This window comes from Castanea sativa, chromosome 11 (assembly GCF_040712315.1).
Source record: "Castanea sativa cultivar Marrone di Chiusa Pesio chromosome 11, ASM4071231v1".
NCBI classification, from domain to species: domain Eukaryota; kingdom Viridiplantae; phylum Streptophyta; class Magnoliopsida; order Fagales; family Fagaceae; genus Castanea; species Castanea sativa.
In genome coordinates, this window is record NC_134023.1 from 28,824,671 (window position 1) to 28,896,759 (window position 72,089).

General features: G+C 35.8%; 1 protein-coding gene and 1 long non-coding RNA gene across 6 annotated transcripts; one reads left to right on the forward strand and one right to left on the reverse strand.

Annotated features, from left to right (window-relative positions):
* Positions 1-4,184: 4,184 nt before the first annotated feature.
* LOC142614706 (uncharacterized) lies at positions 4,185-8,881 on the forward strand. 5 transcript variants are annotated; one of them, XR_012840518.1, is made up of 6 exons: positions 4,185-4,437; positions 5,816-5,901; positions 6,270-6,333; positions 7,178-7,249; positions 7,575-8,549; positions 8,643-8,881. It is a non-coding gene; the product is annotated as an uncharacterized LOC142614706 (long non-coding RNA). The 5 variants fall into 5 exon arrangements; XR_012840519.1 differs by lacking the exon at positions 7,178-7,249 and having other exon boundaries at positions 7,575-7,973; positions 8,101-8,549; XR_012840516.1 differs by lacking the exon at positions 7,178-7,249.
* Positions 8,882-19,098: 10,217 nt separating this feature from the next.
* Positions 19,099-24,955, reverse strand: LOC142617676 (uncharacterized). Its single transcript, XM_075790628.1, has 5 exons — positions 24,694-24,955; positions 21,887-24,236; positions 21,607-21,667; positions 21,297-21,520; positions 19,099-19,445 (listed from the first exon to the last, which is right to left on the reverse strand). The coding sequence occupies exons 1-5, from the start codon at positions 24,809-24,811 to the stop codon at positions 19,385-19,387; spliced, it is 2,814 nt and encodes a 937-aa protein (XP_075646743.1). The 5' UTR covers positions 24,812-24,955; the 3' UTR covers positions 19,099-19,384.
* Positions 24,956-72,089: the final 47,134 nt, after the last annotated feature.

Sequence of the window (72,089 nt, forward strand, 5' to 3'; positions counted from 1 at the left end):
TTCAATTAGGAGAACAAGAAAAATTGAAGAACATAACAGTTTTTAGGATAATCACAACTCAAGAACAAATTTATAATTGAAAAGGTTTTAGAAAACGATTTGGGAAAATAGTTTCTGCCTTAGATATAACTAAAGAGAGGTTTTTAATTTGTAAAAAATGTGCAAAGGTGTTGCCCTAGAGTTTTAGAAAAGAGAACTAGGGTTTTAGAGAACATGGAGGCTAAAAATCACTTTCTCTAGCTAGGGTTTTGATTGGAGACATAAGATGAATATTTATAAGTTAAAATTATGATTTTCAGAGCTTTTTTATGGTCTTTGGACGTTCCCAAGGGTCTAGGGGCCGGCCCACATCAAAGCATAATGTTTTGGGCCCTTAAAATGAAGTTTTAAAACCCAGAAAATTGGACTACTTAGTTAGTCGAACTTCAAATGGTCATAACTTACTCAATATAAGTCCAAATTAGGCAAAATTTGTGTTTGTAGACACCATATTTTATCTGCCCTCGATTTACGTGCCAAACCTCAAATATTCCAAAAAATGTTATCTTTTCTCCATAGGGCTGTTGAAACATCTAGATTAACGTGGTGCTACCCGTTCAGGCATCAAAGCACTCAAAGTGCTTTTTTCGGTCAAAATGACCAAAATGCTCTTGGTCAACCCTGAGTTGACCAAAAGTCAAACGATGTCAAAATCCTCTCAAAACAACATTTTTCATGGTTTTACATTAGACCTGAGCTACTTGGAGACTTTTGTCAACTTTGACCAAGTTTGACCTGAGGTTAACTCTTGGTGGGCCTCAGAAACTCTAATTTTGATCCGTCTGTTAGAACGGGTTGAGACCAATGCCATTACGAATATTAAATTCTCTTTCCAACGACTATTCATAGGTCAAAATTGGCGTCAGAACAGTTGAGATATCGAGAAAACCGTGCAAAGCGTGTCAGTAAGCTTCCTGAGGCCATACCTTTTGATCTAACCGTTGGATTTCCAATTTCTTTAGTGTTCTAGAAACTAAACATCTAGAGCTTTCCAGAGACACCAAGATCAGCCCAATCTAATATCGGGAAGGCCTTCAAATATGTATCCAAAACTGGATCAGATAAAATTGGAATTGCTGATGTAGCAGGGTTAGCTAGCGGCCACTATAAGGCCGCCAACAATAAGTGGTGGCCTTACAATGGCCACCGGAAGCGGAAGGGTTAGTTTTGGCCTATAAATACACTCAAACCCCTCATTTTGTAATTAAAAAAAAAAAAAGATTTTGGGCAGCTAGAGCATTTTCTAGGCATTTTTCTCTCTCTTTTCTCTATATTTCTCTTCCAAAAATCCTCTAAAAAGTGATAATTATCTTGTAGATAAATATTCCAAAAAGGCTTGATTATCCACAACTTCTTTGTTATCTGATTATCCATTTTATTCCCATGCAAGCAAGTCTATTTTTGACACTAACTAACAACCAATCACATAATTATTTAATTAATTTTAATTGTTTAACCAATCAGAATTAATTTAAATTAATCATGCGTGATTGGTTCCACCCAAAAAAAATGCATGCAAACCGTGAAAACTTGATCATGTGATGTCTTTCAATCCGACGGTCCGATTTGGAAATCGGACATACCGTCGCGACCATTAGAATCTCTAGATCATTTTTATTATATGAAATGAATGATTTAATGCATATAATGCAACTCTAAATTTTGGGTATATGAATGGCCACTCTAATCATCTTCCATGATTAAATTATGGGTGCAAAATCGAGTGTCTATAGTATCAAAGACGGGTGTGAACCCACACGAGATAGTAGGAATTAGGCTTGATGACACAAGCAAGCAAGGACTCATGTATGAACATGTAGGCAAACATGCAAAGATGCAAAAAAAGCCAAAAGCATGGCACAAAGCAAGCATGGCAAGCATATCATCGCACGGAGCTGAAAAATGGTATGCATCGAGCAAAGCAGCATCATAGGGATGCATTCTCACAAGTGATTACACCCAAATAAGCCACAAGAGAGACAGATGTAACCACACAATAGCAAGCCCATGGGGGGCACCAAGCATGGCAAAGCCTAGAGATAGAGAGGCAAGCATGGATACAAAGCATAAAAGCAAACAAGCATACATATGCATATAGGAATGATCCAAACCCTTTAATATAGGCTAAGGTGTATGGATGTAGGCCTAGACCACAAGATCTAGATCTACACCCTACCAAAAGGGCCAAAACACAAGAAAGAGAAAAAACAAGAGAGAAAAGACTATAGAAGCACATGGCATAGCATCCAACATGTAGATATAAGCACACAAACATGGCACGGAGCACATGAACACATAGATCTAGACATGAACATGGCACAGAGCACATAAAGATATAGATCTATGCATAAACATGGCAAGGAGCACATAAGCATGTATACAAGGAGCACATAAGCATGTACATCTAAGCATAAGCATGGCAAGGAGCACATAAGCATGTAGATCTAAGCATAAGCATTAAATATAGACATATCCTAGCCCAAGAAGGCTAGGCCAACAACATCAAAGCAATAAATCATGGCAGAAAGCAAGGAAACATACTTGACCAACCACTGAACATGCTAGGAAGCAAGATAAAGCTAAGAACATGCTAGGAAAAGCAATAAAGCTAGATAAAGCAAGAACATGCTAGGAAATTAAATGGGTTTAGATTGTAGCTAAAAAGCTACATTTACATCCCTAAACCTCAAATTCAAGGTATAAGAACCAAGGAGAGGAAGATTGAGATCAAGAACACTACATCTTGATTTTTGAGAAGAGAGATCAAAGGTTTTTGGATGTGTTAGGTAGAGAATTTAAGGAGGAAAAGAGAGAGAATCTGCCTAGAAATTGCTCCAAAAATTCCCTAAATCATTTTTTTCTAAGGGGGTTAGGGGGTATTTATAATTGAAATATTATTGTTCAGCTTCCAACGGTCAATGAGTGGCTGCTGGCCAGCTCTAGCGGGCAAAGTATGGCAGCCAGGTCTAGTGCTGACATCAGTAATCTTGGCTTTTTGCTAGTTCAATTTTGGATGCATATTTTAAGGCCTTCCCAGGATTGGACTGAGCTGATATTAGTGTCCCTGGAAAGCTCTGGATATCTAGTTTCCAGAACACTAAAGAAATTAAAAATCTAACGGTCAGATCAAAAGTTATGGCTTTGGGAAGCGTGATGACGTTCTTTGCACGATTTTTTGGATATCTCAGCCGTTTTAGCTTCGATTTCGACCCATGAATAGTCGTTGGAAAGAAAATTTAATAATCTTCACAATGGCACTAGTCCCAACTCATGTTGATGGACGAATCAAATTTACGGTTTCTAGTGCCCTCAAGAGTCAACCTCAGGTCAAACTTGGTCAAAGTTAACATAAAATCTCTGAGTGACTCGGGTTTGATGTAGAAGCATGAAAAATGTGGTTTTGGAATGATTTTGACCGTCTTTGACTTTCAATCAACCCAGGGTTGACCAAGGGCATTTTGGTCAATTTGACTTGAAATGGCACTTTGAGTACTTCGATGCCCGTACGGGTTACACTACGTCAATCTAGATGTTTCCACAGCCCTAGAGAGAAAATATAGTATTTTTGGAATTTTCGAAGTTCGACATGCAAATCAAGGACAGACAAAATACGGTATCTACAGGAAGTTAAAAAAATGTTTTTAATAATTTTTTTCCATTTTATGTTGTGCCAAAAATATTTTACACAGTATTTTCATGTACACTGTCAAACACTGTAAAATGAAAATATTTTTCTACAAATATTTTATATCGAACCAAACGGTGCATAAATTGATTCTAAATTGTTCCAAAAACGTTTACAGACTTGGAGACCTATTTAAAGACTCTATAAAACTTGATAGACAAGTAAATATATTTTAAAATAAGTCTTAATTAGTACCTAACCATAATCAGAAACTAATCTATATATATATATAACTGAAGCTCTGAAACTTCCACAATTTTCCATATCAGTATTACTTAAATAAAAAAAAAAAAAAAAATATATATATATATATATATATATATATATATATATATATATAAAACCGAAGCTCTGAAGCTCCCACAATTTTTCACGTCAGCATTACTTAAATAAAAAAAAAATCTAATTTTACTATAAAACCCGAAAAAAAAATTCTCTGCCACTTGAAACAAAACCCGATTATACTTCTTCTTCTATAACTAAAACTCAATAAAAATAAATAAAAATAAAAAATAAAAACTCTCTTCTCACATCTCTTCCTTCCTATCTCTTCGACAATTCCTCCTCTCTCTCTTCGTTCTCATCTAAACACAGACCTTCCCCTTTAACCTCTCACTAATTCGTTACTCTCATAAGTTTCTGATGGTGGATTCAACTCAACCAAACACTTCGCACAATCTGGGTTTCATCCTTAATACTCTGTTTTTTTACTGGTAAGTTTTGTATTTTTTATTTTGTTCTATAATTTTGGTTGTTAAATACGATTTAGGGTTTCGTTTTTTGTTGTTAAAACCAAACCCTTCGCACAATCTGGGTTTCATCCTTAATACTCTGTTTTTTTCAGACTAGATTCTCTCGCACAATCTAGGTTTCATCCTTAATGCCCTTTTTTTTTTTTCAGACTAGATTCTCTCCGCAAACATTGCTGGTATTTTTTTTTGTTCTATAATTTTGGTTGTTAAATATGATTTAGGGTTTGGTTTGGGAGTGTTTCTTTTGAATGATTAGTTTAGATTGATGGGTTTGGAGCGTAGTGGGTTTTATTAATTTCAATTATTGGCAGTGAGAAAATCCATCTGAGATTTTAGAGTTGTTATTCTGTTTCATTATTAATAATTTTGTTATGTTTTGTGTAATGATATTTCTTGTCCTTTTATTAGATGAGCATCCTTGGCATGCCCTTGATGTTTTTGTGAGTCATTTGTTTGTGTTTAGATTTAATTTAAGTTTCTGGGTTTATATACAAATGCAAGTATATTAATTTAGTTATTGAATAATTAAATTTCTGTTGTAGATTATTGAATTATTTTAGCCGCATATTGATTTGTGGTTAATTATATATACTTGGTGGTAGTATTCAGTTTTGATCTTAACCTCCCAATCCTATAGGTTTTGCTTTCATGTGTTTCAATTTCATGGCTTTTTTTTTTTTTTTTCTTTTGCCTATCTAGGATTTATGGTTTCATGATCAGGCTATATTTTATACTACCTCATGTATTGTTTTGATAAACTGCTAATTCATGTTCAACTAGAATGTTTTTATGACATTAGCAAAAGATTTTTAAGTTTATTTTGAGAGTGATGTTATGGTTAGCTCAAAAACCCTTTAATGTTTGTCCTACCCTAAATTTATATGTGGGTTATGCATTGTTCCCATTGTGAATGATTAATTTCATTAAATGTCTTTTTTTATATTTGGAGGTTTTTTAAATTAAAAAACTTAACAGTTTGGAGAGTTGACCCTTTTTTTTTTTTTTTACTTGAATGAATTGACAGCATATTTCAATGTGATAGTTATAATACACTATTTGATGTGCAATATGCATTTTATGGTAAAAATTTGTTGTGTTGGGGGGTTGCCATTCTTCATTACTAGGAGTTTTAAAATCTGTTATCAATTCATCATAGCTTTCATGATGTTGAATAATAATTGGTATTTGGTAGTTGATTTCATAGTTTGAATTTCTAATTTTTTAATGCCCTATTTTGTTTTAAAAATGTTTAGTTTTGTCTTTTCTTTTCTATTTTTTTGTAATTGAAACCCTCATTGGAGAATGTTATTCATGCTGTTCATTCTATTTTCTTTTTAAGGAAGAGAGATGCAAATAAGATGCTTAGTGAAGTGCAAACAGGAATTCTAGGAAGACCTCCATGGACAATGAGCATATATGGAATAGGTGAGGCCCTATCACTATTGGTGGGGCATCACACCATCACTATAAATATATATAAAGGGCATTTTGTGAATTTAGTTATTGTTTAAATACTTTGAACCAAATTCTCATGTTGTAGTTGCTTTATGGTTAGAATTATTAGATACATGTGTTTGATCGTTAGATATTCCTTTTTTTTTTTGGTAAACAATTTCCACACCATGCTTTTGTTGATTAGTCATAAATTTAATTAAGCTATTTGTATGTTAGTGAGAAGAACATATATTTTCATGTTCTATGGTAAGGTTTCTATTTTAAATTTTGGTATAACCATGGAAGCTAAGATTCGTTCCTACTACTGACTTTTATTTACTGCTTTCTGCCATGCACAGTGAAGGACTGAACCTATAAAGTTTAGAAGCTGTCTACAAATTCTAGCAATAGCAAATTGAAAAGGTAGAGCTGGGTTATTTTTTCTTCCATATCTATTTTTGAAGCATATTTTGAGAGACTTCACTGTGATCCAAGCTGATATATTGATTGTTGAATCTAATAAGCAAATAGTGGTTTAAACTTCGTGTTTTTGATGAATTTGGGGATACACAATTTTTTTTTTTTTTTTTTTGTATGAATGAGAGAAAAAGTACTTAATTTAGAGTCAAATCCCTCTCATAATAAAATTTTTTGAGTACATGAACTAAGCCATGCCTTCCTATAGCCTCTACATACTGTTTGCCTATGCCTTTGTGTATTGAAGTCAATATGTGGTGATAGGCTACTTGAGGTGTTGGACATAGATTTGCCTTATAGTAATTGGGTGGTCAGATTTTACCATACCAAAGCTACCCTGAGATTTCATTAGGGAGTAGAAATTGAAAAAAAAAAAAATATATATATATATATATATACATATATATATATATAGATATATATATATATTGTGCGAAGTGCGCTTCTTTCAGTTTTCTTTTTAGAGTTCTCACATGTCCAATTAAACATGTTGTTGACTTTGGTACGAATTTTTCATGTTTACACAAAGTGTGAGAAAATTTCATATTTGAAATGGTTGAGATTTAAGGAATTGTTGTTGCCATTGATATCAGTGACGATCTCTACTAATTCTTGCTACATTAATATTGGTAATATGTTTTTAGGAAGAATCTAAAACTTGACCAGTTTGTGTTTTTAAATTAACCTTACCTCCCATAGAAAAGTTGGTTTTTAATCTAGTCTATATATTTATTTTAATTTGTTGAAGTGTTTAATTCAAACATTTTCCTTCTATTTTTCTGTCTAACAGCAAAGGTGCTATGAGAGTTAAAGATGTGTGCATCGTTTTCAGAATTACTTGCGATGCACAAAACATAGAAGAGTGAGTTTATCTTCATTCTCATGAAGTTCTCTTTTCTCCTCCATTTGATGTTAATAGTTTTAGAATTAATCCCATTTAAATTTGATGATTTGTCTATACAAATCTAATGGACTATTCTGTGCATTGTTACAGATCTTGACTCAATATTGTTCAAAATCCTCAATTCCTTGATGTGTGCTCTAGGATATTTTCATTTGAAAGTCAGATTACTTTGAAATTTTCATAGGATTTATCAACATGTTCAAATTTATTATCTGTCCCTTCCCATTTCGCATTTTTTTATTTTTCTTTTTTTTTGGGTGAATGACCTTAATCTATGTAGCAGATTGCATCACATTGTTATTGACTACAAGTATTTTTTACATGGGCTGCCAGTGGACTCTGATTATCACAATTGGGTATTATCTGAATTTTCTTATAAACACTCTTTCTTTTTGTATCATTATGTGCATGTTTGTATTTTTGGTTTTAATTAATTTTGGTTTGGTTAATAAGAAAGTGTAGGGATAAGTTTTGGGTTTTCATTTAGTATGTTTGGGATTCGAGCATCTTTATATAGTTGTTTGGGATAGAGTTTAACAGGGATGGTGAAGGCTTAGCATGCTAGGATAATGCCTTTGAGAAGAGGTGATGGATTCCTAAAAAAGATGAGAAGATGACAGTTTACAACTTTACATTAAGCGACATGGCATTTGGAAATGGAGTCAGAATCCAAAACCTTATGGTAGGAAACATGTAAATGTTCAATTTCAATGAATAAAAACTCAAGTCATAAATTTTTCATGGTTGTTTGCAGTTGTTCCTCTGAATGATTATTTGATTTAAAGTTTTCTTTCATTCTTTTCTTTTAGGTTTGGTAAGGTCTAGGAAGAGTTGTTCACTTTTCCAAAAAAGGTCTGGGAAGAGTTGTAGACTTTGTTGGATGAATTATGTGGAAACTTTTGGAAATAAGAGGAAACTATATTCAAGCATTATAAAGCTTTATTCATATGAAAACTATTTTATCAAATTTAGTTTGTTAAATTCTGATTAAGGTGAATGGATAATTCAAAACAATTACACTTATTTTTTATTTGTTCCTTTTAAATGTTGTTACACACAATATATTTATATATTGATTGCTACATCATTATTATGTGATAAAAGTCTTTCCATGTATCATTTGGCTGTCACGTCTACAAAACCCTAAAACTTAATACCACATGCAGAACATGTATAAACTTCAATATCAATGATGTGCCAATGGTGATTAAAGCTTGCAAGGTGTTCCATAATTATTATGAAGTTAGCAAAAAACTTGGTAAAATTGTTGATGTCTGTTTAGGTTTTGTGCAAACGTGATTTTTTCTTGATTCCACTTGCTGAAAACTCACTTCAAATTGCTGCTGTATAGGATTAAAATAAAGGAGGAGCATACTTGGGTCAAAACTATCCGATGGAATGCCCTCATGATAGCTCTTGCAGTTGCTATTGGCTTGCAAAAATGAATGGAAGGACTGCCTTTGTTATTGTAGTGGCTCATCTTGAATTGGCTTGAGTTTTCACTTTTTATTTTATTTTTCAAATATTATTAAAACTATTATAGTTCATGTAAAATTAAAAAGTTTTAATATATAAACTATATTTTCATAAGATTTTCCCGTGCATCGCACGGGTTAGCGACTAGTTTGACATAGAAATCATTAAAAGCATCTAAAATCAAACAAATAAGAATCCTAAACCTAAAATTCTGAAAATTACAATTAAAAATAAAAATTAATAAATAAAGAAAAATCTAATGGTAGATTTTGTCCTATATCACATGCCTTGATCCTTCCCAACGTGGCTTCTGTTTTTACGGGGAAAAGGGGTTAGTATGTATCAATACTTGATACTTGCACAGTGGCACAAATTGTCCTAATTTGCATACTGAATTCAAGGTAGAGTAAAATTTATACTAGTTTCGAAACTTTTTTGCAACCCCCTAAATTTGTGAAAGAATTCCAACCCGTTTTGTTGCACAATTTAAGAAATTCTTGATTTATGTGAATTTTGAAATTGTTGAAAAAATTATATACTTTACTAGAGGTCAAATCGACACATACCTTTGGTGGAATAGATCACCAAATTCTCGGATCTTGTCCTTTGCTTGCTTTACGAACTCCTCACGATCTCCTTTGTGGAACACCTCCAAGTTCCAGGAGAGGCTACTAGAGTCTCTCCTAATTTCCACGCTCCAAATTCTAGGGAACAAGTGATGGTGTCCCAGAGAGATGACTTATTTTGAGAGAGCACTCAAAACTATACGTATGTTCACTCACTATGTCTATCATTTTTTTTCTAACTAATGTAGGAATATTTTAAATACTAGTAGAGATTCACTTACTATCAGATATATGTGATCTCTAAAAGATCTCATCTGTTAAATTTAAATTACTCCACCACTGATATTAATAACTCATATCAATATTTGTTAAGTTTAAATTACCCCACTACTGATATTGATAACTCATATCAATATCAGTTAATTTAAATTTAAACTTACTTATTAGATAACCCATGTGGATGATCCATGGGCTATGGTTTATGGATTGGGTCAAAACTAGCTCAATTTCTAACATCTCCCACTCGTCCACACTAGGTACTACAGTAAAAAATGGCTCCTCTCAATCTCTTGTCGAATCCTCTCTTTATACAAAAAAAAATGGAGTGTGCGACCTGACGAGAAGGTGTAGGGTAAGAGTACTATATTAAGTCACCATCTAAATTAACATAGTACATCACTCATAATATCTCGTCTATGCCCCAGATTATTTGATCACACGCGATCAAGTTTCTTTAATCCCTCGTGAGTTCAAAAAACTCAAAGCAACACTTGATTCTATACCATATAATATGCTCATGATTATGTTGAAAAACAAATTCCTCATAATCGCCTGGGCTATGAGCCATAAAATAAATGGTGTGTTCTAAATAATCTTCCCCAGACACTCATGTCAATTCATTCACACTTGACCGCTTTCCTAGACATGCTCCGCGAGACCGTATATATCATGGCCCTAAGATGACATGCTAAAGTAGCGACATCAAGCATTCACTTCATGACATAGTTCTAGGTCGAAAAAGGCCATAAAATGGACCATATAATGGTCAACTAGGGCTCACATAGTGACGAAGTAGGGATCTATCCAAACACTCCCTTAATTGGTCGGCTATAGCACATACAGTATAATTTGTATGCTACGGTGGAGCTCCCACTCAATTGGGCTTGTCACACTCAAACACCGTACAAATCTTAGTCCAATTGCCACAAAAGCAACCAACATGAGTTTCTCAACACAGTTACACATCAAGTTCCTATCCAAGATCTCACATTTGGCTTTATTCAGGCTTCATGAAGTTGTGGATACACTTCAAGTGCGACTCCCATAAGTCTCATCTTAGCCTAGCTAAGGCAACATTCATTATATTATCTTACATGCCTCCCTAAGCATCATGATGATCACTTACTTGATTCACAGAAAAACAAAGTGATCACTATGTCTCATCCTCCTCGCTACTCAAGCGCTAGGGTGATCGTCTATGTGAGTAGACCAATCTAAGTTTGGTGACATATTCTCAAATAATGTGTGCTCAGTATGCAATATCAATCACATCACAAGATAAATCAAAATGAATAACATCATTATTGCATAAAGTATGAATAAACATAAATGTCCATAAGGTATCCAAAAACATATCAAATCCTACAAAGTCCCAAACTCCTAACATGAGCCTAAAAAGCATCTCTAGCAATGACTTTAGTAAGTGGATCAACCACCATCCTGCTAGTGGAGATATGTTGGAGGATCACCTCTCCTTGTGTAATAGCAAGACGAATGTAGTTATAACGAGTCTGTATGTGTTTGCTTTTGCTATGATACTTAGGATCTTTAGCATGAGCCAAGGCTGCCATACTATCACAATACATCTTTACAGCTTCATCTGCAAGAGATGTCACCTTTAGGCTTTGGAAAAATCTCTTTAACCAAACAGCTTCTTGTGTTGCTGCTGAACAAGCAACATACTCAGACTCCATTGTGGATAAAGCAATGCAAGACTGTTTCTTACTGCACCACTAAGTAGAAATACATAACCTGTAGTGGACTTGCGTGCTCATCTCTATCACTGGCCTAGTCAGCATCAGAATAACTTCTCAATCTCAAATCTCCACCCTGATAGCAAAGAATGAGATCCAATGTCCCACAAAGGTATTGAAAAATCCTCTTAACGACTTGTCAAGGAATAGGTCCTGGATTACTTTGATAACGACTAACCATAGCAACTACAAAACAGATGTCTGGTCGAGTACACAACATAGCATACAACAAACTTCCAACTGCACTTGCATAGGGAACTCTTGCCATTTCTCTCTTTTCCTTTTTTGATTTAGGGCAATTTTCAAGGCTTAATGTATGTCCCTTCACAATTGGAGTGTCTATGAGTTTGGAATTATGCATACGGAATCGCTCTAAGATCATCTTTATGTAAGTTTCTTGAGATGAACCAAGAAGCTTCTTTGAGCGATCCCTGAAGATATTAACTCCAAGCACATAATTAGCCTCACGCATGTCGTTCATTTCAAAAATAGAGGACAACCACCTTTTAGTGGTGACAATCATCTCCATATCATTTCCAACCAATAAAGTGTCATCCACATACAAAGATAGGATAAGTAAACTCTTTCCTGATCGTTTGACATACACACAATGGTCTTCTTCCATCATTTCGAAACCAATCGAAATAATAGCCTTATGAAATTTGAAATACCATTGTCTAGAAGCTTGCTTTAGGCCATAAATGGAACGCTTAAGGCTGCACACTTTTCGCCCTTGTTCCTTGACCTTAAAGCCAATAGGTTGATCCATATAGATCACCTCGTCTAGTTCTCCATTGAGAAATGTAGTCTTCACATCCATTTGGAAGAGTTCCAAATCCAAATGTACAACAATAGCTAGAATAAGGCGAATAGAGATAAATCTCACTACTGGGGAGAAAGTCTCTTCATAATTTATCCATTCTCTTTGGGTATAGCCTTTCGCCACAAGACGAGCCTTATATTTGTCAATTGATCCATCTGCCTTGCGCTTTATTTTTAAGACCCATTTGTTTCCAATGGTCTTGCACCCAGGCGGAAGGTCAACCAACTCCCAAACTTGATTATTTGCCATAGAATCCATCTCATCCCTCATAGCAACTATCCATTCATGTGAAGCAGGTGAAGCTAATACTTCCTCAGAGGAAGCAGGCTCATCAAGGTCCAGTGAATCACATATAAAAATTCCCCCTCAATCTCAAAATGACAACGGGGAATAGTTCCACGTTCACTTCTACGTACCTTGGATCCTTGTGTGTCACTATCTAGCGATTTGCTCCCACAAGGAGCCAAATCACTCCCACTATCTTTGGCAATTTCAGGATGAAGTTGTGATTCTCCACCCTCTCCCAAAGATGGTATGACACCTTCACGTTCTTACAGCTCATAAAGCTAAAGATCTTGCTTTGCTTCACTGATGCTTGGAAAATCATCTTCAATGAAGTTGACATCACGAGACTCTATCTTAGTCATTCCACTATAAGAATGTTCACCATACATTACATACCCCTTTGAGCTTTCTGAATATCTTATAAAGATTTTCTTACTTGCTCTAGGGCCCAATTTCCCATACTTATAGGAAGTACTGTGAACAAAACCTGCACAACCCCAAGGCCACAAGTTTTCCGAATTGGGTTTTGCACTAATCCATAACTCATATGGTGTTGTGGGAACTGACTTAAAAGGCACACAGTTAAGGATGTAGGCAGCAATCAACAATGCATCCCCCCAAAATGAAATTGGAAGGTTAGATTGTGCCATCATCGATCTAACCATCTCTAATAGAGTACAATTCCTTCTCTCTGCAACACCATTTTGTTGTGGAGTGCTAGGAATCGTCAATTTCCTGCGTATCCCTTTTTCCTCACACAGTTTCTAAAACTATTTCAACAAATATTCATGACCCCTATCAGTTCGAAAAACCTTTAGGTTCCTTTCTTTCTGATTCTCAACCTCTGCCACAAAGCGCTTAAAGCAATCTAATGCTTCAAAGCGATGGGAGTTAATAGACATAACTAAAACGTGAAATGTGAGAAAATAAGAGGCGTCATGGTGTGCCTTAACATTCATAGGTCCACATATGTCCAAATGGAATAATTCCAACGGATGAGTTGCCCTTGGAACCTTACCAAAAGGCCTCCTACAGGCCTTTCTAGCTAGACAAGATTCACACATAGGTAGGCTTACATTAGTGATAGACCCCAATAGGCCTTCTCTAGCTAGTCTAGCCAATCTATCTTTTCTTATGTGTCCAAGTCTATCATGCCACATTACAGAATCAGAAACATCATCATTATGAGCAATAAAAGAAAAAGAGGAATGATCCAAATCCAACATGAAGAAATTATTAGATAAATAACCATGTCCATACAAGGTTTTATTTAAATAAAAATCCAACTGATGACCATCGAAACAGAAACTAAATCCAAGTCTAAGCATAGTAAGTACTAAAAATAGATTACATTGGACACCAGGTGCATGAAGTACATCATGAAGAAGTAATGTACGTCCCAAACGCAATTTGAGTTGGTAGGTTCCAACTCCTATGACTTCTTCTTAAGCTCTGTTACCCAAAATAACGTACTATATGCCTGTTGGTATCTTTTTGTAATCCACACACCCAACTCTATCTCTGGCTATATGTTTGGTTGCTCCTGAATCTACAATCCACCCAGGAATAGTATGAGCAACAAAAACATGTGTACAAACATAAGTAATAGCAGAGTTGTTAAGAAATGATACCTTCTTCGGCTCAGTGCACTCACAAGCGAAGTAACCCTTCTTACCACAGTTGTAGCACTTAATCTTTGCCTTGTCCTTCTTGGCACGCTTGCCCTTTTGGCGTTTTGCTATCTTGCCTTCTTTAGGCCCAAGGTTACCAGCTCCTTTGGCATTCCTCCCTTGTCCTTTGCGTTTAGACTTGAATACCTTCCGCTGCCTAGATTGGGCGACAAGAAGGGTGTTTTGGTGCGCCCATATGCGCTCTGCCTCAAGCTCGAGATGACGAGAAATACCAGCAAAAGTCTTGATATTCTCACTATGTGTCAAAACAAGCTTCATTTTCCCGCAAGTAGGTTCAAGCAGTGAACGTATCACCGATGTGACATGTTGTTCATCAAAGAGATTATTGCCAACAGCCTGTAGGTCACGGATCAATGCTGACATTGTCCTTAGATGTTCAGCCATGCTATGCTTTGAATCCATAACATATTGCTCAAACTTCAAAGTAAAAGCTTGTAACCTAGTTGCCGAAGTCCCTCTATAGGTAATCTTAAGTTGGTTCCACATCTCTTGGGCATTTGGGTAGTCCTCAAACTCCCCAATAAGATCATTGTGCATGCTACTCAACATAGTGAAGTGTGCACAACGATCTTTCTTAACCCAAGACTCATAGGCCTCTAAGTCATGGCGATGTTGGGCAGTATTCCCATTTTCAGGTTGCATCATCCCATTGGTTAGGGTTTCAAGGACCTCTTGTTCATTAAGCAGATATTGAATTTTTCTATGCCACATATCATAGTTGGTTCCATCTAGTTTCTCTCCTTTAGTTAAATCAGCAACTACATTCTTAGTGGCCATGTTCACTACATTCATTACACAAGTTGACATTAGCACATACATTCTTAAATTTTATTTCAAAAAATCCAACTAGACCATGACATTCCTTCTACATAGTGACATCGAAAATTACGCTAAGCTCATAATCATCTCTCACTATGTAAATTGGAATAACACATCTAATTGATTTTTAAAAAAATTGGTGAAGAATATAACATCACACCATCCACATATTAAATTATACATATAACATGTGTCCATACATCTTTGTGCACAACACATTGTGCATGGGCTCCACTATAAGCCCTATTGGTAATTTCATACAACATGCTAAGACAAAATTTGAAAATTATAGGTAACCGTGAAACACATCCCCTTACATGGCTTCCAAAATTAAATTACATAGCCTTAAATTACATTGCCAAAAACAATGGCCCAAAAAATTGCCAAAAAACACATTTAAGTACCCTACTACAAAGATAATATTTGTAATTAAAAATTGGGGATGCCACGTTACCAAATAATTTCAAAAATTTTCTTATCCATCCACAATAACAATAAATAAAAAATATACATGCTGCATAAATTACCAATATAATCTCTAACTATAGAGATGAGCCAAAAAGTCTCATAAACCCTTTGGACACATATTCAATCATATCACAATATGTTAAAAAGACATCATAAATTAATTCAAAGATTAAAAGCATGCATAATTATACAGAAAATTAGAAAACTAATCTCACAATTTTCTCATACTACCACAATTCTATTTTAACATCACAGTGAAAAAAGAAATGCCACTACAATTACATATATGTCACATTAGAAAAAAAAATGTGGTCTAAACAAAACTAAGAATACATAGTGTTTTACTATAAATTAAAATAAATAATAAGAAAACCCACTATGCATGTTATAACATTTGATTTTGATATAATTTTCTATATTGTTATTAACCCAATTCCTTTGTAAACTATGTTACAAATTTACACAGCATTTATAAATAATATTACAAATCCACACAACCACTTGCGTGTGGCTTATTACTTGCACAGTTTCGTTGTTGAAGGAAACAACAACTATTTGTGATACACCAACGTGATCTGCAATCTGCACAACGTGATCTGCGTTTGGCTTATCACTTGCACACGCAAGTGGAGCACAATATCCTTATAAAAAATGTAACTAATACACCAACGTGGGGCCCTTTTATTTGTGTGCAACTGAAACAAGGACAAAGTTGTGCTCAAGTGTACCTAATACACTAACATTAACGTGGGGCTCTATTTTTTTTTTTTTTCTTTTTAGATGACCACTTAAACAGATAGTGGTTACGTGGGGGTCTCTAGGACTCATGGCCGAAGCAACTTTTGGCCCTTGAATAGTGTATACATAGTTATTCACTTGGTCCTCTGTGTAGGACTAATGGTACGTGGCTTACAAATCTTAAGGTGTTCCATTTTAATTACAACTTTATTATTTAAAGTCTAAATTAAGCATGTAAACAATCAAAAAAAAAAATTACAGCTTTTTATGTTTTTCTCTACATGCCATAACATGCTTCTAAAAATTACAGATCTGAAAATTAAAAATTACTTAAACTTTTAATTTTTTTAGCATGTATATAAGATTACATATATCATAGATCATGTCATCATTCAAGAGAGAAAACAAGCAAAAAATAGCTCTGATACCAATGTTGAAAAAATTATATACTTTACTAGAGGTCATATAGACTCATACCTTTGGTGGAATAGATCACCAAATTCCCGGATCTTGTCCTTTGCTTGCTTTATGAACTCCTCACGATCTCCTTTGTAGAACACCTCCAAGTTGCAGGAGAGGCTACTAGAGTCTCTCCTAATTTCCACAGTCCAAATTTTAGGGAACAATTGATGGTGTCCTAGAGAGATGGCTTATTTTGAGAGTGCACTCAAAACTATATGTATATTCACTCATTGTGTCTATCATTTTTTTCTAACTGATGTAAGAATATTTTAAATACTAGTAGAGATTCGCTTACTATTAGATATATGTGATCCCTAAAAGATCTCATCTGTTAAATTTAAATTACTCCACCATTGATATTGATAACTCATATCAATATCTATTAAGTTTAAATTACCCCACACTACTGATATTGATAACTTATATCAATATCAGTTAGTTTAAATTTAAACTTACTTATCAGATAACCCATGTGAACGATTCATGGGTCATGGTTTATGAGTTGGGTCAAAACCAACCCAATGTCTAAGAGAAATGAATAATTTCAGGGATATAAATCTTTTATCTATACTATTATTTAAGGGACTTCCCCTGTTTGGATTCCACATTTTTTAGTTCAAAAATGCTCCTACACCCCTACGTTTAAGTAGAGACAAAACTAAAGGATAATCCAGTAAAACTGCAATTCTAACTCCCACTAAAACATTGCCTAAAAAACATGACCACTCTCCTGTTAAGTTTTAAATTATTTTATCTACTTTTAAATTACTTTTTCAAAATAAAAATGATATATATTAGTTTTTATTTATTAATTATTTATTTTGTTTTTTTATGTGATATGTGACATTTTTTTTAATTTTATTTTTAAATTTTTAAGAAAACCGTGGGTGGGTTTTTTTTAAAGAAGGTGGGGGTAGTTTTATTTTTTTACAAAACCTGGGATAGGCGTTTTTTAATAGAAAACCGTAGGGTAGTTTTTTTAGAAGGTGAGATGGTTTTTTTTAGGAGAAAGTGGAGATTGTGGACAATTTTTATTTTTTCACTTTTTTGTTATTAGTTTTTGTTGATTTACAGTTTTAACCTTATTTTTTATTTTTTAGGAATAATAATAAGTTAATTAAATTAGGAGTATTTTTGTAAGTTGAAAACATAATAACTAACTTTTTGAATCCTCTCAATATATAGAGAAGATAAAACAAAATAAAAACACAATTTTTTTTTCTACAAAATAGGACCAGTAACAAAAAAAAAAAAAAAGCGTCATCGCACGCGCGAAGCGCGTGTGATGAGGCTAGTAATATTTATTGTAATTGAAACAGTATCACTTTTATATAAGTTTATCACTAACACTAATTTTGACTGAAATCAAAATTTGCTATACTAAAACTAAATCTTATGTTCGGTTATGAAAGTTCACATTTTTTCAGATATTTCATTTGATGTACATTTGATCATTGGTGGTTTGCCTCTAGTTTTGAAGGGAATTGAAATATCTTGTGTTAGCAGTCGAAGATTTGTTTTCATTGAATGGTCGGATTTTCTAGTCAAAGCTAGTCAAACTTCTTTTTTGTCATAGAACTCCTGAGTAGGACTTAATTTTATAAATTTAGCCCAATTGTGGTGTTTGGGGATGATTTTGTGGTCGAGTTTGTTTTCAGTTGAAATTAGATATTCTCAATTTTCATGTTTAAACAATAATGCACTTTGAAATAGACATCTTTATTTCAGAGTAAATTGGAGAGAATTATGATCTGTTGGAAACTAGAGTGGTGATTTCCTAGATAACGTAAAAGCTATTAGAAGTTAAGTTATTATATTAGAATAGAGGAAAATGACCTCTAAAATGAATCTACGTCATTGTCTAAATATAATATTTCAAATCTAATTATGTATCAAGTGTCACTTCATTCATTTATAACTATAAAGTTATAAATGATGTGGCACATATACACTGTTAAATTAAAAACATAGAATCTTAACTTATTTATAAATAAAATTGAAAAAATCATAAGCGTGTTTTACCTTAATCTGACATTACGAGTCCGTTTAGATAGAACTTATTGCTGAAAACTGAAAACTGAAAACTGAAAATACTGTAAAAAATAATTTTTTAATGTGTAAAAATTACTGTTTATCCCAAAAAATACTGTTCATTGGCCTAAAATCACTGTTCATGGCCAATGAACAGTAACACATGCGCGTGGAAAAAAAAAAAAACTAGCCAGACGTGGACGCAGCCCTCCTATCCAAACGCATTCTACATTGGGCGGTTTTTAAATTAATACGGTCTAAAATACCACATTGGTTAGTTAGTAAGTGAATCTTTGGTGTATATATCTCACTAGTACTTACAAATGAGATCTTTTAGGGATCACATATATCAGTAAGTGCTAGTGTTCCACATCGGTCAGTTAGTGAGTGAGTTTTCGATTAAGAATTGAAGTAATTTCAAGGAAAAAACTATGTGATTTACATATATAAAAATACAAAACGTCAGCACTCAATTACTTTGTGCGTGCAAAATTGTTTGACAACCATCCTGCTTTTGTAATAGAGATATAACTTTCATACGTCAGGCCATTCAATCAATCCAAAATCTTAATATTTTTTCAAAGTGAGAAAACTTTGTGGATCCTCCAAAAGAATTTGCTAAGATGGTTTTTTCCAATTCTGTGACAGGACGTGTTTGCTATTGTCAAAATGCCAGAAGAGATGATAGAACTTTATGATCTCTATTGACTCTCAGCTGCTCTTGAAGCTTTCATACCAAAACCATGCTTTGCCTTCTCAACCCTGTTCAAAACGTCAAGTACGATTTGCTTTGAGTCCATTTCTAGTTATTGAGAGTTCAAAATATAATAAATGAATAAGTTCATAACAGGAAGCACGAGATCATGTAAAATTTAAAATAGGTTTTATCACAACAATTGAAATTGAAGAAGATGACGTCATTCCTATGACAATCTCATTTATAGGCAGAAGAACCAGAAAAGGTTTTTTTTTTATGTTTTTTGTTTTTTGTTTTGTTTTACACAATATAAATAGTTTCTGGGAAATATATACTCTTCAGTCTTCACACTTTCAGCCAAGCGCAATGACTTTGGGTCACAAAAAAGGGAAAGTGAAATTGGTTCTCTTATCAATTGAAGGTAACAGATGATGCAGCATATGAGATCAAGCATTTAATGACAGTACTGAAAATTTGTGTCAAACTTCTCTCTTTCGCTAAGTTACACACACACCTTGTAGGTCTTGAAATCAAGACCTCATCTTCTAGAATATTTAGTGAGAGCTCATTGGCGTGTTAAAACTGTCTTACTAGAATATTTATGTCCAGAATTTCTGCTTTTAGATTTTTTTTTTCTTTTCTAAAATAGGTTAAATAATTACAAGAATAAGGATTAAAAAAAATTGAAGTATGCTTTGACCCTAAGCCTAAGAGAAGAGGGATAGAGATTCAAACTATAGTTTTCGCTTGATGAGGCGTCGTCCCCAACTGATTGTGCTACTCCTTGGGGTTTTACAAGATATATATTAAATTATCAAATAATTATAAACTTAGAATGTTGTACACATTACAAAACGCATCTTCACTGCCCTTGTCCATCTACTCCCCATCATATTGCACTGGCCATCTCTACTGATGTTGAGGTTATAGCTATGAAGCACGGGTGCAGGTGCAGGTGCAGGTGCGGGTACGGGTACGGGTGCGGGTACGGGTGCGGGACTCGGCAATTTTGAAAAAAGTGGGTGCGGGTGCGGCGGGACTCGGCAATTAAAAAATTATTAAAAATATTTTTATTTATATTTTCTATATATTTTTACTATTAAAATATTCTTAAAAAACATATTACTAATTTACTATGCATTGATTCACAAAACAAAGAAAGAAAAAAGCAAGAAACACAAAACACAACACAAAACCAAAAAGAAAACACAAAAGAAGCAACAAATATTCAAAATAAAATTAAGGAATGATAGATTTAGGGTTTTTGGGTTTCATTTAGAGCCTATTTCGGCTGTTGCAGCAAGATTCGAGGCCTGTTTCGGCCGTTTCGGTCGTCGGCCGATACGGACCGATACGGCCGAAACAGCCCGATTCTAGCCGAATCGGCCCGAATCTGCTCGAATCGGCGCCGCGTCGGCGCGATTCAAGCCGCGTCGGCGCGAGTCGGCAGGAAAAAGAAGATGCCACGTGGCCGACGCGGCCGGATGCCGCACCGACGCGCGAGCAGCGGCGTCCCTCGCGCGTCGGCGAGTCCAGCCGCGTCGGACGCGGGTGCGGCACCTCCGGTGCCGCGTCCGTGCATCCCAGGGTTATAGCGCTATGCTATCCTTGATTGAAGGATACTGATTTGCCTATTATTTTACCATATACCCGTCTCCAACCTATGATATTCTCTAGCTATTGTCTAGTATTTAAAAGAAATGACTTCAACATGGAATCATGATTCTCAAGTATTGAAACTTGATCTATGGGGCAAAATTAATATGCAATGGAAGGATCATTAGCACATATGACAAACACATTGACTTTTTCTAATCGCAATTATAGCAATTTCCCTATATTTTAAGTAACTAATAAGTAAAAAGAAATGAGGAAGATATTTATAAGCAAAAAAGAAGAAGAAAACTGGAACTCACGTTGGAGCAAGTTTGCCAAGACTATCTAGCTCCTCACCAGTGTCCTCATCCAGGACTCTCCCGGATATCTCAATGATGTAAGATCTATCTCTAGCAGTGGGAAGCCCTCTACTAGCAAGCAAATCTAAATCTTTTTGATGAAGCTCTCTCCCATTTACAAAAACACCAGTATTTCCACCAGCACAATTCTCTGGCATGGAATAATTAAACTCTTCAATGAACGGCTGCAAGAGAAATGTCATTCATCAGCAATACAGCAAGGAAATAACCAATAGCATACAACTAATGCACTAATACAATGTGGACTTACGGGAATTATGCCAAGGCAGGGCCCGCCCATTACACCCCAGAATCCAGCTCGGAAGTCATACCTGGTTTAAACAAGTTGAACAAACACAAATCCATTAAAACAACTGCAGTAAGAAAGATGAGCGCATGATTCTATCAAAAGCAAAGTAGCAACAGAGAACATTTATAATAGTATTTAATGAAGAGTATTTTGATTTCCATGTACAAGAATCAAATAGTATGCATGTAAAGCAGAAAGATTATACCACATAAATGAGAACCAGTTAGCTTAATCTACTTACCAATATTTCCCAGGATGAATTTGTCCAGCCTGCTTTTCAGCCTTCTTAACCACACGTTCTGGTATGAGATGCCCATTTACTGATATGTTACTTCTGCTGTGTTCATCTGTTTGATTAGATCTAGATAAATCCTTAAAGCTCTTCTTGATAATGCTTGCAAAAAATGAATCACCCCCTTTGTTTCTGGGCTGATCATCTTCTCTGCCTGCATCACCAGAATCTTGAGAAACCCCCGTATTAGAGTACTCATTGAATGACACCTCCATCTCAGTTGCAAGTGATACCTCTTTCAAAGAATTTTGACGTGAGGCAGCCTTATTAGGTTTCACTTTTTCTTGATCTGAACGACTACTTCGATTTCCCTTCCCCAGCCGGTTCACTGCATGATTACTAGAAGAGTAATCAAAATGGTCTTGAAGTGGTGAACCAGGAGGTGGTGGAGACAGAATGGCTCTGATTGGCCCCTGAGTGGAGTTGTTCACCTCTTTTGAAGCAATTAAGACTTCTGGACCATTTTCTTCATCAGAGGTGCTAGGAGATGAAGAATGAAAGTTCTCATGAGCCTTGTTTGAGTTTAAACCTAGGCCCATAGGCAATGAAACAGGTTCTCTATCTATTGACTGAAAATCGTAACCAGAATCATCATAATCAGAAGAGAAATTAGCACTAGTCCGATTCATGTGGCTTTGGAAATGTGGAGCACTATCTCTCACTACCTCATTAGAGCTACCATCAACATCTATTGGAATATCCTTTGTTTCCGCATGAAGTGAAAGAACTAGTTTTTTGTTGACAACAGCAAAATTGATTATCACAGAACAGGCCCCACAACGCATCTTTTGTTGATTCCTCACTGTAAGCAGTACTTTCTTTGGAAGTTGCAGTAGCCCAAAGCAATTATAGCATGTAAGAAAGGGGGCACCACCAGCTATGGGACGGCGATGGCGGCCACCACTGGCTAACACAACCCTACGAGGATGGCAGCGAACAAAACCACCCATCTCAGGATTAAAATCACTTGGCCATCTTGTGTGGCGCTGTGCATCACTAATGTTTGATGGAGGAATCATAGTCCTAGAATTATGAACACATGGACCAAATGCCCCAAGTTTCTCATGATGGTACATAGCAGGATTGTTTGGAACATCAGGAAACCTTTTATTGCAAAAAGAAGGGGGTCGAACTGGAGCTGAAACTCGATGAAGTTTGTCATAGCAATGTAAACAAGGGCAAGAAGGCTGGTGAAACACTGAGTTAGGTGGGTATGGCTCAAATGAGTCAGGATTAGTATCAATATACTGCCCAGAATAGTAAGGATGTAATGGCTGTTGTGGGTATTGACCAGGTAACTGGTGAGGATTTCTCCTGAGCATTTGAGATCCAAAAGGATCACCATATCCAGGATTATGCATCGAAGGATAGAAGCTATGGCTATGCATAGCCACTTCATGCCTGTTGGTATAAGGATATGGATCAGGCCAATGATTTGAATAAGGGGGTCCGGTAACATGTTTATCAGGAAACTGCCTATTTGACACTGAAGAACCATTTTGAAACCAATTATCAGGACCACTAGGGGGTCCGGTAACATGTTTATCAGGAAACTGCCTATTTGACAGTGAAGAACCATTTTGAAACCGATTATCAGGGCCACTATAAGGATCCGGAGGAACCATCCTGCCATCAAGAGGAACCTTCTCTTTTGGTTTATCAACCACATTACAAGACCGACTAAGTTGATCCTTTAGTTCATCCAGCTTCCTCAAAAGCTCAGCTCGATCTTCTTGAAGATACTTGACCCTATTAGCCCCATCAGGGTCATTAAGGTTTGTCAATGGTTCCCCATAATTATAAGAAGAGTCCACATTGTAATTTGATGGGCCCTCATCAGGATAGTTTGAAGTTGAATACCTCACACCTTCAACATCACTTCTTGTTTTTCTTTGAAACCCCTCCATCTCACCTCTCTCCCCCATTTTCCAATCAGACATTTGTCCCAATCTTAGCAACCCACTCGTAGTTCTAATTTCTGGATTTAGTTCCCCTTGCTCCCTTCCCATTGCACCAACCAATTCATTTCTATCTGCATTCATATCAAGACCAGTCTCAGTGACCCATTTATCAGTTGTAAGCTTAGATTGATCACCATATCTCTCACCATGCCCAACATCATCCTTCTCTGAATCCATTTGACTACATCTCAAAGAGCCACCATTTGGCTTAACATCAGTATCAGAAGCATCACTCAAATCAACCATTCCTTTCTCTGAGGAATGGTCTGATTTAGCAGGAACTCCAACAACTCTTTCTTCATCTGACAAACCATCTGCTTGGACATTCTTCTTTTTTGCTGCAAATTGAACAAACAATAATACTATAATCAAACAATTAAAAATGCACTTATTAAGAGGGAAAGAAAACCGATTGATTTTCTATTCAGTTGCAAAAAACACAAAGAAAATGCCCAGCAATAATTAAAATCTAGAACCACAAGTTTTTGGATTTCTTTAGGATTGTATTAAAAAAATATATATTAAAAAAAAAATTAAAGCCTCAATCCCACAAAGCCAATAATGTCCGGATTTTTTTGTTTTTGGGTTCTAATTCTATCAGTGGAAATTTGAAGATTCTGACTAATAAATTTTCTTGTCACCAATAAAAAAGGGATGCTCATACTCCATTCTTTAATCACTATCACTAAAAGAAAAAAAAGAAAAGGTAGTTTGGATTGGTAAGTAAAACAAACATTTTGGTTAGGAAACAGCTAAAATTAGTCTGAAAAAGTAATCATTGTGAGATGAGTTTACCTCGAAGAACAGCACCGCAACCACCGCACTGATAAACAGAGTAATCAGCGAGCTCAGGGAGAAGATTTTCGCACTTTGGGCACCGAACCAACCGTACTTTAGCTCTTTTGTCCGCCATGTGAAACCTCAAACACAATACAACGATGTAGTACCAAACAAAACAATATATCTATCTATCTATCTATCAAGCTAGAAAATGAAATATTTGAAACATAGAATAGAAGATAAAAAGAAAGAAACTGTTTCTAGTCAAACCCAAGGACAAAAGACAACATAGTATCAAAGTATGTATGAGTTCAGCAGAGTCAAGTGTTGTTGTTGGTTGGCACTCACTCACATTCTTTTCTCAGAATATACATATATTATAATAATGTAATTGTTGTCCTGAGTTTTCTTTTTTCTTTTTTTTCCCAGGAACCAAACAGGAGACAAAGGGAGGAAGGCTTATGGATTTTTTTTTTTAAATTTTTAATTTCTTGGAAAAGTAATGGGAAGAAGCTTAGAAATTGTGAATGGGTCTGGAATTTTTCTATTCTAGGATACTTTTCTTTTTGGGCTTGAGAGAGAGAGAGAGAGAGAGAGAGAGAGAGAGAAGGATCGTTTTCCAATGTGGTGGCGAAATGAATCAAATGATATGATCTGGCCAAGGTATTAAAGGAAACAAGTAGGGAAGTGCAAAGCTAACAAGTGATCAAAGCGACGACGTTTGGTTTAACAAAACGTGGAGAACGACATCGTTTCCAATGATGCCTTGGCTTTGCTTTTGGTTCAAGTTGAAGAAAATCGGCGACTTTTTGGTTCGACTCACTCCACTTCACTCCAGTTATGGCTTCTACCACTCCATCTTGCTTTAATTGTACGTTTTCGGTTTTTCAATAAATTGTCTTAACTAACTAATCTGATGACAACAATAAATTTATTATTATCAATTCTATTATTTATATTGCTTCGTTTGTTTTGATCCTCAATTTTGATACTAAAAGTACTTTCAATTTATTCTCTTATAAGTTTTTCAACTAATAGGTTAAATACGTTAAAAAAAAAACTGCCAATAACGTTTTACTCCTAAAAAAGTGCTTTTAATTTTTCTTTAAATCCTGAATTTAAGCTCTTTTTTATTATTATTATGAATGTATAGTAAGTGGCTAAATTTGAGGATAGAAGATAAGTAGTAACTCTCATCAATAAATTAAAATTTTCTCTTAAACAAATATAAGAAACAATTGAGGAAAGATATGTAAATAATAATTTGGATAAATGTTTCTATACTTCACTAAAAAAAGGGGGGGGGTTTAGATATGCCCACAAATGTGGGACTAAATTCAGTACTGATAATAAAAAGGACTGGATATTCCTTTTTATTATTAGTATTAATAATATAAAAAAATATGGATTTTAACTCAATACTGATGAAAAATTATTTCACCTGTAAACGCATAATACTCATGACACCCTTAGGATTTTTTTTTTTTTGGAATGAAAAATATAGTAATCTCAATTATAATAAATGCAAATTATTAACCTTTATCCAACAAAATAGAAGAGCCTATGAGCACGCGCAAAAGCTAGTTACTATTATTATGCATACATTTAGTTTCACACCAGATTTTTTTACATTTTAAGAGCATTCATATCCTCTTAAGTCTCATCTCATATAAAGAAATATATTTTGTCTCACCAAACATACCATTCACATATAAAGAGGCGTATGCATATCTTATCAAAATTCAAAATGCAAAATATGTGATATCGTTCATCAAAAAGTACAAAAACAAGCCTACTTCTGGTGAGGTATTTTGCAAAAGAATTGCATCTTCTTTTCTTATTCCACCATAAAAGTTTTACCAATTAAACTAATTGAAACCCACAAAATGTATTGTTAAAGTAGTTAGGTGCAATAATCAAAGTGACTTGTTGTAACGCAAAATACTTTTTTTTTTGTGGCATTTTCAAATGTGAATGAAGTCAACTCATTCTTTATTTTACAATATATCTCATAAAAATAGTCTTACTTTTATACTACACTAGGAGAGAAAAAGAGAGGAAAGAGGGTAAAAAAAGAATAAATAACTTATACCCAAGGCTTATGATCATGGTAGCAAGTTGTAAAAATTCATGCAAAATGCCTCACTAAATGTTCTATTTTTTGTGCATTTTTTTTAATAGAACCATATATTTTTGTATATTGATGGGTTTTACATAAAGGTATTTGCAATGCAATTCAGTGTAGTTTTGGATCATTTTTAGTACTGTACTTTGCAATGCGGTTTGGTCGAAACCATCTATTAAGTTCTTGGTTAATCAAGAACTATTAGGAAGGTAAGGGGTTACTTCGAGGGTAACTGTCCTCCAGAACTGAGAAAAGAGTAGGGAGTAAGGAAATTAGAGAGTTGGAAGATAAGGAAGAGAGCAATTGGATTGATTCTACTTGTTTTACTTCAATTTTACATTCAGACTTATATACACAAGTCATTCTATGTTCCCTCCAAAACTAACAACTAACTAACTTCCTAACTAACATGCCAGCTCACTTACATGCCAGCTCATCAACTAACAACCTAACATACAATGCAACACACAACTACATAAAGTGTAATCCATACATCAGTGACTAAATAATCCTATACCAGTGACTAATTCCCTCAGAATTAACAATACAATCCTGGTTATGGTTGATGCGAACCTCAATCGACACACTTTGAGACCCAACAAAAATATTGGAATACTTGCCTAAGAAAGCTAAAATTCAGATTTTTGATAGAAATCCTGACCCAACGTTTATAATGGAAACGTGAACCAAAGATATAAGTTGACCTTGACCCAATGATTATAAAGAATCACGAACCAAAGGTATAAAGTTTGAACGCCACAAGGAAGAATCCTTGATAAGTTCACAATTCTTGAAGAACCAAAAGAGAGCAAAGCCTCACCTTTTCTGATTAATCAACCCAAATCTCTTGAATCAGTCCATTAAGTGCTTCTTTGATCTTCTTGGATTTTACTCTTGTAATAGGCCCAACTGGAATATGCAATGGATTCTTGAATGCTTGTTGATTCTCATCAATGGTACTTGGGTTCCTAACATCAACCCTTCTCCATCAAAACATCTTGCCCACAAGATGTGGAAACTACTGCTGAAGTGTCACAAGATCCTCCCAGGTAGCATCCTCAATAGAACACCCTTGCCATTGGACCAACAGTTGAGTAATAGTCCTCCTGCACAACTGAAGTGACCTGGTCTGCAGAATTGCCACAAGTTCAAGGGTAAGAACACCTTGGGAATTGACAGAAGGCAAAAGAGCAAGAGGGACAGTCCTGTGGCCTAACTTAGCCTTTAAACAAGACACGTGGAATACTGGGTGAATAGAGGAACCAGCAGGAAGGTCCAATTTATAAGCAACCTCACCAACCCTTTGGATGATTTGGAAAGGACCAAAGTGTTAGGATGTGTGCCCTTAAATCCTATTGTATGATACTATGTATGACATTATGTTGTGATTAATACAGTTATTTTATTATTATCTAAAAATAATAGTAACATGAATATTGGACATTATCATATAGTCCATGAGATGCATAGTATGTGATTTATGTGATTTAGTCCTAGAAGATATAAATCACAAGTTCTTTGTAAACTCAGAATTTTAGTTCGTAGTTGGTGACGAAATTGGGCATTTCATCTACAAAGACTATAACATATCAACTAAAATGATTTGTCTTGATCATGAAAATGGAGATTTCTAGTTGGTATGTTGATATGTTTTAAGAGTTAAAACATATTGAACTGGACCGCTGTGAGATTTATTATTCTCCTAACGACTGTCAAATGAATAATAAAGTCATGACTTATTTACATGAACTCTTAATCCTGAGAGAATAATGGACTTGATCATGAAGTGTAGGTTGCTTTGATATATCAAGAGTGAGGTCTAAAGTCACGATCAAAACTTCAATATGTTGGGCAACCACATTTAGTGTTGATGGAACATATATTCTTAAGATGGAATTCATAGTCTTTTAACGGAAATACAAAATATTCCCTTGAGATAAGTTTAATGGGTTTAGTTATTCAGAGTATTTGGCCTAACCACTTTAGTAAGGAGTTACTAAAGTATGTATTTAAGGAATTGGATTTCATAAATATATGATGAATAACTTAAAGGATTAAACCGGGTACTCAAAGAATTAAGATGTAGTAATCTTCAAAGTGACAATCTATATTCATGACTTTGCGTTACTACGAATATTTTATGAAGGGGTTGCATGTACAATAAAGTCTTAGGATATAATTTATAAATAAGGCCTAGAGTGCAACTATATTTATATAGTGGTATTAAATATAGTTAATGGTAACTTTGGACTTGTCAAGAGTTGACAGAAAAGCCCAAGGCCCATTGGAGCTAGTGTCTTATTGGTCTCCTTCGGTCTCACTCCAAGCCACACACTTAAGCCTAGTTGGAAAGGCCCAAAAGGTCAGCCCAATTAGATAATCAGTTAGATACAAAGGGATAAACATATAGAATTTTAAGTAAGGAACAACATTATTGTGAAATGGGTGTATGTGTGAGTGTAAACCACTCTCTCTAATTCTCCCTTGGAAACTGATTGAGAGACCACACTTCTTGGACGTTAGTGGAATTGGAGTGAAGATTAAAAATTCTCCCAAGTGCTTCTGATCTTTGTTTTTTGAAATTCACCACACCAAGGTATGCTTTCTTGTACTTGAATTCTGAAATTTACATAATGCATGTTATCAATTGCGAATGAAGTAGATCCGTTAATTTTTCGTTGCGTATGTTTTGTATGCGATACAAACATGTATTTTTCCAACACAAAGAACCTAGGGGATAGTTTATGGGAGGCCCTATAGGCCACAGATTGCTGTTTGTAAGGTTGAAGTCTCAAATACACCCAGTCTCCAACTTGAAAAGCCCTTTTAGTCCTGTGCAAGTCACTCTACTGCTTCATCTTGGCCTGAGCATCAACTAAATTCTGCTTAAGCAAGGATAGAATTAGCTGTCTAGACTGGAGCACAAAATCCACAATAGCTACATGAGTGGTTCCTGGAATGTAGTCCAATAGCATAGGTGGAGCAGTACCATAGAGAGCCTCAAATGAAGTAAACTTGGTGGCAAAGAAGGACCTGAGATAATATTCCAAACTCTTGTTAACAACCTCAATTTGCCTATCAATCTAAGGATGGTAAGCAAAAGACATTGCCAATTGAACACCCTGGAGCCTTATCAACTCAACCTAAAACTTAGCAGTGAAGAAATTAAGGAAGTAGGCATGCCATTGAGTTTCAAAATGTGTTGAACAACCTTGGCTGCAGAATAAGGATGGGAAAGGGCAATGAAATGCACATACTTGGTAAGCCTGTCAACAACCACCATAATGACATCCATGCTTTGAGATTTAGGCAAACCATCGATAAATTCCATACTCACTGCAGAGCAGGGCTTATCAAGAATAGGCAAGGGCTGTAATAGCCTAACAGGGTGACCGGTCTCATGTTTCATTTGTTGACATACACCACACTCTTTAATGTGAGTCTTCAAATCAGCTTTCATACCCTGCCAGAAAAAATCCTGCTTCAGTCTATGGTAGGACTTAAGAAAACTAGCATGCCCTCCCAAGGGACTTATCATGCACCAAATTAAAGACCTTGGGCTTCAGGGCACAAGTAGGCCACAGAAACACCCTTCCCTTGTACAAGATTAGGCCATTATGCAAAGAAAAGAACCTAGGACAGCCTACATAATACTGCAACTCTTTAAGGATCTTCTTAGCTTCAAAAGAAGAAACATAAATAGCCTTCAATTCCTCAATCCAAGAAGGGCAAGGGAAAGAGATCAAGCAGAGGGAAACTGAAGAAGGTACTTGGTCTACATCACCCCCAAGGTCATCATCCATCTTCCTAGAAAGAGCATCATCCACTTTATTCTCACAACCTTTCTTATACTCCGCAACAAACAAGTAACCCAAGAGCTTTGCCTACCACTTTTGCTGAGCTGGAGTAGCAATCCTTTGCTCCAAAATGTACTTCAAGCTTTGTTAGTTAGTTTTGATGACAAAAGGCCTACCCAACAAGTAAGGTCTCCACTTGTGCACTGCAGTTACCAAGGCTAAAAGTTCCTTTTCATAAGTGGACAGTTGTAAAGCTTTTCCCTACAAGAGTTGACTGTAAAAGGCAACTGGTCTTTGGTTTTACATCAAAACAGCCCCTAATTCAACACCAGAAGCATCATATTCTACAGTGAACGGCTTAGAAAAATCTAGTAAAGCCAAAACAGGTGGTTGACACACTATAGCCTTAAGTTTTTGAAAAGCTTCCTCAGCTTGAAAGGACCACACAAAGGATTTTTTCTTCAATAAAGCAATTAAAAGAGCAACTATTTGGCCATAATGCTGTATGAATTTCCTATAGTAGCTAGTAAGACCAAGAAAGCCACACAAAGCTTTAACATTTTTGGGGGAAGGCCAAGCTTGCATGGCAAAAATCTTCTTAGGGTCAGCACTTACACCATGGCCAGAGATAATGTGGCCAAGATCCTCTACTTCAGAGATGTCAAAGACACATTTACTCCTTTTAGCATACAACGGATGTTGCAACAGCAAACTGAGGACAATTTTGAGATGCTGAAGGTGTAAATCTAAGCTTTTGTTGAAAACTAAAATGTTATCAAAGAAAACCAACACAAATGTCCTTAAGTATGGTCTAAAAACAGCATTCATTAAAGCTTGAAATGTAGAAGGGGCATTGGTCAAACCAAATGGCATAACAAGGAATTCATAACATCCTTCATGTGTTCTAAAAGAAGTTTTGGAAATATCTTCATCCTTCATACGAATTTGGTGATAACCAGATCTCAAATCAAGCTTAAAAAAAATGCAACTAATTCATCAACTAATTCATCAACAACAAGGATTGGAAACTTATCTTTGATTGTGGCCTGATTTAGAGCTCTGTAGTCAATACACATGCGCTAAGACCCATCAGCTTTCCTCACTAACAACACTGGGGAAGAAAAAGGGATTTGGTTGTGTCTTATAAACCCAACCTCCAATAAATCATTGACAATATTTTCAATTTCATTCTTTTGGAAGTGAGGATACCTATAAGGCTTCTGACACACAGGTTCAATGCCTTCCTTCAAGAGAATCTGGTGTTCATGACCTCTGTAGGGAGGTAAGCTAGTAGGTGTCTTGAAAACAGTAGCAAATTCAGTCAATAGGTCTTCAATTTCTGGTACACACTATGAGGAAGAAGAACAAGTAGCAGCCAAAGGCACAATCTGTAACATAAGCCCTTTCTTCACAGGTGGCCTAAAGAACTTAGTACCCTCTTGGATGGTCAGACCAGTGGGTTGTAAACCTACTAATTTCACAATGGAATTGAGATGATGCATAGACATTTCCAAAAAGTCCCATTGAACAAGACCAAGGGTCTTGAGCCACTAAGTACCTAAAACTAGTTCACAATCACCCAAAGCTAATGCATTCAAGTCCACTACAAAAACCTGACATTACATAGCAACCTTGACATTAGAACAAACACCCTGTGTCCTAATGGAAGCACCATTGGCTACCTTCACCTTAAAGGTTACAGAAGAATCCAAGGGCAATTGTAAAACAGAAACCATGGCAGTGTCTACAAAGTTGTGAGTACTTCTAGTGTCAATCAAATAATAAGCCAATGTCCATTAATCTTTCCTTTAATTCTCATGGTACTAGGTGAGGGACTTCACAAAAGAGCATATAGTGTAATCTCAGCATCAACTACATTCGGTTCAGACCTATTGTCAACAGATTTATCCTCATCTAATTGTAACAAGGTGGCTTTAGAATCATCAAGTTCTACTAATTGAACATTAGAACTAGATTCTTGGAAAGGATAAAGCTTAGTAGACTTACATTGATGACCAGGCTAAAACTTCTCATCACAATTGAAACAAAGTCCTTTCCTTCTTTTTTCCTCCATCTGAGCAGGTGACAACCTCTGCAAGGGTAACCTCAATTTGGATTCCACCTTCACCTCAAGCTTGGGACCCAAAATTGAAGGTTTGGCATAATCAATTAAAGGTCTTTGATTCCTATGGCTGCTGTTAAGGTACTCCTCTTGGAATTTTACTAACCTAAAGGCTTCATTAAGATTCTTGGGATAAAGTATCTTTACTGGTAATCTCACCTCATCCTTGAGACCACTAAGGAAACAACTCAATTTATGGCTATCTAACAGCCCCTTAATTTTGTTTGATATGGCTTCAAATTGCCCCTTATAAGCTGCAACATTGGTAGTCTGCCTTAACCTCGTGAGTGATTCCATAGGATCCTCATAGGCAGTACTTCCAAAACTTGTCAGCAAGGCTTCCAAAAATCCCTCCCAGGTTGCAAACACCCCATTCTCATCACTGTCTTGAAACCATACCAGGGCATCTCCATCCATGTGGAAAGAAGCCATTAACAACCTCTCATTGAGTGGAGTTTGATAAAAACTAAAATATTAATTGGCTTTGTATACCCAGGAGGCTGGATCATCACCCTTGAATCGAGGGAAATCCAATCTCACACTCTTTGATAGGTGCGAGATAGGTAGAGAAACAGTTTGAGGAATTGGAGATCTTGGGGAGTGAGATGAAGACTTTGGAGAGATGACTTGTTGTTGTCTCTGTTCTTCGACTTCAGTGAGTTTCTGCAGAGCCAAACTAATGGTATTCAATTGTTGAGTGTTGGCATTCAATTGTTGACTGTTAGCATTCAATTGGTTGTTGATCTCTTGCAAAGAATGGGTATGATGGTCTGTGGTAGTTTTAAGAAGAGATAAAGATTCATTGATGTAAGAAGAGGACCTAGTTTCCACCATGGTAGCAGGGAAAGCAAGCTCTGATACCAATTGTTAAGTTCTTGGTTGATCAAGAACTATTAGGAAGGTAAGGGGTTACTACGAGGGTAACTGTCCTCCAGAATTGAGAAAAGAGTAGGGTGTAAGGAAATGAGAGAGTTGGAAGATAAGGAAGAGAGAAATTGGATTGATTCTACTTGTTTTACTTCAATTCTACATTCAGACCTATATACATGAGTCATTCCATGTTCCCTCCAAAAGTAACAACTAACTAACAACTTACTAACTTCCTAACTAACATGCCAGCTCACTTACATGCTAGCTCATCAACTAACAACCTAATATACAATGCAACACACAATTGCATTATGTGCAATCCATACATCAGTGACTAAATGACCCTATACCGTGACTTATTCCCTCAGAATTAACAATACAACCTTGGTTATGGTACTTGGGTTCCTAACACCATCACCACATCGAACCTTAATTTTGCAATCACATATACAATGCAGTTTGGTCTGTTTTGAGTTGGTATACTTTTCAAGATGTAATGGCCAATTACGAGTTTACTATTAATAACCATGATAGTAAGTTATATATATATATAACCCGTGTAACCAAAAAAAAAAAAAGTAACACAAATATATAGAAGTCAAAAAAAAAAATCCATCACACAAAACAAAAGAATAATCCATGACAATAAATCATACACAATTATACATGTTAAACAATTATAACCTATAACACAAAAATGCTTAACAAGCAGTGACCATAAGGTCCATAACGGTGTACTATATACACAGCTACATGCATACTGAGAGTGAGAGGGCATTAGGAGAGAAGAGTGAGAGTGTGAAAGAGAGAAGTAAATGAGGTTTTGAACTTTTGATTTTGTCTTTAATTAAAACAAAGTTATTTTTAATGTAAAACCAGAACATACAAACACTAGGTTAGTCACTTACTTCATACAATATTAAATTTTATATATATTTATATATGTATATGAGTGCGGTTTTATGAGGTTTTCTTATCATAAAACTGCACAATGCACCGCGTAGTGTGGTGTTGTTCATTGCCACTTGCAATGTGGTGCGATTACTTAATTTTATGATGGTTTTAGTCGGTTTGGGTGCAGTTATGCAATTTGAGCGGTTTAGCTAACACCCCTAGTTTTACGTAACTGAATGAGAATGCTCTAAGTGTCAAGTTATGATGGAATAACATCTTTCACCCCAAAAAAAAAAAATCCATCTCTTTTAAATGGGTCCACAGTTAACACTAGCTTTATCATTCATCAATTGCAACTTAGCACCTTCAAATGTTATAAACTTAGGTGTATTTACGTAACTCAATGAGAATGCTCTAAGTGTCAAGTTATGATGGAATAACATCTTTCACCCCCAAAAAAAAAATCCATCTCTTTTAAATGGGTCCACCGTTAACACTAGCTTTATCATTCATCAATTGCAACTTAGCACCTTAAAATGTTATAAACTTAGGTGTATTTCTAAACTATTTTTTTCCCAATTGTTGAGTGGTGAGTTATGATTAGTATACAATAAAGTAAATTCAATAATGATAAAAAAAATTAATTATATTTCTGGCATTGACTAGTGTGGTAAACTTGTACTTGTTCTCATTTTAGTCTACCATTGAAATCATTTTTTTATCTACTACTAAAATTTTTTTATATCAATAAGTTGTCAAATTTTTTGTATCTATGAACTTGCTCGTCAATAATAGTGTAATAAAAGTAATGTTGCATTAATTACAAATTTACAATTACTTATTTCAACAAATTATTAAAAAATATGTAAAATTTATTGTGTATACAGATAATTTTTTCACACAAACTTTCTTGCACTCTATAACTTTAAGCAGAATAAATTATAACAGCCAAATATAAAAATTAAATAACAATTGAATTATGAAATAAAAGAGTGGAATAACAAAAATTGATCTGCTAAAATGGCCAATTATCTTTATATATATATATATATATATATTTTTTTTTTTTTTTCTCTTTGTTCGTTCTTTGCTTTTTCTCTTTTTAACTTTATTCCTTCCCTTTGAGAGTCTCTTTATTTTCACTTAGATATGTACATATTGAGGTTCCTGTTAGTGAGTAGTGAGAGAAAAGCATGGTTTTGGCCGTTGTGAAAAGAAGCGAAAAGAGGTAAAGACGCAGGCGCGTAAAAACTAAGTCTGACAAGTCTGGTTTTCTGACTAGTCTACGATTCTCTGCCCCACACACCCACCTAATTCTTCAGGTGGGTCCCTATCTTTATCTTTTTCATCATTTCCATTACATCCATTTCACTCTCTCTCTCTCTCTCATGCTCTTGACTTTTTGTGAAACTGAAAGGAAGATATATATGACTTGATTGTTTGTTTCGTTTAAATCGTTGCGCAAATAATACCGTACGTATTTTTATAATACTTCTTCACTTGAACCTAAAAAAGAAAAAATATAGGATTTTAAAAATTAATAAAATATGTTACAAAATAACTTTAATTGGAGCTTTTTTTTTTTTTTTTTCATCAAGAATTTAAATAGTTAGGGAGAGACTAGTTCAAAATCATGACAATATATGTCACTGAGTTACAATACTATTCACTTTAATTAGATGTTTGTATGGTTCATTTTTTGTGGAGAAATTGAGCTTTTGTCCTTATTTTTTTCTCTAAATCTAGCAATAAGTTCCTGTTTTGAAATTATTTAAGTCCGTGTTCCTGTTCTGAAAATCGAGTTTTAATTTAAAACTCGATTTGTAGAAAATCAAGTAGAGGCGATCAAACTTAAAAAAAGAAAATTCTGGCATTACTCGATTTTTTACAAATCAAGTTTTACATTGTAACTCGATTTTGAGAAAATCGAGTTTCAAAACAGGGACACAGACCTAAATAGTTTTAAAACATGAACATATTGCTAGATTTTTTTGCAAAATAAGGACAAAAGCCCAATTTTCCCCCATTTTTTGTTAGCTTATTTTTCTTGAGAAATAAACTAAAAAGCAATACAATTGTACATTAAAAAAATGATTTTAAGAATTTGTGGACTTGGAGGTTGCGATTGGCATTGGCTGAAAAAACCAGCTTTTTCTTTTTTATTTAGCTTATTTTTATTATTATTCATAAGTCTCATTGCATTTTTTAGTATTATTCATGGGTTTCATTGTACTATTTTAGTTAGTTTTTAGATTTATCTACAGTAATTTCAGCAAAATATTTCCAATTTCAACTAAATAAGTTTTTTTCAAACGAACATTCATTCTCGTACTAATGGGACAACCTTTGTAAGCATCTAAATGAATGGTGTGGCACATGTATATTGTTATTATGCATTTTGTAGGGATCCATCAATTTTCAGTCGAATCATTTGCATCAGAGAAACATGTAACAAATTCTGTCCAAGCAAATTTTTTGTCAGGATTATGATTTAACACATTGCATAGAGTTTTTAGTTATAATTTCTTTACTTAATGCAGAAAATACAAAAACAATCAAACAAAATAGGTCTACTACTAATAATTATGATTTTACAATAAAAAGCGCCCCGTTCCTATTGTTGAAAGCAGAAATTTAATTTGATATTAGGATAATTATCATCTTTATATAAACAAAAGTTTACATGAATTTGAAAAATTAGAAGTATTAAGTTCACAACGTTTTTACAATACTTTTACTATAAATCTTAAATAATAAGTTGTTATTGGTTTTCTAAATTGAACTCACCACTGAACTTACTGTTTTGCCTACTAATAACAACTTATTATTTAAGATTTATTGTAAAAATATTATGTGCAAAGTACTTTTTTTTTTTTTTAGGAATACATTAGTGATCCCAACAATTCTATCAATTTTACTTGAAATAGATAGAAAAGAGTTTTTTCCTATATATATATATATATATATATATATATATATATATATATATATATATATATATATAAAAAGATAGAAAGAGTTCCTTTTGAAATTTTAATTTTAATAATATAAAAATATTTTTAAATTTATAGTAATATTAAATTTGAATTATAAAATAGATTTATTTAAAGAAGGATCCTAATAATACTAGGTATACTAATAGTATGAGTGTTTGTGGAGTGTGGGGGGCAAGGGCCAGGGTTCAAGTCTCAAAAAAGGAGCTTCACACACATATACACTTAGATTAGGCTAGAGTAGAATTCTATCTTGTATATAAAAAAAAAATAGTAATGTTTGTAAGAACTTTATTAAGATTAAAAAAAAGAAAAGAAAAAGAGGGTTATGTAACTAGTTGCAATTAAAGAAGTGTTGAACCAGCTTAATTGGTAAAAATGGTCGGTACAATCTTATTAAGTAGTTGTTTTTTTTTTTGAGAAACAAACACACACACAAAAGAAAAAGGGAAAGAGGTTCTAACATAAAGACACATTACAATTCCACTAAAAAATTATGGTAACTTTTAAAGGAGGGTGGGACAAGTTATACTACACACAATACACTATTTTAAGTAGTTATTAGCTTGTTTGTTGCCCTATCTTTCTCAAGTAAATGATCTCAACCCAAGATTAGTTTATTGCTTCTCTTTTTGGTTTCCCCTTGTTAGGGCTGTCCAGAGTACCCGACGACCTGCCGGACCCGATCAGCCCAACCGAAACCGACCCGTCACGGCCGGATCGACACCTCCGACTGGTCGGTGACGGGTCCCAGTCTTCAAAGCCCGACCCCGGCGGGTCGAGTGACGGGTTTCGTCCTCAAGAACCCGATCTACCCGACCCGCATGACAAAACCTCAAAAAGAAGCTGAAATCCGGCGACATTTGAGTTTCTTAGCTCCAATCCGGCGACGTTTGGCATTTCTTTACTCAAATCCGCTCAAATCCTCACTCAAATATGCTTAAATCCGGCCAACTACGGCAAGATGAAGCTTAGATTCGAGGAGATTTAAAGAGAACTTGACTGTATTTGGTAAGATCGAGCTTAGATTCAAGGAGATCCGGCGATAACAAGCTTCGAATAGAGGAGATCTGACGAGATCAAGCTTCGATTTGAGGAAATCCGGCCAAAGCCCAGCGATTTTCAGCAAAAACATGTACTATCCGGCGAGAAAATGCAGAATCCGGTGAGTTTTTTCAGATTCCGGCGACGCTTTTTTTCCAGATTTCGATCCTTTCTTAATTCCGGCGACCCGCCTGGCCCGCCCGGCCCGACCGACGCTCACCCACACCCGAAACCGACTCAATCGATTTTTCCGGCGGTCGGTTACGGGTTCCTCCGCCCCTCCACCCGACGCCGGCGGGTCGAGTCCGGGTTGGGTCCAAAACCGACCCAACCCGACTCGTGGACAGCCCTACCCCTTGTACTGGTCAAAATGTTTTTCTAATATGCAATTTGAAGATTAAAAATTAGGAAAAATCCTGAAGATCAATTTCTCAACCACCCCCAAGACCTTAAGCAATTTGATTAAGATTGCTTCATTCCTTTGTTTTTATTTATATATTATAAATTTTAATAAGAGTCTAGGTTGACATTTCAAATTTAAAATGGAAGTCAATATTTGATTATTTTCTCATACCCTCTCCTCAAATACTTATTGAAATTTGCCATGGTCGACAACTCTATAAGGTATTTGTTTTGTTGTGCTCAGTGTCAATGACCACTGAGTTTCAACAAGAGGCATATTGATTAATTAACCAAGTTGGATGGTCCACGCTCTTAATGGATCCAAGCGTTACCAGTTGGCAGAATCAATGTTTGGACGGTTATGATGATGGAGTCTTACTGAACTGCTACAATTTTTTTTTCCTTCTTTTTTTTTTTTTGGTGAATGCTGAACTAGTACTTTTTTTTTTTTTTTTTTTGAGCAAAGAATACCGAACTGGTACTTGAGAATTGACATTCCCTGGATGTTGAAAATAATATTAGTGAAGATACACTTTTGGTCCATTTATTTGAGACTAATTTTTGTTTTGGTCCATACTTCTCAGTTGCACCTATATGAATCTTTGAAAATTGAAAATCATTACTATTTTAGTTTTTACCGTCATCTCACTAATGAAAATAGATATATGGTAAACGGAGTATATTGCTAGCACATTAAATGCTGACGTAATTATTAAAATAATATTAAAAAATTTTATTTGACATTTTAAAAAAAAATGTCGTGCAAGGATTTTAATAAAATAAATAAATTAAAAATGATTCCTTAAAAAAATCATTTTTCAATCTGTTTTTTGAGTAAATTACAAATTTGGTCCTTATCTTTTACACTATTTCAAAATTTCAATTTAGTCTATAACTTTTCAATTGTTTCAATTTAGTCCTTAACATTTTCAGTGTTGTGTCAATTTGGTTTTTGCCGTTATCCGTTGGATGAAAAAAGCTGATGTGTCAAACGATGATATTTAAATATTAACATTTAGGCGAAAATGCACTTTTGGTCCCTACATTTTGGGTCAATTCCCATTTTGGTTCCAAAATTGATTTCGTTACAAATATCGTCCCTAAAAAAGGAAAATCGTTTTTAAAATAGTTCCTGCCGTCAACTCACTAACGGAAACTTCCTACGTGATAGACAGAATGACTTGTTTGCTGACGTGGCGATGACGTGGCTATTAAAATATTATTAAAAATAATTATTTGGCAATTTTAAAATAACACGTCAGCATTTTAATATTTTAAACAATGCCACGTCAGAAAATTTATATAAAATAAGAAATTAAATAAAAAAAAAACTTAAATAATTAAAACAAAAAAATTGATCGTAGCAACCCCTATTTTTAATAAAACAAATGTAATTATCCTTTTAATTCTTTTTCTTTTTCTTTAACCTTAATTCTTTTTCTTTTACTTTTTCTTTTAATCTCATCTCTAAACTCTCTCTATCTCTAATTCTCTCTTTCTCTCTTCACCCTTGACGAAATCTCTTAGACCCAAACTCTCTCTAATCTAGTGATGAGGTCGCCGTCATCGAAGTCGTTCAAGACTCAGTGAGGTCGCCGCTGCCGTCAAAGAAAGAAAACCCATCGCGAAGGTCCGCTGATTCGGTATGGCTCCGTCGCTGTCGTCGAAGTCGTTCAAGACTCAGTGAGGTCGCCGCTGCCGTCAAAGAAAGAAAACCCATCGCGAAGGTCTGCTGATTCAGTATGGCTCCGTTGTACGAAACCCCAGTCACTGATGAAACCCCAGTCACCGATTCGGTATTGGAGCCTAGATTAGTGGTTGTGAAGCCGAGATGACCCCAAACTCTCAAATCTCATAATCTCATCTCCGCTCAAAACCTTACACCCAATATTGACCAACATCGAGCAGATCAAGAGGCTGATCTTCGAGGTTTTGATCATGGAGGCCATGGGATCTTGATGCCGTGAAAAGAATGGGAAAATTTTGGAGTCTGGGTTTTGTTTGGGTTTTGATTTTCGTTTGGGATCTTGATTTTCATTTGGGATGTGATCTGGGTTTTGTTTGAGTTGTGATCTGGGTTTCGTTGTGTTTGATCTCTATTTGTGATTTTCGTTTGTTGTTGTGATCTGGGTTTGAGTTAGTGGTTGTTGGATTTGTGTTCATGTAATCTGGGTTTGAGTTCTTTGTATCTGGGTTTGATTGGGAAGAACACAAAGAACAAAGAACAAGTTGTAATGTTTGAAAATTAATAATGATAAGTTATAATTTCTTTAATTAAATTAGATTTAAGGTTTTTTTTTTAATTTAATTTCTTTTTTATATAAATTTTCTAACGTGGCATTGTTTAAAATATTAAAATGCTGACGTGTTATTTTAAAATTGCCAAATAATTATTTTTAATTATATTTTAATAGCCACGTCATCGCCACGTCAGCAAACAAGTCATTCCGTTTACCACATAGGAAGTTTCCGTTAGTGAGTTGACGGCAGAGACTATTTTAAAAATGATTTTCCTTTTTTAGGGACGATATTTGTAACGAAATCAATTTTGGGACCAAAATGGGAATTGACCCAAAATGTAGGGACCAAAAGTGCATTTTCGCCTAACATTTATGCCAACTAGGATGCCATATATACTGCCAGATTAATTAAAAATATAAGGAAAAAGAAAAACTCAAAAAATAAAGAAATATAAGGTGTTTTGTTCCCATCCAAGTTCTGGGTTTTGATGGGTATAGGGAAAGCAAATGCTTCCTAGGGATGCTGATTTGAGTGATAGGCCAAGTTTATCAGCAATCTCAGAAGCACTGGCACTGCGTAGTTCAAATTGCAAAATAACAAACACATCCTCTTCACCATTAATTGCTGTCCAACTCCTTAGAAAAACATGAGCTCACAAGAAAACTTTTCTTCTTCAACTCTTCCTCACGGTGTTGAGAGATGGATGGTAACAAAATTCTTCCTCACAACGGTGGCGGCGTTGTATCTTCAAAATCGTTGGCAATGAGTCAGAGATCTGATTTTGTTGGTGGAAGATTGGAAACCTTTCCTTTCTCTCTCTTCTTTGGTTGTAGTCATTTCGTTGGTTACATTGAAATTTAGATCTAAAATTTCAGTGGCTATCTCAGAGAAAAAAAAAAAAAAGTGGTTGAGTTTATGGGTCCAAAACCTAGATTAAATTTATTTACTTTTTAGTTGATATTTAGTTGTAAAAAAAATCTTGGAATTGGCCATGGAAAATCCCTATCTAAAATTTCAGTGGCTATCTCAAAAAAAAAAAAAAAAAACGTGGTTGAGTTATGGGTCCAAAACCCAGATTAAATTTATTTACTTTTTAGTTGATATTTAGTTGTAAAAAAATCTTGGAATTGGCCATGGAAATGTTGGGATTTATGCCATAAAAATCCAATTTATTAGTATTTAATAAATAATTAAATTGTTTAATTATATGAGACTATTTATAAATGAACTAATTAGACATTATATTAGTCCATGAGATGCATTATATGTGATTTATGTGATTTAGTCACAGAAGATATAAATCACAAGTTCTTTGTAAACTCAAAATGTAGTTCGTAGTTGATGATGAAATTGGGCATTTCATTTGCGAAGATTATAACATATCAACTAAGATAATTTGTCTTGATCATGGAAATGAAGATTTTTAGTTGGTATGTTGATATGTTTTAAGAGTTAAGACATATTGAACTAGACCGCTATGAGATTTATCATTTTCCTAACGACTATCAAATGAATAATAAATCTCACGACTTCTATTTACATGAACTCTTAATCCTGAGAGAATAATGGACTTGATTATGAGGTGTAGATTGCTTTGATATATCAGGAGTGAAATCTATTAGTTTCGGTCAAAATCTCAGTATGTTGGGCAGCCACATTTAGTGTTGACGGAACATATATTCTCAAGATGAAATTCATAGTCTCTTAACGGAGAAATAAAATATATTCCATTGAGATAAGTTTAATGGGTTTGGTTATTCAGAGAGTTGGGCCCAACTACTTTAGTAAGGAGTTATTAAAGTATATATTTATGGAATTGGATTTCATAAATATATGATGAATAACATAAAGGATTAAACCGGGTACTCAAGAAATTAAGATGTAGTAATATTCAAAGTGACAATCTATATTCATGACTTTGTATTACTACGAATATTTTATGAAGGGGTTGCATGTATAATAAAATCTTATGATATAATTTATAGATAAGGCCTAGAGTGCAACTATATTTATATAGTAGTATTAAATAAAATTAATGGTAACTTTGGACTTGTCAAGAGTTGACAGAAAAGCCCAAGACCCATTGGAGCTAGTGTCTTATTGGTCCCTTTTGGTCCCACTCAAAGCCACACATAAGAGCCCAATTAGAATGGCCCAAAAGGCTAGCCCAATTAAATAATCAGTTATATATATAAGGAGAGAAACATACAGAATTATATAGAGGTTTTTCAGAAGTCTCTTTCATATAAGGTTTTCATTAAGAACATACAAGTAATGAAATGGTTTGTATGTGAGTGTTGGACACTTTTCTATTCTCTCCTTGAAAACTGATTGAGAGACCACACATCTTGGGCATTAAGTGGAATTGGAGTGAAGATTAAAAGTGTTCCCAAGTACTTCTGATCTTCGATTTTGAATTTCACTGCACCAAGGTACACTTTCTTGTTCTATAATTCTGAAACTTATATAGTACATGTTATCAATTGTGAATAAAGTAGATCCGTTTATTTTCCGCTGCGTACATCTATTTTTCCATCAGGAAAATCCCTATGATCTCATCGGTGTAGATGTAGTACACCATACTAACCAACTACCTTTCCTTAAAATAGGATAATGGCTTTATTTCGCCCAACCAAACAGCATAATCTGTGAGAAATTAAGGAGCAAACAAGATCGACTTCGAACATGTAAGCAAAGTAACTTCCTTGTCTGCAACTTTAGCAATTTTAGGGATGAAGATGAGGAAGAAGAGATGGAATACTGATTTTAGAACCTATTTGTTTCCCCAAACATATCTCACATGTACATATTTTAATTTAGTTTCTATTCCTTGAATTGATGTGGCAGTACAGTTAGCAGATGATGTGGTATGAAAAATAATTTTTTATTATTCCGTTTGACACTTCAGTTTTTTCCATCCAAAAGATAACGGCAGAGACTAAATTGACAAGATACTAAAAGGTTATGGACCAAATTGACATAATTGAAAGGATAGGGACCAAATTGAAATATTATGTAAAAGATAGGGACCAATTTTGTAATTTACCCATCTTTTTTTTCTTTCTTAAAAAAAAAACCCAAAAAGAAAAATCAAAACAAGAACAAATGTTTATGTAAATCTTATCTCTCTCTCTCTCTCTCTCTCTCTCTCTCTCTCTCATTTCATTGTTCACCACTGATATGGGTTTAATCTGGATTTGATTTGGGTTGGAGAGAGAGAGGGGCTCAGATAGGTGGAGGTGGAGGTGCAGATCGTTGGTTGTGAGTTTGATTTGGGCTCAGATTAGTGGTTATAAATCGGTAGTGGAGGTGGAGATTGATGGTGGGGGGGGGGGGAGGGGCTTAGATTGGTGGTGGTGATAGTGGAGATGGAGATTGATGGTTGTGGGTTTGATCTATACTCAGATCGGTGGGGTATGGCCGTGGGTCTGTGGGGAAGAATGGTTTTCAAATGCTTATGGTGTGCTTGTCATACAATGAAAAACTAGAAATCATTTGGAATCCACCTTATCAAGGTGTTTCAAGGCATTATAAACGAGAGCAATTTTTGATCAGCAGTAAACTCGCTAGAGTGTACACCCGTTTCATTCGTGCTTGTTCCATGAGATTTATAATTTTGTATTTGAGTTAATTTTCTAGGGTTTTTTTGTGTTTGTTTCTGAAGAAAATTTCTAGGCATTTGTTAGACATTAATTTGTTTATTGGGTTTATGGGTTTGAGTTACTGGAGAATTTTGTGTTGATTGTGTTAGAATTTATTAAGTTTGATCATGAGTGGGTAGGTTGATTGGATATGTTGGGGAAGAACATCAAGAACATGCTCTTATGTTCTTCCAAAAAAATAATGAAAAGCAATAAAAAAAATTATTTAATTTAATTAGATTTAAGGTTTTGTTATTTTATTTTATTTTATTTTAAAATTTTCTGACATGAATTTTTTTTTATTAAAATGTTGATGTGGCATTTTCGAAATGGTAAAAATTTATTTTATTAGCCATGTCAGTATCTAACTTGTCAACAATGCATTCCATTTGCCACGAAAGCTAATTCTGTTAGTGAGATGATGGTAGGGATCAAAATGGTAACGATTTTTTAATTTTATGGACTTAGGTAGGTGTGACTAAAAAGTAGTGACCAAACGAGAATCGGCTCAAAATGTAGGAACCAAAAATACATTTTTGCCAATAATGTTTGATATATTTTTTTTGAAAGGACAAGGAAAAAGTAGTGGATAGGCATGAATTGACAAAAAAAAAAAAAAGGATGTTGGGGAAAATGAGAAATGGGGTTGGAGTGGGGGAGGGGTGTTGGAGTTTTTGATATGTCCATGTAATAAAGAAAAATTATTATATTAGATAGTTTTATAAAACCGTTCTCTCATATTTTGTGGGACACACACATATGAGATTTCTGTGTGCTTCAAGAGGATGGTTCAATGAAATCATCTCATAAAATAGGCTACTATTATCCTAAAAGTTTTGAGAATTGGATTACTCATCTAAATTTTTATTCTAATTATAAATTACAAATCCACCTTTTTTTTATATAAATTTTATTAACCTCACATTTACTTTCTATTTTTAGTACATAATAGGCTCAATAAATATCATTGTCCAGATGAGCCCATCAAGTGCCATCGTCCATCCCTTCCCAGCATGGACGATGGTAGAAGCGCCATAAAGAGGAGCATTCAATGCCTCGAACGGTTACCAATTGGCCAAGAAGACCATTGGAGACCCATCAAAGCCTACATTTAATGAGCCTAGAGGCGTTACAAAAGAAGCAATTATACCACCATGAATAGGGTGCAACGGCTAGAAAGAAAGAAGATGTATATAAGACACATTTTAGAATTAAACAAGGTACATACATACACACTCGCTGAAACACTTTATTCACTCTAGTTCTTATAAGCCCTCTCTGCCATTTCTAGTCGCTGACTTTACCATTAAAGACTTCGTGGTTAGCACCACACCGGTGACCACTCAGAGAGGATTCCATTCTTACTCTTGTAGGTATAGAGACAAAGTCTGTGCTGACCTATCTGGACGAACCTACTTGACTAACGATCTTAGCATCATTAGTTTGGCGCCGTTTGTGAGGACGACAATTTCGTACTTAGGTTTGAGAGTGTAGTTCCATTCAACTCTAGAGTCTAAATGGAGTCCAGCACGCCACAAGATTCTACAGCGTTAGCTCTACAAATCCAAACACTCATAGCCAGTGTGGAGGAGCTTACGAGACAGAACTAGGAGTTGAGGTTGCAGCTTCAGCAAGAAGATAATCATTTTGGGACCAATTGGAACGACGATGGAGATAGCCAAAGAAGGAACGACCACCGACGACCAACTACTCCTGACGGAGCGAACTTAGACCTCCTTGGAGAATTGAGAAGGGAGATGGACAAGCTGAGAAGTGCAATAAGGGAAAAAACAGATCGGAGCTTAGACAGGATGGTCAGGAGGACGAACTCGCCCTTTACAACAGCGGTCCTGGAATGCCCAATGCCTTCAAAGTTTCGTCTCCCACAGCTCGAGCCGTTTGATGGTCTGAAAGACCCTCTGGACTACCTCAACACCTTTAAGACAACTCTAGGTCTTCAACAGCCCCTTGACGAGATACTGTGCTGTTTCTTCCCCACCATTCTCAAATGAGCAACATGGGAGTGGTTCACTAAGTTACCAATGTCGTTCATCGACAACTTCGAGTAATTGGGCAATTCCTTTTTACACCATTTTGTTGGTGGACAGTGCTCGAAAACGCCGGCAGACCACCTGCTCACTATCAAGCAAGGGGAGAAGAAGACTCTGAGGTCATATGTGAAGCGTTTCACTAGAGAAACCTTAGAGGTAGATGAAGCAGATGACAAAGTGCAGTTGACGACCTTCAAAGTTGGGTTAAAGTCCAGAGACTTTGTGGTCGCAGTCGCGAAGAGCCCTCCTCAGACGATGGTGGAAATGCTCTTGAAAGCGTAGAAGTAAATGAATGCTGAAGATGCCCTGGCAGTAATAAGGGACGAAAAGAAGCCTAGGGAGAGCGAAGGAAAGGGAGAAGACCGGAGAGGACGAAAAAGAGAAAGGGGAGATTGTTAGGGCACTGACGAGAACAAGGGAGAGGATAATAAAACCCCTCGGATGATAAAATTTACCCCTTTAATTATTCCCGTTGACAAAATTTTGACGCAGATTAAGGACGAGCATTACCATAAATGGCCAAGGCCGTTGCACTCATCACCTAATGTGCGTGACAAGAAGAAGTACTACCGTTTCCACAAGGATCATGACTATTACACAGAAGATTACAGAGACTTGAAGGAGTAGATAGAAGAGCTCATTCGGAAAGGGAAGCTGCAGAAGTTTGTGAAGAAGGGGGACTAGCAGATCCAGAAGTGATAACAAGGATAAGCACGAAGCTGTTCCGAGGGATAAGGACAACAAGTTAAACTATCCACAGAGCACGATAGGAGAAATAAAGACGATCACAGGAGGACAATCCATAGGTGGGTCTTTCAGATCCCTCAAGAAGTTACAACAGAGCAGGTAAACAACATCCACAGGATACCATCCCTAAAGCAAAGAAGGATGGACAGGAACATCCTATTTTCGGAAGAAGATGCTAGAGGTGTGAAGCAGCCACATGAAGATCTTCTTGAAGGAAAAATTCTGGTTTTGTATCTCATACAAAACACATAGCGGAAGCAACAAACAAGGATCTATTCATTCATGATTGATAACGTGCACTATGTAAATTTCAGAATTTAAGAACAAGATGGCGTACCTTGGTGTGGGGAAATTCAAAACAAAGATTAGAAGCACTTGGGAACACTTTTAATCTTCACTCCAATTCCACTTTATGCCCAAGATGTGTGGTCTTTCAATCAGTTTTCAAAGGGAGAATGAAAGTGTGTCTCACACTCTCTCACACACCGTTTCTTATTTTTTTCTTAGAAAAAATTCTGTATGTTTCTCCCTTTATAACTAACTGATTATCTAATTGGGTTGGCCTATTGGGCCTTTCCAATTGGATTTTAGTGTGTGGCTTGGAGTGGGACCAAAAGGGACCAAAATGGACCAATAAGACACTAGCTCCAATGGGCCTTGGGATTTTCCGTCAACTCTTGACAAGTCCAAAGTTACCATTAATTATATTTAATACCAGTATATAAATATAATTGCACTCTAGGCCTTTTTAATAAATTATATCCCAAGACTTTATTATACATGCAACCCCTTCATAAAATATTCGTAGTAACACAAAGTTATAAATGTAGACTGCCACTTTGTAAATTACTACATCTTATCCTTGAGTACCCGGTTTAATCCTTGAGTACCCGGTTTAATCCTTTAAAGTTATTCATTATATATTTATGAAATCTAATTTCATAAATATATACTTTAGTAATTTCTAACTAAAGTGGTTAGGCCTAACTCTCTGAATAACTGAACCCATTAAACTTATCTCAAGGGAATATTTTATATCTCCATCAAGAGACTATGAATTCTATCTTGAGAATATATGTTCCATCAACACTAAATGTGGCTGCCCAACATACTGAAGTTTTGACCGTCACTTTAGATCTCACTCCTGATATATCAAAGCAACCCACACCTCATGATCAGGTTTATTATTCTCTCAGGATTAAGAGTTCATGCAAATTGAAGTCGTGAGATTTATTATTCATTTGACAGTCGTTAGAAGAATAATAAATCTCACAGCGGTCCTGTTCAATATGTCTTAACTCTTAAAACATATCAATATATCAACTAGAAGTCTCAACTTCCATGATCAAGACAAATCATCTTAGTTGATACGTTATAGTCTTCGCAGATGAAATGCCCAATTTCATCACTGACTACGAACTATAAATTCTGAGTTTACAAAGAACTTGTGATTTACATCTTCTGTGACTTTTCACATAAATCACATACAATGCATTTCATGGACTATATGATAATGTCCCATATTCATGTTACCATTATTTTAGATAATAATAAAATAACTTTATCAATCACAATATTAAGTCATACATCATGTCATACATAATATCATACATAACATCATACAATAGGATTTAAGGGCACTAATCCTAACACTTCTGGTCATAATGCTCATGATAGAGGGGTTTAACACCAGAAGGATCCTCATAGACAACGGTAGCTCTACAGACATTATCTACATCTCTACTTTCCAACAGCTAAAGGTAGATCCCGAGAGGCTGTGGCCTTTTGAGTCCCTCCTTGTCAGCTTTAGTGGAGATAAGGTATATCCCAAAGGCATAGTGACACTAACGGTCACGGTGGAATTTTACCTCCGGCAGTTGACTCGTTAGCTTGACTTCCTGGTGGTAGATTGTCCTTCCTCATACAATGTGATAATTGGAAGGCCTACACTCAACCGCTGGAAGGCAGCCACGTCCACCTATTGCCTGAAGGTAAAGTTCCCAACAAAGAATGGCGTGGGTGAAGTTAAGGGAGATCAAGTGCTGGTTAGGACATGCTACCAAGCAATAGTAGCTGCAAAGGAGAACCATATGTGGATGATCGAGAAAAAAGAAGAAGAAAAAGTGGAAGCCTTGGAAACCATGGAGCTGGTAGATGGGGAACCAGCAAAGACTACAAGGATATGGACTACTTTGAGTGAAGAGATGAAGAAGAAACTAGTCCAATTTCTTAAGGGCAACCTGGATGTTTTCACATGGAGTCACGAGGATATGCCAAGCATAGCAACTGAGGTCATCCAACACCAACTGAATATAGATCCCGAGAAGAAGCTCTTCTAGTAGAGGTGACAAGTCTTTGCTCCTGAACAAACAAGGCAATCATGGATGAGGTAAACAAATTTCTGGCAGCATACTTCATTTACGAGGTCTATTATCTAGACTGGCTAGCCAACGTCGTCCTAGTAAAGAAGGCGAATAGGAAGTGAAGGATGTGTGTAGACTTCACAGACCTGAACAAGGCTTGCCTGAAAGACAGTTTTTCCCTGCCAAGAATAGATCAGCTGGTGGATTCCACGGCAGGACACAAGCTCTTTACATTAATGGATGTGTTTTCGGGATACAACCAAATCAAAATATTAGAAGAAGACTAAGAGAAGACTGCCTTCATCACAAGCCAAGGGCTCTACTGCTACAAGGTAATGCCCTTCGAATTGAAAAATGTAGGAGCAACCTACCAGAGGTTAGTGAACAGGATGTTTCGTAAGAAAATCAGGAGAAACATGGAGGTATATGTAGATGATATGCTCGTTAAGAGTAAGGAATAATTTGCACACCAAGACGACCTCAAGGAGACATTCATTACTCTTAAGCAATATCAAATGAAGCTGAACCCCAACAAGTATCCTTTTGAGGTAGCGTTTGGGAAGTTTCTAGGATTCATAGTGTCCTAGAAGGGGATAGAAGCCAACCTAGAAAAGGTGCGAGCCATATTAGAGATGGCATCACCAAAGATGGTGAAAGAAATCTTGAAACTAACAAGAAGGACAGCAGCACTCAACAGGTTCGTCTCTAAAGCGACGAAAAAATGCCTGTCCTTCTTCAAAACTCTGAAGCAAGCCATCACCTGGATGGAGGAGTGCGAGAAGGCCTTCTAGGAGCTTAAACACTACTTAAGCAATCCACCTCTCCTAAGCCCGTCAAAAGAAGGGGATGACCTATATTTATACCTAGCAGTATCAGCTACAATCGTGAGTGCAGCCTTGATTTAGGAAGAGAATGGAACACAACTACTAGTCTACTATGCCAGTCAAGCATTCCAAGGAGTTGAAGCAAAGTACCCATGAATCGAGAATATTGCATTTGCCTTGATTGTAGCATCACAAAAGCTGCGCCTCTACTTCTAGGCGAATCCTATCCTAGTGATGAAGGATCAACCCATAAAGAAGTCAATAAGCAAGCCCGAGGCTGCAGGAAGAATGGTTTAATGGGCAATCGAACTTAGCCAGTTTGACATTGAGTACCACCCCAAAATTACTATCAAAGCACAAGTCTAGTCGAGTTCATGATCCCTGACGGAGAAGGGGTACCAAACGAAGTGAAGAGATGGATGATCTAGGCTGATGGGTTGTCAGCCTGAAAAAGGGGTGAAGTAGGGGTTATTATCATTACCCCAGAAGGAGATACGCTTAGATATGGAGCTCAGCTTCAGTTCCCCACCATTAACAACGAAGCGGAGTACGAGGAAATACTGACGAGACTAAGGGTCGGAAAGGCGTTGGACACTAAAAACTTGCTCCTCTAGAGCGGTTCTAAGCTGGTCGTGGGATAGATAAAGGAAGAATCTAAGGCAAAGGAGGAGAGGATGCAGAAATACCTGAGGCCGACAGGGTATTTGGCACGAGAATTTGATCGGGTAGAGTTCATACAGGTCCCCAGCTAGAATATGGAGGCAGACGAGATAGCGAAGCAGGCTTCGTCGAAAGCAGGATCGACGAGCACAAATTTAAAGATGGAAGTCTAGAAGCGTCCCAGCATTGAAGAGATCCACACCTTCACAATTCAAAGCGAAAGCAGCTAGATGACCCCAATTATATCTTTCCTTCAAGATGGACGACTTCCACAGGACGTTGAAGAGGCCAAGAAAGTCAAAAAAAGATAGCTAGGTTCACTATCTTGAACGACACCATGTACAAAAGGGGCTTCTCCATGCCCTACCTGAAGTATGTCGATGAAAGTGAGGCTAAGTACATCCTAGAGGAGATCCACGAAGGGATATGCAAAGACCACGCAGGCCCAAGATCCTTGGTAAGTCAGATCGTTAGAACAAGTTACTTATGGCCTACTATGTAGAAAGACGCAAGAGAGTTCATTGAACGATGCGAAAAGTGTCAGGTTTGGAAATGCTCTACGTATCCCAGCAGAGAAGTTGACACCCATAATCTCCCCGTGGCCATTCACCTAGTGGAAAATTGACATCGTGGGTCCATTACCCCAAGGTAAGAGACAAGTAAAAGTCTTATTGGTTGCAATTGACTATTTTACAAAATGGGTTGAAGCAGAAGCACTACCAACTATCATGGAGGCAAAGATCTAGAACTTCGTGTGGAAGAGCATAGTCTGCAAATTCGGGATACCACGGACGATCATATCAAATAATGAACGACAGTTCGACAGCCAAGACTTCAGATATTTTTGCTCGGGATTGAGGATCAAGAACCAGTTCTCATCTCCAAGACATCCATAAGCCAACGGACAGACTGAAGTGATGAACTAAACACTGCTGAAGATCCTTAAAGCTTGGTAGGAGGAAGCAAAGGGCGCACAGCCAGAGGAATTGCCTAATGTCTTGTGGGCAAATAGAACTATGGCAAGAGCTCCAATAGGAGAAACTCCCTTCAAGCTCGCCTATGACACTGAGGCAGTAATTTCAGTCGAAGTAGGAGTCACCAGCATGAGAAGAGAAGTTTTTAGTGGAGACAGCAATGACGATCAGTTGTGAGTTAACCTGGATTGCCTAGACAAAGTGAGAGATGAAGTATCCCAAAAGATGATGAAATACTAGCAGAAGATGACCGAATACTACAATAAGAGGGTAGAGCTTAAAAGACTCAACATAGGAGACCTCGTCCGATGCAAGGTCACGCTAGCTACTGAGGATCCAACCCAAGGGAAGCTTGGACTAACCTCGGAAGGGCCCTATAAGATCATCTATTACTCAAGACAAGATAGCTACTGTTAGGATTAGTGCCCTTAAATCCTATTGTATGATGCTATGTATGTTATTATTTATGACATTATGTATGACCTAATGTTGTGTTTAATAAAGTTATTTTATTATAATCTAAAATAATGGTAATATGAATATTCAGACATTATCATATAGTCCATGAGATGCATAGTATTGATTTATGTGATTTAGTTATAGAAGATATAAGTCACAAGTTCTTTGTAAACTCATAATTTTAGTTCGTAGTCGGTGATGAAATTAGACGTTTTATCTGTGAAGACTATAACATATCAACTAAGATGATTTGTCATGATCATGGAAGTGGAGACTTCTAGTTGATGTGTTGATATGTTTTAAGAGTTAAGACATATTGAACTGGACCGCTGTGAGATTTATTATTCTCCTAACGATTGTTAATTGAATAATAAATCTCACGACTTCTATTTGCATGAACTCTTAATCATGAGAGGATAATGGACCTGATCATGAAATGTAGGTTGTTTTGATATATCAGGAGTGAGATCTAAGGTAACGGTCAAATCTTCAGTATGTTGGCCAGCCACATTTAGTGTTGATGGAACATGTATTCTCAAGATGGAATTCATAGTCTCTTAACGTAGATACAAAATATTCCCTTGAGATAAGTTTAATAGGTTTGTTATTCAGAATGTTAGGCCTAACTACTTTGGTAAATAGTTACTAAAGTTTATATATTTATGGAATTGGATTTCATAAATATATAATGAATAACATAAAGTGTTAAACCGGGTACTCAAGGATTAAGATGTAGTAATCTACAAAGTGGCAGTCTACATCTATGACTTTGTATTACTACGAATATTTTATGAAGGTGTTACATGTACAATAAAGTCTTGGGATATAATTTATAAATAAGGCCTAGAGTGCAATTATATTTATGTAGTGGTATTAAATATAATTAATGGTAACTTTGGACTTGTCAAGAGTTGACAGAAAAGCCCAAGGCCCATTGGAGCTAGTGTCTTATTGGTCCCTTTTGGTCCCACTCCAAGTCACACACTTAAGCCCAATTGGAAAGGCGCAAAAGGCCAGCCTAATTAGATAATCATTTATATACATAGGGAGAAACATACATAATTTTCTGTAGAGAATTACTAGAACATCATTGTGAAGTGGTGTGTATGTGAGAGTGCGACACTCTAACATTCTCACTTTGAAACTGATTGAGAGACCACACATCTTGGGCGTTAGTGGAATTGGAGTGAAGATCAAAAGTATTTCCAAGTGCTTCCGATCTTTGTTTTTGAAATTCAACACACCAAGGTACGCTCTCTTGTTCTTGTATTCTGAAACCTACATAGTGCATGTTATCGATTGAGAATGAAGTAGATCCGTTAAATTTTCGTTGTGCATGTTTTATATGAGATACAAACAATGTTTAATCCTAAAATCCTACAATTGGTATCAGAGCGGTTTTCAATTTCCAATTTGCATAACATGTTTTGTGAGTTTTGGAATCAAGAATGATAATTTCATGATGTTGGAAAGTTATTTGATTGATTCTCTGCATGGTGATTAAAATTATGTTTTGATGAAAATTGAAATTGATGTTATGATGTTGTTTAAGTTTGATATTAAGTATGTTAATTTGAACTTTAAGGCTATAACATCAATGGAAATCAGTTTAGATATCAATCTCTGTCTCTTATGTTCATATGATGGCTGTTTGTTCATAAAAACCTGTTGAAAACTGCCTTAGAGAAAATTTGGAAATTCGAGTTTCACGAGTTTCGATCGATTGAAAATCACTTTCGATCGATCGAGTGAAACAGTGATCAGGCTTTTTAAATCGATTGATTTTCAATTGCTAGTCGATTGATCGAATTTGTTTTTCGATCGATCGAGAGGCAATCGAGTATCAATCGAACAAGTTAGATGGTCAAGTTCGAATTTTTTAATCTTTTCAATCGATCGAGTGGCACATTCGATCGATCGAAAGAAAGAATATCAGAATTTTTTCTAAGTGTTTTTATATGTATAAAGAGCAAGGTTATGTGTAATTAGCTTCTGCATGTTTTATGTTTAAAAACCTTTATTCTAAAACATCTAGTGGGAGAGAGATACAAGGGTTGGATCTTACGGCCTCCATTGATGGTTTATAGTAGTGTGATTAAGCACCTCGCCTTGGCGTATATGCCTTGCTCCCTTCGGATGGTGTTTAATTCATGGTACTACAGATTAAACTTCTTGATGATGGATAATATGAGTCTTTACATTAGGAACGACCACGCTACAGTGGAGTTACTTAATGACTCACATAAAATTCAGTCAATGGTGTACACTAGACTAAGTATAATGTTAACCTTCCTTTGGAGCTATGTCATTATTACTTAGAGGCTAAAGAAAAACGACATATTATTAGTGTTTGATAAGAGTTATCATGATAGCACTAATAATGAAAATAGTTCTCAATCAATTGTAGTGTTTATAATTTACTTGCTTCCAAGGAATTTTAAACATGGATTGGGTTGTCGTTGCATATATTATTTTATGGTTTTATTAAGGTTCCATATTATATGTTTATATGCTAAATTGATAATGTCCAGTTTACTTATTATATTCATGTTTATTATTTTCAGATTTGAACATGGCATCATTTAGCCCACTTGTTTCTATTCTTAATCAAAACAAACTGACTGGATCCAACTATGTTGACTGGAAAAGAAATTTGGACCTTGTGTTAACAGCTGAAGAATACAAATATGTGCTTACTCAACCATGTCCTAGCTTTCTTTCATTAGATGCTCCTTTTGAGGAAAAACAACGATATGATCGTTGGCAGAAATCTAATGAGATGGCCAAGTGCTATATCCTAGCATCTATCTCAAATGTTCTACAGCATCAAATGCAGGATGTAGAACTAGCTTCGGACATTATGCATAGTCTGAAGGAGATGTTTGGTGAGCAAGGTTGTTCAGCAAGGCAAGAAACCATGAGGCAAATTTATAATACCAAAATGGCTGAAGGTACTTCAGTTAGGGAGCATTGTCTTACAATGATCTCTAATCTGAATACATTAGAGGTTTTAGGTGCCGACATTGATGGAGAATCCCAAGTGAATATGATACTCCAGTCACTACCGAAATCATTCAAGGAATTCAGACTGAATTATAATATGAACAAAAAGGTTTATTCATTGTCTGAAATAATGAATGAGTTAGTGGCGGCGAAAGGGATCCTTGGTACTTCTAGTATTGAAGCCAATGTGGGTGAAACTTCTACTTCTCAACCTAAGTTGAAAGGCAAGGGTAAGAAGAAGAAGAAGAAGGACTTCACTAAGCAAAAGTGTAAGCAAATTGCCTTAGGGGTTGCCGACAAAGGAAAGAAGCTCAAAGGAAAGTGTTTCCATTGTGGTAAAAAAGGACATTGGAAGAGAAATTGTCCAAAGTTTAAGGCTGCCAAGAACAAGGGTATGAAAACTTCTTTTCTTCTTGAAATATGTTTGGTACAAAATCCCATAGATTCCTGGTGTGTGGATTCAGGTTGTACTAATCATATCTGCAATTCTTTGCAGGGGTTTTAGGAGACCAGAAAGCTGAATGAAGGGGAATTGTTTCTTACTTTGGCTGATGGGAGCAGGATTCCAGTTATAGCTGTTGGTGTTGTTAATTTGTGCTTTGAGTCTAGGGTTTTAATATTGGAAGACTGTCTATTTGTACCTAATGTTCGTAGGAATTTAATTTCTGATACTTACTTAGGTAAACATGGGTATTGTGTTATCCTAAAGGACAATGTTGTAATAAAGAAGGATAAAATGTTTATCTGTTCTGGCAATATTGTGGATGGTCTTTATATTTTAATTCCTGATAAGCATGAATTACATAATTTTGAATTAGATAGTAGCTCTCATGAAAAATCATTAAAGAGAAAATTTTCTTCTACAAATGATGCATATCTTTGGCACTTGCGTTTGGGTCATATCAATTCAAATAGGATTCAAAGACTAATCAAAGATGGACTTTTACAGCCCATAGACTTTGATGAATTTCCTGTTTGCGAATCTTGTTTGGAAGGTAAAATGACCAAACGACCTTTTAATGCAAAAGGTAAAAGTGCCCAAGAATTGCTTGAATTAGTTCATACAGATGTATGTGGTCCTATGTCAACCCAAGCAAAAGGAGGTTATGAGTACTTCATCACTTTCACGGATGATTACTCAAGATATGGTTATGTCTACCTAATGAGACGGAAGTCTGAAGCCATTGAAAAGTTCAAAGTGTTTAGGGCTGAAGTTGAGAATCAATTGGGTAAACGCATAAAGGCCATTCGATCTGATCGAGGTGGTGAATACCTTCTTGGGGATTTCAAGGATTACCTAATTCAAAATGGGATTGTATCCCAATTGACTGCACCTAGAACTCCTTAACTAAATGGTGTAGCAGAGAGAAGGAATAAGACTCTTTTGGAAATGGTTAGGTCCATGATGAGTTACTCAACTTTACCAATTTCTTTTTGGGGGTATGCCTTAAATACAGCAATGCATCTATTGAATTTAGTTCCATCAAAGTTTGTTCCTAAAACACCCATGAAATTGTGGAGTGGGCGTAAGCCTTACATGAAATATCTCCACATTTGGGGTTGTTCAGCACATGTGTTAAAAGGGAAGCCTGATAAATTGGAACCAAAATTGGAAGTGTGTTTGCTTGTGGGTTATCCGAAAGAAACTAGGGGTTATTTATTCTATAGTCGTAAGGATAACAAAATTTTTGTTAGTACAAATGCTAAAATTTGGAAAATGACTATATGAATAATTTTCCTCCTAGAAGTAAAGTTGTATTGGCTGAAATGAATGAGTCTGTAAATAAACAACCATTGGATGAAACTAGGGATGATGTGGTTGTATTGGATACGCCACAATGACTACTCATGATATGTCTAGTACTCAGGTGCCTCGTCGTAATGGGAGAATTGTTCGGCCTCTTATAAGATTCATAGGTTTGGGAGAAACTTATGAAGCTATCTTAGAAGAGGTTGAATCGAATCCTTACACTAATGATGAAGCAATAAATGATATAGATGCACATCATTGGGTTCAAGCTATGAAATCAGAATTAGATTCTATGTATTCCAACCAAGTTTGGGATCTTGTAGAGGTGCCTAATGGCATTAAACCTGTTGGTTGCAAATGAGTTTACAAGAGGAAAAGAGGGATAGATGGAAAGGTTGAAACCTTTAAAGCAAGACTAGTGGCGAAAGGGTATACATAAAAAGAAGGCATTGACTATGATGAAACTTTTTCGCCAGTAGCCATGCTTAAATCTATCAGAATTCTCTTATCCATTGCTGCTCATTATGATTATGAGATTTGGCAAATGGATGTCAAGACTGCATTTCTTAATGGCAATCTTGAAGAAGAAATCTATATGATGCAACCGGAAGGTTTCATAGCAAAGAACCAAGAGCATATAGTATGCAAGTTGAAAAGGTCTATTTATGGACTTAAGCAAGCATCTAGGTCATGGAACATTAGATTTAATCAGGTAATCAAATCATTTGGTTTTGAACAAAATCTTGATAAACCATGTGTGTACAAGCGACATCAAGACGAAATAGTAATGTTCCTAGTGCTTTATGTTGATGATATTCTACTCATTGGAAATGATGTAGGGGTAATGTCATCAGTAAAGTTTTGGTTGTCTAGCCAATTTGATATGAAGGACTTAGGAGAAGCTAACTATATTCTAGGGATCAAGCTTTGGCGAGATCGAAAGAATAGGATGTTGGGTTTGTCACAAGCTGGATATAATGATAAGGTTCTAGAACGGTTTAGCATGCAAAACTCCAAGAAAGGATTACTTCCTTTTAGACATGGAGTTCCTCTTTCTGATGACCAAAGGCCTAAGACTTAAGAGGAAGAAAACATGATGAGACAAGTTCCTTATGCTTCTGCAGTAGGAAGTCTCATGTATGCTATGCTTTGTACTAGACCGAATATTTGTTATTCAGTTGGCATGGTCAGCCGATATCAATCAAATCCAGGACCTAAACATTGGCAAGCTGTAAAGCATATTCTCAAGTATCTTAGGAGAACGAGAGATTATATGCTTGTTTACCGGTGTGAGGATTTGATTCCTATTGGGCAAAGAATCTAGCGGATCCCTTTACCAAAGCCTTACCCCAAAGGGCTTTTGAGTCACATTTGGAGGAGATGGGAGTTAGATTAGTACACAATAGTCTTTAGGCCAAGTGGGAGATTGTTAGGATTAGTGTCTTTAAATCCTATTGTATGATGCTATGTATGTTATTATTTATGACATTATGTATGACTTAATGTTGTGTTTAATAAATTTATTTTATTATAATCTAAAATAATGGTAACATGAATATTCGGACATTATCATATAGTCCATGAGATGCATAGTATGTGATTTATGTGATTTAGTTACAAAAGATATAAGTCACAAGTTCTTTGTAAACTCAGAATTTTAGTTCGTAGTCGGTGATGAAATTGGGCGTTTCATATGCGAAGACTATAACATATCAACTAAGATGATTTGTCTTGATCATGGAAGTGGAGACTTCTAGTTGATATGTTGATATGTTTTAAGAGTTAAGACATATTGAATTGGATCGCTGTGAGATTTATTATTCTCCTAACGACTGTCAATTGAATAATAAATCTCACAACTTCTATTTGCATGAACTCTTAATCATGAGAGGATAATGGACCTGATCATGAAATGTAGGTTGTTTTGATATATTAGGAGTGAGCTCTAAGGTAACGATCAAAATCTCAGTATGTTGGCCAGCCACATTTAGTGTTGATGGAACATGTATTCTCAAGATGGAATTCATAGTCTCTTAACGTAGATACAAAATATTCCCTTGAGATAAGTTTAATGGGTTTGTTATTCAGAATGTTAGGCCTAACTACTTTGGTAAATAGTTACTAAAGTTTATATATTTATGGAATTGGATTTCATAAATATATAATGAATAACATAAAGTGTTAAACTGGGTACTCAAGGATTAAGATGTAGTAATCTACAAAGTGGCAGTCTACATCTATGACTTTGTATTACTACGAATATTTTATGAAGGGGTTACATGTACAATAAAGTCTTGGGATATAATTTATAAATAAGGCCTAGAGTGCAATTATATTTATATAGTGGCATTAAATATAATTAATGGTAACTTTGGACTTGTCAAGAGTTGACAGAAAAGCCCAAGGCCCATTGGAGCTAGTGTCTTATTGGTCCCTTTTGGTCCCACTCCAAGCCACACACTTAAGCCCAATTGGAAAGGCGCAAAAGGCCAGCCCAATTAGATAATCATTTAGATACAAAGGAAGAAACATACATAATTTTCTGTAGAGAATTACTAGAACATCATTGTGAAGTGGTGTGTATGTGAGAGTGCGACACTCTAACATTCTCCCTTTGAAACTGATTGAGAGACCGCACATCTTGGGTGTTAGTGGAATTGGAGTGAAGATCAAAAGTATTTCCAAGTGCTTCCGATCTTTGTTTTTGAAATTCAACACACCAAGGTACACTATCTTGTTCTTGTATTCTGAAACGTACATAGTGCATGTTATCGATTGAGAATGAAGTAGATCCATTAAATTTCCGTTGCACATATTTTATATGAGATACAAACCATGTTTAATCCTAAAATCCTACAGCTACCACCTGGAGACGATGGACGAGAAGAAACTGCCACGACCATGGAACATTGAGCGTTTGAAGAAGTATCATCAATAAATGTAAAAGACAATTGTATCCACATTTGAAATAAAAAAATAAAAGCACTATTTAGCCAATATTCCAGCTTATTGTATGCAAGCCTAGAACACTAAAAAAAAAGAGGCCAAGTGATAAGATTTCGCTAGACAAATGTAAATCACTGACGAAGCCAAAGTGACAAAATTCCTTAGTTGGATGTAAGTCACCTAAAAAAGGTTAAGTGATAAGATTCCACTAGACAAATGTAAATCACTAACGAAGTCAAAGTGACAAAATTCCTTAGTTGGATGTAAGTCACTTAAAAAAGGCTAAGTCATAAGATTCCGCTAGACGAATGTAAATCACTGACGAAGCCAAAGTGACAAAATTCCTTAGTTGGATATTAGTCACCTAAAAAAGGTTAAGTGATAAGATTCCGCTAGACAAATGTAAGTCACTGATGAAGCCAGAGTGATAAAATTCCTCAACAGGATGTAAGTCACTTAAAATGACTAAGTGACAAAATTCTGCTAGATGGATGTAAGTCACTGATGAAGCCTAAGTGGAAAAAATCCTCAGCAGGATGTAAGTCACCTAAATGCGCAAGTCACATACATCAAACATAACAAGAAAAGAACCATCAAAGGTATGAAAATAAGCAATAACATAAACATATCTTGTCCATAAACAGAAATTAAAAGCCCAAAAAACACATAGTGCACCCAAAAAAAGAAGAAGAAGGAAAAACATGTATATATGTGTACTGGACAGGTTCACACAGCAGCTTCGTCACCACCAGCAAGAGTGGGCTCTAGAGCATTCCCCTCAGGAGCAGCAGCAGCGGACTGAGAAGCCTCATCCATATCCATCTCCTTGTCTACCTCCTTCAGGTCTAGACTTCCTAGGTCCACACTAGTAGGGTGCTTGACGAGATACCGCCGAAGGAGCTCGAAGCCCTTGTAGTACCAACTGAGAGCACAGTGTTGTACTTATCAGTTTGTTGAAAGGCTTCAACGGCCTTGGCAGAAATGGTCTTGATCCTCTCTTTTGCAGCTTGGGTTTGTTCATCCTTCTCCAAGGTTAGCTGCCTTTCAGCCTTCAGGTCGTCAACCAGAACCTTAGCCTTTTCCTTGGCAGTGTTGGCCATGTCCATGGTGGAAATAAGCTCCTTCCTCAGCTTCGAATTCTCCACCTCTAGAGCCTCCACCTTGGTCCCCACTGACGTGGCCTTTGTCTCATGGCTTAGGTACTCTAACGTAATGTGGATGGTTTTCCCTAGCACCTGAAAAGAAGATCACACAGAGCATCCAATTTTCAGATCCATGCAAAAAAGGGGAAAAGTAAGTGATACAAGTATTTCACTTGGACAAGCATATGGATGTGATGACCCACGATCTTGTTGGAAGGAATGTTAAAGAAGACCTTGAGCTCCTCGACAGTAAAGGCATCCTGCGCTCTTGTTAGTGCCAGGACAACATCGTCCCAGACGCTTGACGAGCGTGAGTCGGCCTTCTTTTTGCCCTCGTCCACCAAGCACTACTTCTTCGGGTGAGGAATAACCTCTTTCACCGAGGTGGCATGAGACGCAGTCCTCGTAGCTTTAGGGATAGAGGCAATAGGTGTGACGGGAGTCCCCTTCTCAACCACCTGTAGCACCCTCTTCCTGAGGTTTGAGAGAGGCTTGTTCTTCCTAGCCCTCATCTTGGCATACATGTCTTGGTTAAATTTCATCGTCATTTCTGCAAAATAGAAACACTTGTCAAAAAAGAAATCCAAGTAGGGACGAACTAAATAAAAACTTACTCTTCTCCTCAATCTTAATAGCGCATAGAACAAAGGAGGAAGACTCTAGACCAAGGCAGTGACGAGATAAAGTTCTCGGATCGACCAGGTTGTCAAAGTTGTCAATCGTCTTAGTGTATTCAGTAGCTGCTTGGACATGCTTCTGGTACCTGCTTTTAAGCTTTGGATGTTTCTTAACTACACGGACATTACAAATAGGAAGTTAGTAGCAAATTAGGGAAAAAGAAGAAAAAGAAGGGATTGACAAGAAGACTGCGCACCTAGACTCGGGGCTCTCTAATGACGAAGCAACCTAGGAACTTTAACCCAAAGGTATCAGAAGGGATCTCCCATTCGTCCCCAGACACGAAAAAGAACCTCGATTTCCAACATCAGAAGGACAAAGGTAGATCAGTAATGATCCTCGACTTCTTGACCCAGGGCATAAGTTTTAGTACCTGTACTCTTTAGACTCCTTCAAACGGTACAAGTGTATGAATTTTTCCACCCTAATCATGTTGCCTTCAGTGACGACATCCATATCTCCATACAACTAATTATGATTCTCCACGAGTTTGGCATAAGTTGCCCAGAAGCGATGTTGAAATAGTTCAGGTTCTCCATAACGAAGGGGTGGGCGGGAAACCTAAGACCACACTGGAAAGCAGCTTCGTAAAAGCACACTTTCCCAGGCGAGAAATGACAAGCACTTTCCTCTTGTGAGGAAGACAGATTCTAACTCTCTCAAGGAATTGAAACCTATCTCTAAATTTGGAGAGGGTGTCAAAGTCCAGAGCACACACCTTCCTGAGGGCATGAAAGGCCCTAGCTTCTCTTCGGCCAGAAGCAGCGGTATCCACCTCCGCCTCAACAGGGTCGTTGCTAGACAACAACCAGTTTCCAGTTTGGTAGACCTCACCTCAGACATGATTCCTTGGCTACCCACTAATTCCTCAAACCAATCTACAGATTGACGCAATAAAGGAAATAGATCAATCAATACCATATCCAAACCTTGACCCCCAACTACAAACCCTCCAATCAAAGGACAATGTGTACAGAAAGAACCTAAAGACACCTTTAATCGAGCAAAAAGAAAAGAGATAGAGGGACAGAGTTACCTAATTTCAAAACTTCCAAGCATGGAAACTAGAAAGAGGAACAAATTTCTAAACAAGATAAGAAAAAGGAAAAGAATGTTGCTACAAAAAAAGAAAAAGGAACGAAAATTGTACTTCAAAAACTCCAAGGCTTAGAAATTCAAGCTCGGAAAGAGGGGGAGACGCCAAAAGTTGAGAAGCTTAGAGAAAGATGTGAAAATGGCGAGAAATGAGAAAATGGAGAAGAAAAGCAAAGAGTTTTAAAAAAACCAAGCCTAGGAGACTGAAAACCAGCGGGAAAAGCAAAAGTCCATCGAACCAAACAAAGGCATCCACTAGTCGAAATGTGCCATATGGCCACGACACGTACGGTGCCGCCACTACGCATTAAATGAGATGAGAACAATATCCCAAGGGTCACGTCTGAACAAAAAACCTTCCATCTTCCTATGATCATGTAAGGATGACCATAGGATTGGGGGGGGGGGGCAGCTAATAGGCCCAATAAATATCATTGTCCAAACCAGCACATCAAGTGCCATCGCCCATCCCTTCCCACGATGGTAGAAGCGCCATAAAGAGGAGCAGTCAATGCCTCGGACGGTTACCAATTGTCCAAGAAGACCGTTGGAGACCCATCAAAGCCTACATTAGGCGTTACAAAAGAAATAATTATACCACTATGAATAGGGTACAACGGCTAGAAAGAAAGAGGATGTATATAAGACACATTTCAGACCTAAACAAGGTATATACATACACACTTGCTAAAACACTTTATTCACTTTAGTTCTCATAAGCCCTCTCTGCCATTTCTAGTCACTGACTTTACCATTGTGGACTCCGTGATCGGCACCACATCGGTGAGCACTCAGAGAGGATTCCATTCTTACTCTTGCAGGTATAGAGACGAAGTCTGTGCTGACCTATCTGGATGAACCTACTTGACTGACGATCTTAGCATCATCAGTACATAATTTTTTTCTTCTAACCCTTAAGCAATTGTAGCCACCTCTTTCCATAACCATAATCTAAGAATATGTTCTCACTATTCAACCCATGTCACCAAAATTTAACATCAATCTAATTGATAAAAGCAAAGTAAAAAAAAGTAAAAGTTACTTACTTGCATTGCTTCTTTCAAATTCTCAACTCTTTCCCTATCTTCAAACAAGGGAATATTGTTGAGTTGATTTGGTCAAATCTCAATCTAACGCTTTTGAACGATTGAAGAACTTTATTGATCGGATGCAAAAATAGTCTTGAAGTTTATTGAAGATGGGTATTGTGAGAGACCTCGCCGAAAGTGCCTCTAAAAAAAAGAGAGATTTTTGGATTGCTTTTTAGGGCACCTTTCTTTTTGGGTAAGTGGTGTAGAGTCGCCACTTATTTTTTTTATACAAAAACATAAGAAAAAATAAATATAAAATACATGACTGAATTGTTTTTCTCATTGATTGAATAAAAAAATACATGTATGAAAAATCGAAAATTACATGGCTTTGGGTCCTAGATTCGGAGGCTAAGTTATGGAATGGGAAGGTGTTAGGCACCCATTTTGCCCAGACAGAGTCTGGTCTTCTAGACTCTTGTGACTAATGTACCATTTATGCATGCTATGAATGACATGTTGTATATATACAAAACTAAATCACACAAATTTATTTATGAATGAATCCTCTTATTTGTTTTAAAAAATTCAGATCTATTCTAGTGATAAAAAAAAAAAATTGATTTTGGTTTGTCAAAAATGCCAGATCTGTTTTGTAATAATGAAAAAAATGGTTTTGGGACAGAAAAACTCAGATATGTTTTGGTGATAAAAAATTGGATTTTAGTTTAGAAAAATCAGATCTGTTTTTGGGAATAAAAAAACATGGTTTCAACTTTGTAAAAGATTAGATCTGTTTTGTGATGATAAAAAAAATGGTTTTTGATAACAGAATCAGATTTGTTTTTATAGGTTCAAAAAAATATGGAAAAGATTTTTTTATGAAGAGAATTTCATTCATAAGATAAATTTATGCTACATGAACTGAATAAAACAAACAACCATGAATACAATCATGCATAATCTTTTTCTTTGTTTCAAAATCTGCATATATTAAAGAAAAATTAGATCCGTATCTAAGAATGATACAAATCAGTTTTTGATTTGAGAAAAATTCAGATTTACATCTAATAAAGATGCAGATCCATTTTTTATTGAGAAAAAATTCAGATCTACATCTAAGAAAGATGCAGATCCGTTTTTGTTTGAGAAAAATTTCAGATCTACATCTAAGAAAGATGTAGACCCATTTTTTATTAAGAAAAATTTCAGATCTACATCTAAGAAAGATGCAGATCCATTTTTTATTAAAAAAAATTTCAGGCCTACATCTAAGAAAGATCATGCTTTAAGAAAACAATGATTAACAATTCATGTTGTGGATAAAGGAAAATGCATCATCATAAGAGAAAGACATAAAGAAAAGGAATAGGGTGATTGAAAACAACCTCTTGCATGAGCACTTCTTGTTCTTGAGAGGATAATTTTGGGTTCAAAGAAATTTATTCAATTATTTTTGAAACCTAAAAACCCTAATTTTGACAGCAAATATCAGAGAAGATTAGCAAATATAAGCACTTGGAGAGTCTAAAAACGTATGCCTCTTAGAGCACCAAAAAAAAGTTTTTGAATTATGAGATCCAGTCTCTATTTATAAAAGCTAGAAAACTTTAAAAAATAGCTTCGATGTGTAGAACGCGAATTGAGACTCAATTCTTTTTCGAAAAGATCGAAAAGGGTGTGCCTTATCGTCACCCAAAGGGTGTTGGGCCAAAGCCCAAAAAGGGCCAATTTGGCACTTTTAAAGTGCCGAATGGTGCTCTTGGATGCCGAACGCACTTTCATGTTTGGGTGCATTTTGGACTTTCTTTCTAGAGTTTTTTGATCCAGCCCTTGTACCTAGACGTGTTTTCATCCTTAATCTATGATTTTTTTTTTAATTTCTTTTCTGGATAATTCAGACTTTTTGGGAACAATTATCTTGTAGATAAATCCCTTAAAATAAATCTTGATAAAATTCAGATTATCTACAATTTTATTGTTATCCAATCATCCATTTTATTTCTATGCATGCAATCCTATTTTAGACACTAATTATCGACCAATCACAAAATTATTTAACTAATTTTAATTGCTTAACCAATCTGAATTAATTTAAATTAATTGTGCATGGTTGACTTTTACTAGACACAATGCATGTTGACCGTGCAAACTTGATCATGCGATATCTTTCAATCCGATGGTTCAGTTTAAAAACCAGACACACTATTGCGACCGTTAGAATCTGAAGATCATTTTTATGATATGCAATGAAAAAATTGATGCATGTAATGCAAGAACAAATTGATGCAAGTAGTGCAAGAACAAATTGATGCATGTAATGCAATCATGATTTTTGGGGTACATGGATGGTCATTCCAATCATTTTCCTTAATTAAATCATGGGTACAAAATCGAATGTCTACAAAATGCCCCTCATTAACAGAGCTTGGAAAGCGAATGTCAATATAATACAAAGACACTGATTTTAGCGAACATGATTTAATTGAGGTTGAATTTTCAAAAAATTACCTAGCCCTTGAACCTAAAACTTTGGAACATAGAACTAGTGTCTTATCTTTTGACAAAAAATGAAAATACTTGACTTAGCTGGTAGTTGATGACTCTGGAAATGATTCTTGACAATTGGGGTGACTAAGAGGCTTTACAATCCTAATCTTGAAAATGGAATTGTCTATGACCAAAGGGCTTCTCAAGCTCGATCTTAACGAAAGGTAACCAGGGGGCTTCTCAACCTTGGAACTTGAAGAAAGGCAACCAAAGGGCTTCTCAACCTTGGAACTTGAATAAAGGCGATCAAAGGGCTTCTCCACCTTGAAATTGCTGGAATGTCATGTTAGGATTAGTGCCCTTAAATCCTATTGTATGATGCTATGTATGTTATTATTTATGACTTAATGTTGCGTTTAATAAAGTTGTTTTATTATTATCTAAAATAATGATAACATGAATATTGAGACATTATCATATAGTCCATGAGATGCATAGTATCTGATTTAGTCACAGAAGATATAGATCACAAGTTCTTTGTAAACTAAGAATTTAGTTCATAGTCGGTGATGAAATTGGGCATTTCATCTGCAAAGACTATAACATATCAACTAAGATGATTTGTCTTGATCATGGAAATGGAGATTTCTAGTTGGTATGTTGATATGTTTTAAGAGTTAAGACATATTGAACTGGACTGCTGTGAGATTTATTATTCTTCTAACGGCTGTCAAATGAATAATAAACTCACGACTTATATTTACATGAACTCTTAATCCTGAGAGGATAATGGATCTGATTATGAAGTGTGGGTTGCTTTGATATATCAGGAGTGAGATCTAAATTTTCGGTCAAAATTTCAGTATGTTGGGCAATCACATTTAGCGTTGATGGAACATATATTCTCAAGATGGAATCCATAGTCTCTTAACGGAGATATAAAATATTCCCTTGAGATAGTTTAATGGGTTTATTATTTAGAGAGTTAGGCCTAACTACTTTGGTAAGAAATTACTAAAATATATATTTATGGAATTGGATTTCATAAATATATGATGAATAATTTAAAGGATTAAACCGGGTACTTAAGGAATTAAGATGTAGTAATCTACAAAGTGGCAGTCTACATTTATGACTTTGTATTACTATAAATATTTTATGAAGGGGTTGCATGTACAATAAAGTCTTGGGATATAATTTATAGATAAGGCCTAGAGTGCAACTATATTTATATAGTGATATTAAATATAGTTAATAGTAATTTTGGACTTGTCAAGAGTTGACAGAAAAGCCTAAGGCCCATTGGAACTAGTGTCCTATTGGTCCCTTTTGGTCCCACTCTAAGCCACACTTAAGCCCAATTGGAAAGACCCGAAAGGTCAGCCCAATTAGATAATCAGTTAGATACAAAGGGAGAAACATACAGGATTTTCTGTAGAGAATTGTAAGAACATTATTGCAAAGTGGTGTAAGAAGTGTTAGACACTTTGACATTCTCCCTTTGAAACTGATTGAGAGACCACACATCTTGGGCGTTAGTGGAATTGGAGTGAAGATTGAAAGTGTTCCCAAGTGATTTTGGTCTTCGGTTTTGAAATTCACCGCTCCAAGGTACACTCTCTAGTTCTCAAATTCTGAAACTTACATGGTACATGTTAAATTATATGAATGAAGTAGATCCGTTATTTTTTTTTCCGTTGCGTATGTTTTGTATGCGATACAAACATGTATATTTCCATCATGTCAATCAAAGGTCTTCTCTACTTCGATTTGAAATGCTGGAATGTTGATCAAAGGGTATTCTCTACTTCGATCTAAAATTGCTGGAGTGTCGATTAAAGGTCTTCTCTACTTTAATCTAAACTGCTGGAATGTCGATCAAAGGTCATCTGTACTTTGATCTAAAATTGTTTATCAGAGGACTTTTGTACTTTGATCTGAATTGTTGAAATGTTGATCAAAGGACTTCTTTACTTTGATCTAGCTTGTTGGTTGCAAAAGTCAAAATTTGGAATTAGACTTTAACCGATGAGTGCTTTGTGGTCCCACTGTTTCTGAGATGTGTGATCTTCATTTACCCCTTCTTGATTTGAACTTTATCAAGAAAATTTTAATTGACAAAAGATTCTATCTTTGAGAAACATTTGATTTTTGAAACTTGGAAGTTTTGAAATTGTCATTGAGACTTTGAAACCTTGAGAATTTTTTCTTGAAATTTGGAATTTGAAATCTAAAATTTTGAGATTTAGAGTTTGAAAATTAAGCCTTGAAATTTTGATCATCAAATCTAGGGTTTGAATTTTTTTTTTCTTGAAATCTTGAAAACTGGAGATTTGAATTTAAAACATTTGGCATTGAGAATGTGGATTTTTTCTCTTTTTTTTTTTCTTGGGAATGAAAATTTTGAATTGAAAATTTGGAGTTTGAAAGATACTTGAATACTTTGAATTTGAAATATTTTTTTTGGGTTTGACTGAGTTTAAGTGTGGGGCCCAAAATTTTGCCTCCCCACTTCTTTGATTCTTCCTTTATTCATTTTTCTTCATCTTTATCAACTTCTCTTCCTTCATTAACACTATTCACCTTCTTCTTCCCCTTGATTTTCCTTCTTTGTCTCACCATTTCTTCTCACAAAAAACACTTTCTGAGCTTCTTAACCTTCCCTCATCCATCTCTATCAATATTTCTTTAGAACCTTGTGTTTTGAGCATTTTCACCACACACCAATTTTTGGTGAAACCCATTTTTCTTTGCATCAAGATGGCTTCTTCTTCCAAGGGACCTTCTTTTCTTACTTTTCATGGTAAGAAATATGATCCAACATTCGATTGGCATAATGAGGATGGACTTCTTCAAGACCCTAGGACCCATGCTCCATATTGTCATGTAGACTCCAAGGTGAGTTTTTCTTTGGTTTCTTTGCTTTGAAAATGTTGTTTCATGTTTGATTGAGAATTTTTTGGTGAGATATTGTCATTTTGTTGTTGCAATTTGGAGCATTGTGTGATTGATCATATTGGAAAATGGATTTGGACATTCTTGAAGTGTTGTTTCTTGTTCATGGTGCAATTTGGACAATGTTGGTGGCTTATGGAATTTTGACAATGTAGGTAGATTGTGATGTTGTTGGATGAATTTTGAGAATATTGGCATTGTGAAAATTTTGTGGTAGGCTTATGTGAATGTGTTCATGATGTATGTGGGAAAAGTTTGTTGGAATGTGTAAACTTTGTTTTATGGACGTGGCAAAATTTTGTGGGTATGAGAAAATTTTTGGACATGGGAAAAATTTTATGGGCATTAAATTTTGATTATGAAAAATTTTGTTGAGCATGTGATGTTGGTTCTTGGAAAATTTTGTGATTATGATTTTGGCCATGTGATAATTTAATTGTGCATGGGCATGAGTTTGTGGGAATTGTTTTTGCTATTTTGGAAATGTAGGAGCCTTTTTTTTTTTTTTTGCATGGCTATGAAAAAAATTTGGTAGTTGTGTATGGATATGTGAAGAATTTTGATTGTGGTGAAATTTTGGTGGGGCATTGGTTTTTGTTTTTTTTTGTTTTTTTGGTGATGTGGGTTTGGTCATGGAATTTTTTTTTTGGACATGTAGTTTGGTATGGAAATTGATGAGCTGAACTTTTGTGTTGCAGAGCCTCAAGAGTCGAGGAAGTCTCCAAATGTTAAAAAGTGCATGGGCAGCATTGTCTCCTAGCATCAAAAAAATCATCAAGGAAGCAAGCTTTGGCACTTTCTTCGAAACTTTGTTAAATCATGAGACACATGAATACAAAGATCTCCAGTTACTTCTCACCTTAGCAGAGCACTTCTGGGACACTACATGTACCTTTCACTTTCTATGTATTGGGGAGGTAATGTTGACACCTTATAACTTCTTTATTATCATCGATTTGAGGTTGGGTTGTGAAAGAATTCTTGTCAATGATTCCCTTACTTTAGCTGAACTCAAGAAACTTCTAGGTATATTGTCTTCTAGAATAAGGAGTAGCAATATCCCTTTGTCTTGGCTAATTGAAAATATTCCTTATTGTGAGACTGCAAAAGGTGCTCGTATGTTCACGCTTCTTATTATTGGGACTTTCTTGTGTCCGGATTTAGACAGTACTATGAATCTGTGCTACCTAGAAAGCTTGAGAAAAATTGGACAAATCCGAAATTATAATTGGGGCGGCATGGCGTATGCTACTTTAGTGCATTTCATGACCCAACTCTCTAGGTGGAGTCTTTCAAGCTTGGGTGGGGCTCCATTTGTATGGCAGGTGAGGTTTGGGATTTTTTTTGGCTATGTGTAGGTTTTGAAAAATTATTTTGGCTTTGTGGTAATGGTGTTGTGGCAATTTTCAGGTCTGGATGTATGAGTACTTTGGAGTGGGTCCTCAAGTTCAAGTGGAGCTTAACGACATTTTCCCTAGGTTCCTCCTGTGGTTACCCAAATATCATTTATTCGTGACCTCTAGACGTTCTTTTGAAATTTGGCGTTTGATGATTGATGATTTGATTGCTGATAATGTGAGTCCTTCTTCTTCCTCCCCCCTTCTTTTTTTGTGTGGGATCTTTGGTGCTTGATTATGGTTTGGTCTTTTTCTCATTTTTGGGTTCCTTTGCGATTTTTCAGATGTGTTTGGACCCTTGGGCTGGATGTGAGGTACATGCAGAGTGTGAACGGGCTTTGGATTTGAATGGTTGTCAAGCATTGTTTGAATGTGGGCATGGAAGGTATTGGTATCTTGGTGATTGGGTTCTACCCTAAGTTCATCATATGTATCCTGCTACCCTAAGTTCATCATGTGTATCCTCCTTCAAAAATTCCAATTCCTCCTTGTCCCTCCGTCCGGTTAGCTGAATTTCTAACTAATGAAGAGATTGCTCATGCCCGTGTGGGCTTCGTTGATCTAGGAATAGCAGGAACTTATTCTAAATTTATTCAAACTTGTCTGCAAGGTTGCTTGGTTGGCCGAACGGTACTTCTTTTCCATTCTAAATTCAAATCTTCATCTTGCAAATTCTTTTTCGACATTTCTGCTTGGTGACAAAACTTGCATGTTGAA

Bases quoted from the DNA above. Each gene is read 5' to 3' on its own strand.
- LOC142617676 (XM_075790628.1), bottom strand. From the start codon at position 24,811: ATGGCGGACAAAAGAGCTAAAGTACGGTTGGTTCGGTGCCCAAAGTGC. The intron at 21,668-21,886 runs GTAAGTAGATTA...TGTTTAAACCAG, and splicing joins ATTCATCCTGGGAAATATTG to GTATGACTTCCGAGCTGGAT. The intron at 21,521-21,606 runs GTAAGTCCACAT...TTTCTCTTGCAG, and splicing joins CCTGCCTTGGCATAATTCCC to CCGTTCATTGAAGAGTTTAA.